General features: G+C 41.3%; 2 long non-coding RNA genes across 2 annotated transcripts; both read left to right on the forward strand.

Moving 5' to 3' along the window:
* The first annotated feature begins 21124 nt into the window (after positions 1 to 21124).
* Positions 21125 to 27413, forward strand: LOC122460970. Its single transcript, XR_006282643.1, has 3 exons — positions 21125 to 21135; positions 23006 to 23008; positions 27274 to 27413. It is a non-coding gene; the product is annotated as an uncharacterized LOC122460970 (long non-coding RNA).
* Positions 27414 to 36538: 9125 nt separating this feature from the next.
* LOC122460972 lies at positions 36539 to 58712 on the forward strand. Its single transcript, XR_006282645.1, has 3 exons — positions 36539 to 36549; positions 36927 to 36931; positions 58486 to 58712. It is a non-coding gene; the product is annotated as an uncharacterized LOC122460972 (long non-coding RNA).
* The last annotated feature ends 13377 nt before the right edge of the window (positions 58713 to 72089 follow it).

Here is a 72089-nt window from a genome sequence, read left to right on the forward strand (position 1 = left end):
ATTTGCTCCGGGGCCAGGGCCAAAAAGCAGATGTTGCAGCCACAGAGGCAATCCAAGTGCAGATGCTGGCAGACGCGCAACAGTTTGAGCATGAAGAAAAAAGAAAACGAGTGAGGGAGAAGCAAGCGATTGCTGCAATGGAAAAGGAAGCTCAGGAGAAAGCCAAGGAAGCTCGCAAAAGATACAGGGAGCAGCCGGAGGCTGTTAAGGTAGCTCATGAGCTGCAGCTCTGAGTCCTAGACAAGCAAAAGAATCTGCCGCAGCCTGGACAGGGAAAACCCTGTCCAATTTATCACAAAAATGAGTGTATTGAGGAGTTTTTATCCACCTTTCGGTGACTGTGAAATCCATATGATTCCAGGGAATGATTTATACTAATCCTCTTTACTAGATTGACTGGAAAAGCCAGACTGATACTTCATGAAATGGAGGTGAAAGATGCTATGGTATATAACATCTTTGAAGAAAATGTATTGAAGAGGTTTAAAAATCACCCCTGAATCTTATAGACTGATATTTAGACATCTTAAAATGTCTCATAATGTTACTTATGTGGAATACACACATAAATTGCTTGGTTATGTTAAGAAATAGGGGCTGGAGTGCCTGAGGGAGACTGTTTTTGACTCCATGTTCAGCTAGTGTAGCAATTTCAGGATTGTTGTTGTTGTTGGTTTGGTTAAGTTTAATTATAGAATATATCACCAGTGTGATTGTGGCTGCCCTCTTTTCTGACAGTCTGTTCTGAGTTTGGCATTCTCAGCTGTGACCCACACAAGGCACCGTGACACTGCTGAATGACCAGACATCTGAATTGGAGGCTAAATCTTCCCTATAGGACCGGGGTCACTCATAAATTTAAAGAAATCAGTGTCCGGAAGAACTTAGGATTTCACCTACTGATTTCAAGAAAACAATCTTTTCATGCAAATATTAGCTACACACCACTCCATCTCCAAAGCAGGATGGCATAGATCAGCAGTTCCCAAACTTTAGCAACCCGAGGACCCACATTTTGATTTAAAATCTTTCACGGACACCCAAACCCCCACTCACACTCCGGGTCCCACCCACACTCCACCGCTTCCCTAAGGTCCCACCCCCACCCCACCTCTTCTTGCCCCTGCTCCACTCCTGCCCCTCCTCTTCCCGCCCACTCCCCCAAACGCGCCCCATCCCCGCTCCCTCCCAGTGCCTCCTGCACACCACTGAACAGCTATTCTGCAGTGTGCAGGAGGTGTTGGGATGGAGGGAGAGGCATTGATAGCAGGGTCAGTGGCCACAGACATGACTCACTCACCCCCTGGAGTACCCTCATGGACCCCCAGGGGTCCACAGACCCCAGTTTGAAAAACACTGACATAGCTGAAAGTAGATCACCACTCTAGAGGCTCTTCGACTCCTACTGCAGAGGCTGGTGACCAATGAAAACGGTCGCAATCATAGAAATGTTGTCCCGGAAGGGACGTTATGAGGTTATCTAGTCCAACCCCCTGCATCAAGGCAGGCTCAAGTAAACTGGACCATCCTTGACAGATGTTTGTCCAACCTGTTCTGAAAAACCTCCTCATAACAGAGACTCCACGACCTGCTTTGGTAATCTGTTCCAGTACTGAACTATTCTTATGCTTTGAAAGATTTTTTTTTCTAATATCTAACCTAAATCTCCCTTGCTGCAGATTAAGGCAATTACTGCATTTCTGTCTTTCAGTAGCATTGGTCACCATCCTCTTTATAACAGACCTTAACATATTTGAAGACTGTTATTGGATCTCCCCTCGGACATCTTTTCTCAAAACTAAACATGCCCAGTTTTATTAAACTTTCCTCATTGGTCCAGTTTTCTAAACCTTTTCTCATCTTTGTTGCTCTCCTCTGGACTCTCCCCAATGGGTCCTCACCTTTCTGAAAGTGTGATGCTCAAAAATGGACACAGTGCTCCAGCTGAGGCCTCATCAGTGCCAAGTAGAGCAGAACAAATACCTCTCATGTCTTGCATATGACACTCCTGTTAATATATCCCAGAATTATGTTTGCGCTTTTTGCAACTGCATCACATTGTTGGCTCATATTCAGTTTGTAATCCACTATGCCCCCAAATCCTTTTATGCGTTCCTGCTACCTAGCCAGTTATTTCCCATTTCTACTTGTGTATTTGATTTTTGTCCTTCCTAAGTGTAGTACTTTGTACTTGTCTTTAGTGAATTTCATCCTGTTGATTTCAGACCAATTCTCAATTCATCAAGGACATTTTGATTTCTAATCCAGTCTTTCATTGTTTGTAACCCCTCCCACCTTGGTGTCATCAGCAAATTTTATAAGCATTCTCTCCACTCCTTTATCCATATCATTAATAAAAATATTGACAAATATTGGACACAGGACAGACCCCTGTGGGAACTAACTACAGTAAAAGCTGTTTTATCCAGCATATTGGGGGAATGGAGGTGCTGGTAAATGAAAAGTGCCGGTTCACTAAGAGGGAGTGAGTTTGGGTGTAGGAGGGGATGTGGGACTAGGGCGCGAGAGGAGGTGAGAAATGCTGGATCTGGGAGGCATTCACCTTGGGCGGCGCCCCGCAAGCAGCAACCTGTTCCAGCTGCTCCTAGGTGGAGGCGCAGCAGGTGGCTCTGTAAGCTGCCTCTACTCTCAGGCACTGGCCCCACAACTCCCATTGGCCACAGTTCCCAGCCAATGGGAGCTACAGAGGCAGCACTTGGGGCAGGGTGGGGGCAGCAGGCAGAGCTGCCTGCCACACCTCTGCCTAGGAGCAACCGGGACAGGTCCCCACTTGCAGGGAGCCACCCAAGGTGAGTGCCCCCCGATCCGGCATCCCGTACCACCTCCCACACCCCAACCTCCATCCCTGAAACCCCTCCTTCACCCAACCCCCCTCCCAGAGACAATGCCCTGCACCACCTTCTGCACCCCAGCCCCCACCCCCTCCCGTACCCAAACTCCCTCCCAGAGCCCATGCCCTGCACCTCCTCCTGCACCTCAACCCCCAGCCCCACACCCCCTCTGGCACCCAAACTCATTCCCAGAGCCTATGCTCCGCACACACACACACCCCAAGCCCCAACCCCCTGCTGGCCCTGCACCAACCGGACAATAAATCGGAATTTCAATGAAGATCACAAATGCTGGTTTATAGAGCTTTCTGGCTGGTGAAGTGCCAGATAAAACAGCTTTTACTCTATATCTGCCCTCCTAGTTTGACAGCAAACCATCGATAACTACTCCTTGAATATCATTTTTCAGCCATTTTTGTGCACTCACCTTGTACTAATGTCACCTACACCACATTTCCCTAACTTGCTTATGGCAATGTCATGTGGAACTGTGTCAAAAGCCTTACTAAAATCAAGATATATATCAAGTCTATTGCTTTCTTAATATAAGGATAGAATCAATTTATTGTGGAAGATAACTATCCTGTGCCTGAATGAAATCAGGTTAGGCCTGGTTTACCTTGAAAGCACTTCCACTCACTTAGTATGGCGCAGGACAAGAAGTCATTGCAACACTGATTCTCTGATACTTTGTACTGAGGAGTTGGCATATTTAGTGAAAATAAGAGAATACCTGGAGCCCAAGGCAAAACAGAGGGTGCAATTTATTTTTACCTGTTCACCTCCAGCTAAAGTAAAGAGCCTTTTGAGGTGGTTTTAGATCTGGATTAGGTTTAGGCTTCAGTTTAGACTTAAAATTTCAGTCAGAACCAGAGTAGGAAGATGGCACTGCATTCTTGGGAAATGATCTAATGACATTTCAGCTTGAAATAACAGAAATCTTGTGAGATCTTCTGTTTTCACAGTCTTTCCTTCATCTTGGACCACACCTAGACCCAGTGTATAAAACCAATCTAGTCTAGCCTTGAATCCTCCCCCTCTCCACAAAAAAAAAAAAAAAAAAAAAAAAAAAAAGCAAAAGCAAATATCCTTCCCCAGTATAGATATGGATTCAGATCCTGGGATTCAGAGCCAAATCTTGCCTCCAAAATTTAGTGATGATGGTGGTGGTGTGTTCTATCTTATCTGTCTATTTAGGTCTTTATTCCAGATCAGCACCAGGGTATCTAAACATGTTTCAAGAAAATAAGCAAACATAAACTATTGTACTACTAGCATCTGATGCAATCTTCTGTCCCACAGAGAGGGGTTGTTTGTACGTGTGTGTGTGTGTGTGTGTGTGTGTGTATATCAGGGTGAAAGGGTGGAGGTTTGCTTGCTTTTCCAAAATGGTTTATTGTAAAACTAGGTTGTAGAGTTGAATCTTGCACTTTGGATCTGAAAGTGTGATTCATGATCAAGCCTTACTGTTGATTTGGATAGTTCCCTTGTTTCTGAGAACACCCTTTGTGGAAGGTCATGGTCAAATGTTGGATATAAGATACCAATTTAGACTCATCTCTAATTAGAAGTGACATTTTTTGAGGCAGCATGCTAATGAGGGAAACAAAAAATGGCATTTAGACCATTATTTTACTTTCATTGCTCCAGCTTCTAGAAAAGTACTTATTCCAAAGAATTATGTGTTGCATACAGAGTAACTCTAATTGTAATGAATATAATCATTTTCCATTCAGTAGTTATCTAAGTGGATGCTTTCATCTAAAAATAAAAACCCCCCTGTAACATAGTGGCTACATAGGCTTACACTAAAATAAAAGATTTTTTTTTCCAATATCAGAATCCTGAGTCACAAAGACAATTAATGGTTCAGTAAGGTTGTACATGAAGAATAACAAACAACTAAGGCAAACATTTCTATCTCTCACTTTAAAAATAGAGCTACCCTTTTCTGTTTTACTTGGTAAAAAAAAAATAGCTTTTTATAAAAGGTCGTGGCACAAACTGACCAAAGCCAAAAAAATCATTTATAAACCTAACACTTCATCTATTACTTGTAGTAAAAAGGGGAAAATATACATTTCCATAAACTATATATAATACATTAGACTTTTATTTAAAGACAATTTCTTACAATCAGCAGAAGTATACAATAACTTGATGACCTACTTTCAATTTCATTCTTCACATGTCTCAGACTAATTAACATCACCACACTTCGAAATTGGTCATAATGGATATCAGCAGAATATGAGGAATAAAGCATGAGATGTACTGCAATGAGAAGATGTAATAAAAGCCTTTGTTTGAAAAGAAAAAAATAGATTAGGTAAAGCAAATTTTTCAGAGTTAGTGACAATGATTGAGCTGCTCACTCAGAAATGAAGCAGGGATAATATTAACCCAGCTGGGGGATATTGAAACTGAACTGAAAGGATTTTGACTTGTCAAGCATTGCTAGAGGAACACAGAACCCTGAACTTTTGACAATACTTGACAATACATGTCTTTATGCAGAGTTAAGAACATAAGAATATAAGAACAGCCATATTGGGTCAATCCAAAGATCCATTTAGCCCAGTATCCTGTCTTCCGACAGTGGCCAATGCCAGGTGCTTCAGAGGGAATGACAGAACAAGTAATCATCAAGTGATCCATCCCCTGTTGCTCTTTCCAGTTACTCCAGTTTCACTTAGGTGAAACACTAAGGCCTGGTCTACGCTGTGGGAGGATCAATCTAGGTACGGAACTTCGGCTACGAGAATAGCATAGCTGAAGTCAATGTATATTAGATCGACTTTGAATCACTTACTTCATGTCCTCGCGGCGCGGGATCGATGGCCGCCACTCCCCCGTCGATTCCGCTTCCGCCTCTTGCCCTTGTGGAGTTCCAAAGTCGACAGCAGAGCAATCAGGGATCGATTTATCGTGTCTACACTATATGCAATAAATTTATCCCCGATAGATCGACCACTACCCACCAATCCGGCGGGTAGTGTAGACGTGGCCTAAGGTGTTAATTGAAATTGATTTAGGTACAAAAGGCTGTGTGAACCCTCTTTTTTCAGTTTAAACCAGACTCATTTCCACTTAACTTAAATTACTAAGGATCAGGCTTAAGCTGTATTGAAATAAGCTATACTTAAAGAGGAATGGGAGTAATGCTTGGTGAAATTTTTTACCCAAAACTTTTTCAGTGAAAAATCTGGATTCAGTGAGAATAAAATGTATTGTGAACTACTGTTTGTTTCACCAAATTGTTCGTACCAAAAAATAAATTAAAAGATGAAAGCGTTGCATTTTGACATTTTCAAAATGAAACATTTTGATTTGTTTGGTTCAAACAGCTTTTTGTTTAGATATTTCCTTTAATTATATTTAAAAGAACTCAAAAGCATTAAAAATGTTGAAAATTGAAAGAAAACATTTAGTTTTCAGTTGAACAAAACATTTCACTCAATGTGAAACCATTTTTATTTTTTTTAACTTTTAAATTCACTGAAATTTAAATATATATATTTAAGCATATTATAACCTTCTCCACTATTGTAGGCCTTGTCTACTCACAAACTTGCACCTGTTACATTAAAAGGGTGAAAACTAATGTATGACACTTTTATTAAGACGTGGGTGAGTAACAGAGTTGGTTTGCTAGCAAGTCTAAAAAATTTAGAGAAAAAATTGTTTTGGGTTGATCCAAAAGTGTGTGTGTGTGTGTGTATCTCTCTCTCTCTAAATGAAATTATACATAAGACTATACTATTGTAACTCAGCTATTGTACTTTTTGTATGTTATCGTATTTTGTCAAGAATTAGTGAGACAAAATGGAAAAAAAATCTCTATATCAGTAGCTGATTTATCTGAAGTGAATCACATTCTTCTTCCTTGGATGAATTCCCCTATCTGTGCTTTAATCCAAATAATGCCAATGCTCCAGTTCTTTGTTTGTTAGTTTCTTTTTGGCAGACATTGTGGCTTTCGTACTTTGTTCCTTAATTACTTGCCTTCTCAGCAACTGATGGTTTTCAAGATTCTAGCAGCAAAGTCTTGACAACAGAAATGTTTGCAGACTGGCTTCTAAAGTATTATTTATTTATTCTCAGGCAATGAGGATCTTTACAAAGGCTTGATAACCTTTTCTATGTTTTCTGTATGAAAGATGAATTTGGTTGCAAGAATGTAGGGAATATTTCCTGTGCTGTTCTACGGTCTACAAATATATTTGGAGAGAAGTTCCCAGGGTGCTTTGAATTAAATCTGTTGAAAATGCCCCTAGTTCTGTATCCCTTTTTATGTCACTTTTGCTTCTGAAAGGTTTGGAAAGGAGATTGATATTCCCTCTCCCCACAACCCCCAAGCTAGAATTCCTCTAGTGAGCGAAGGATGCCCTAGGACAGCATGCAACCAGAGTATTGCTATTTCAGCCCTGGCCCATCACACAATTTCTATTCCCAGATGTGGCCCTCGGGCCAAAAAGTTTGCCCATTTCTGGCCTAGTGGTTGTACTCTACACTGCCAGGCATGAAAGTTAAAATCAGGTAATGGTTTCTCTCTCCACCCATTCAGGGCAGAACAGTCCTGTGGAGTGGGGGGCAGCACATTCAACTGCTAAGAAGTAGATAGAGTTGCTTTTATCACTTCAGACTTGATGCACAAGCCTCTGGCTTATTGAGGAGTGATATTGATTGGAAACTAAGGGAGCCCCATTTTTGCAGCTGGAAGAACAGTAGCAACATTAGGAATCTTTGATGGTAAGAATGGGAGTGACAGGGTTCAAATAAATAGGACTATTATGGGCTGATCATTAGGGCTCAGTCTGAGATACCAAGGAATGTGCCCACAACCCTCTTGGGTAAAAAAAACTGAAGAACTAGGAACTTTCTCTTGAAAAAAATCTTTATTCACAACTTTTTTTTCCAGTGTAGAAATTCTGGGAAAATGTACTCAGTGGCTAATGGAAAGTTTAAAATATCCTATATATCTATATATTGACCTGAGTTATTTGTCTTCTCTTTGTATTTAGAACTTTATAGCACCTGCATACTGAAATAGTAAAGCAATGAAAATCTATGTACTGTATATTTAACTGATGTTCCTAAATACTACCTTTCTCAGAATGGGATCTGCAATTAAATTTAGATTGTAAGGTGTCCGGTGCTGGGACTGGGGCCTGTTTTCTGTTTGCACAGAGCTGTAACACATTATTGGCATTACCAGAAATGAAAAATGAACATAGCAATACAGTAATAATAATAAAAAATAACAGTAGATGCTGCTGGTTCCTTGTCCTAGCATCGTCCATGGAGAGACTGAACCAAGAGACATACTAAGAATCAATCAGTCCTATTCAACTTATTCATAAATGATCTGGAGAAAGGGGTAAACAGTGGGGTGGCAAAGTTTGCAGATGATAAACTGCTCAAGATAGTTAACACCAAAGCAGACTGTGAAGAACTTCAAAAAGATCTCACAAAAATAAGTGATTGGGCAACAAAATGGCAAATGAGATTTAATGTGGATAAATGTAAAGTAATGCACATTGGAAAAAATAATCCCAACTGTACATACAATATGATGGGGGCTAATTTAGCTACAACTAATCAGGAGAAAGATCTTTGAGTCATCATGGATAGTTCTCTGAAGATGTCCATGCAGTGTGCAGCGGCAGTCAAAAAAGCAAATGGGATGTTAGGAATCATTAAAAAAGGGATAGAGAATAAGATGGAGAATATCTTATTGCCCTCATATAAATCCATGGTACGCCCACATCTTGAATACTACGTACAGATGTAGTCCCCTCATCTGAAAAAAGATATACTGGCATTAGAAAAAGTTCAGAAAAGGGCAACTAAAATGATTAGGGGTTTGGAATGGGTCCCATATGAGGAGAGATTAAAGAGTCTAGGACTTTTTGGCTTGGAAAAGAGGAGACTAAGGGGGGACATGATAGAGGTCTATAAAATCATGAGTGGTGTGGAGAAAGTGAATAAGGAAAAGTTACTTACTTGTTCCCATAATATAAGAACTAGGGGCCACCAAATGAAATTAACGGGTAGCAGGTTTAAAACAAATAAAAGGAAGTTCGTCTTCACACAGTGCACAGTCAACCTGTGGAACTCCTTGCCTGAGGAGGTTGTGAAGGCTAGGACTATAACAGGGTTTAAAAGAGAACTGGATAAATTCATGGAGATTAAGTCCATTAATGGCTATTAGCCAGGATGGGCAAGGAATGGTGTCCCTAGCCTCTGTTTGTCAGAGGGTAGAGATGGATGGCAGGAGAGAGATCACTTGATCATTACCTGTTAGGTTCACTCCCCCGGGGCACCTGGCATTGGCCACTGTCGGTAGACAGGATACTGGGCTGGATTGACCTTTGGTCTGACCCAGTATGGCCATTCTTATTTTCTTATGTAATCTATTGACCTTATCCTTAGGATACCCTACATGTGAGCATCTCAAAACCCTTTTCATTCAATGGATATAACTGATTTCACACTCAAATCCATTCCTAAGAGCTCCTGAAGAGCTTAAGTTTTTGCAAAAACATATACAAATAACTCAGAACAGTAGCTGTGAAGCTCTTCAAATTTGTATTGCCCCTTCCTCTAGGATAGAAAACAGGGTGAGGGCATATCATCTATAGTGACAGACCTTTTAGAAATGATAGATAGGTGATGGTTTAATCAGTTTAACACAGTGGTTCTAAACCAGGAATCCGGGGTCCACTGGTGGTCCATCAAGCAGGTCTGGCATTAGACTTGCTGCTGCTTTCTGCCCTGGGCCTAAGCCCCAACACATGGGGCTGAAGCCTGGGGTTCCAAGCCCTGCCGCACAGGGCCAAAGCCAAAGCTTGAGCAACTTAGCTTCACAGGGCCCCTTGTGGCATGGGGACCCAGACAATTGCCCTTCTTGCTACCCCCAATGCCAGCCCTGGCTTTTATGTGCAGAAAAACAGTTGTTGTGGCACAGGTGGACCGTTGACTTTTTATAGCATGTTGGGGGTGGGGTGCCTCAGAAAGAAAAAGGTTGAGAACCCCTTGTTTAACACATTATTATTTCAAACTACAAATTCAAGGGGTCTTGAGTCTTCCCCTGGAGAAAGGGGAATGGTGCCTGATTTGCTTTCGCATTCAGGTCTATCTCTTCTGCCTCCAGGTCCAGCAGAGACATCTTTTTAGTGCAGATAGTCTGGTGTGGAGTACATTGGCGCACACTTTCCTCCACCACCTCAGAGGGCTCTAATATGACGGGCACTTCTTTTATCTCCATCCAAGGGGTCTTCCACGAGACCTCTCTGGGCTGCCAGTCTTTTACCAGGACCTCCTCCAGACCTGAAGCTGGTTTTGGCAACCAGGTCTGTGGCGGCCGCTGTGAGGGGCAGATCTCCTCAGGAGCCCCTGCTACACAATCCCCAACTTGGTGTGCAGGTGGTGGAGTCCCACTCAGTGCACCAGAAGTTAGTACTGACAGGAGTTACCAGAATCTGAGACCTCCTGGACTATGACTGGGCAGACTGGGTGAATTCCCCTGGTGCTCGGGCAGAGCCTGGAGCTCTCCCCCCTTTGAACTCCCTGGCACATACTTCAGGAAGTGCAGGCAGCCTTATTGCCTGTCTCTTAGGTTTACCTCGAGCGGGTCCTTTGGGAGGGTGCTCCCCATCCACTCCTCATCCCAAACCCTCTGGATCTTTTCATCAGGCCCCTGCCCTGTGAGCCCCTCTGATGAGCCCCATATACCTCAAGCTGGTTGTGCGACCTGCAGCCGGTTTGCTTCTGAACCATACCAAGGGCACATCTATACAAGCTCATGCTCCATACTCTCCATTTCCTCATCCTTGTGTCCTGCCCCCGATAGGTCCTGCCACTTAGTATCACCATCTGCTGAGGATGAGGAACCCTGGTAGGCCAGTCTGTAGTACACCTTGGTTCCATGGCCCACTGGATATATTAGTTTGGTGGACCCTTTGTGGAGCTGTGAGCATGGGCGTGTACCTGGTACGGTTCACCCTCATCCCCAATGCTTGCTCGTTTTGCGGCGTGAGAGAGACCCTGGTGCCCACCTACTTTGAGTGTGCCAAGTTGCAGCCCCTCTTCTGGGTCCTCCTGGATCTACTTTTGTGATTCTGGCTGCACTTCTTCCCTACCTTCTCATCTACTCACACCCTGTCCATAGCCCCACGAAGCCGTGAGACCACCTCGTCAACCTCCTCCTAGCGATGGCCAAAGTGGCCATCTATAACACCAGGCAGAGGATGTTGGCTGAGGGGGTGACTGTGGGGCCGATTTCCATTCCTCTCCCCATTCACGTATCTGGGCAGAGTTCCTCTAAGTGGCATCTGCTGGCTCCCTTGATACCTTTGAGGAGCAGTGTGCACTGTCCAGGATTCTCTGGCCAGTGTCCCCTTCAGGTTCCCTGCTTTTTACCCTTTGACTTTTACATCTCTGTTTTTTTTTTATTGTTGTCCATTGTATATATTTGAGTCCAGGGCTCAGTAGCTTCTCCCCTTAGACTGGTGGAGGGGCCGTTAGCCAGTACCCAACAGGGCAAATTCAAACAAACATGCCTTTAAATTAGCAAGTGATTTGAGTAGTTCCCATTGAACACAACAAACATGAAGGTATTTATGCAAATAAAATAGCGTTTGGAATCTAGTTCAACATCTTATTATTTGCTTAATATTTAAAATATTGATATATAGTTATTCATAGCTAATTGACTAAATTGAGTTTTACATGGCCTATACTTTGGTACCTTTGAAGGTTTTCCTTCCTTCTTTGGATATATGATATAAGAGGCAACTCTGTACTCAAGGCACTGGGAAAAAGAGATATACAAACAGAGCCCCTGGCCCAACTCTTGAGTAAACCAAGTGAGATGGTGTCACAGAGTAGGTACACCTTGTCATGGGGGTCAGGTAACAGGTGGTTAAAAGAAAGGGAAGAAACTGTTTGGCCCAATGGCTAGAGTCAATAAAGCAATGCTTACAGACAGGGCAGTGTGGACTCATGGCCAGAGTCAACAAAGTTGCATCACTCTGTGGGATTGTGTGGCCTATTGGTCCATTCAGAAAGTGAGGCATCACTCAGGGGTGTGTGGTACCCCAGTAGAGGGACTCGGGTCCTCCCTGCTCCTATAGTGGTACACTCTGGCACAGATGGGTAACATCCAGTTGTTCTGAGGAATATTCAGACAGTGTAGAATGCAGTCCTGAATGTTGCAGATACACTACATCACAGAGAATCTTGCAGAACTATCTCAGCAACTACAAAGTTGCTAGTCACTTCTAATGTAAGATTACTCCTTCTACATCAACAACCAATCAGTATTAACCCCATTCTATCACAATCCATGTTGCACATAGGTAGGATTTAAAAATCTGCCATTCCTTATTCTCTACTTATTCATAACTGTGTTAAGGAAGTCTATTCTATATTAACTACAAAGCTGAATTTCCTTTTAAAAAAGAGTAAAAGAAAACAAGGAATAAATAATAATAATACTTGTTTTTTCCAAAAAGCAAAGCAGATCATTAATATAGATACAAATGTTATTCAGATTTCTTGAGTTGCAGATGAGGAGGTCTGTTATAAGGAAAAACTTTGTATTTTGCCCATCAATTGAGCTATCCACAAATAGTGCCCAAGACCCTCTCATCAATAAGGTATCTGGTAACTGTCACTAACAGCTAGGAACAGTCATATAGCTTGGATAAAGGTGGGCCAACCTAATCTCTCACTGATTGATCAAACAGCAGAACTCATCATTTTCTCCTCATACTGCTGTCTGACAGCATGCCAAGGTGTATGAAGAAGCAAAATTGGCTGCACTTTAGGAGTCAGTCAGGACAATATTGAAGGGAAATGTCACCTATTTTTCTTGTCAAAACTGTAGTAGTTCTGTCCCTTTAGGTATTGAAGAATTATTGCAGGCTCAGTGTCTAAGCTCACTTTCCATAGTACCTGTCAGTGGCATTTCCTGAACCATCCCTAGCTGCAGCAACAGTGCGATCAGACTGTGTATGGTCTCCATGGGGAAATGTAGGGGATTAATAATTCCTGTTTCACTGTGAGGAGAAAAACTCAGTTCAGTTTCAGCACATGAATTCTGTGATCTTTATCAACCTACTGTATGTATGTTGTACCTTTCCCTTCAGTTTAGTTTGTTTTAACTAGGGCAAACAAACAAATATGTAACAGAATTGGGACTGGAAAACCTAGAATAGGTATCAGTTTAAAATAAGATGGGAAACAAACCATTGCATTTTAATAATCAGGAATAGCAGTTGCAGTGGATAAGATCCACATTATGGCCCAAATTCAGCAAGGTAATTAAGCATGTTACTAATGTTATGCAAGTCAGAGGTCTCGCTGATATATCAGCAAACATATACACTGATGTACACCAATCTAGAGGTTGTGAAAATGCTAGAACAAACATTTCTGAATATGGTCTCTATTACGTTGTTCAGAGGACTGTTTTCTTTTCAGTATATATGTATCAATCTCCATTATTATCTCCTCTCCACTCCTCTGGAGTATAGTGGTATGAACCATTTTGAGGGAGATCAGGGATGTATCATACATTGCATGACATACAGTTAATTTATACTACATGATAACCAAATTCCATGGGAGAAACACTGGCTCCATTAAAATTGAGGGGGAGTCTTTTCATTGATTTAAATTGAGCCAGGATGTGAATCTACTTTTACAATGGCTTATTAATTATTATTATTAGAGAAAATGTTAACATACCCTTGATGTAGTATGTTTAAATGAATAATTTTGATAAAGTATGGAACTGCAAAAATACATGGCTGTAGTTTTTAGTGATGATTTCTTACATGTACATGTAACTGAGCCTATTTAAAATTTTATTTTCAGAAACAAAAGCCCTTAAAATGTTGATGAATTCAAACAGTGCAGTTATCGTGGACAATCTCTCTCATTTCCTGGGTTATTAACTTTAATACTCCCTTGTGGCTCCACCACTAGTGTTTTATGAAATCTCTTCAATTAGGTAGAAATTTAAAAATGAATCTACAGTACGTGCAATAGACAGTCTATGTTGGAATATGCTGGGCCCAATTCTACAGCTCGCCTTTATTCAGAGATGCCCTGGACATACAGATTATTAAAATGACTGGGCTTATTTTTTCCCCCACTAGTCTCAGGCTGTACCATCTTTGCATCCTGATGCTGTTTTATTGATCCAAGTATAGGGCCTATTTAGAGTATGATTACATTGCAGTTAATACCTGCAGCTGGCCCATGTCAGCAGACTAAGGCTCATGGGCTGTTTAATTGCAGTGTAGACATTGGGGCTTGGGGCTGGAACCTGGGATCTGGGCCCACATGGGGAGGGAGAGTCCCAGAGCCTGGGCTTCAGCCCAAGCCCAAATGCCTACACTGCAGTTAAACAGCCCGAAAGCTGGAGCCCTGTGAGCCCCAGTCAGCTGATATGGGACAGCTGCAGGTGTTTAATTTCAGTGTAGACGTACCCTTAAAGTCATTGGAAAGGCTCCCTTTTATGTCAAAGGGCTTAGGATCATGCCCATAGACATTTGACTTCTACTATCAGGTGGATTTGTATTTCACCTGCATCTGTAGCTATAAACGATATAAACAGGGATAGGCTAACTAGTTTAGATAAATAAATCATCATCCAAATTCCAGCTCAGAATTCAGTTCACCTTAGAATGGGAATTACTAAAACCTCATCTGTATTTTCAGACTTCTGAGACAACAAGAGCTGCAAAGTTAAAGCAGCAGCGGAGTAGATAAAGTGAATAGAGAAGTGTTATTTACCCCTTCACATAACTCAAGAACCAGGGGTCACCCAATGAAATTAATAGGGCAGGTTTAAAACAAACAAAAGGAAGTATTTCTTCACACAACACACAGTCAATCTGTGGAACTCATTGCCAGGGGATGTTGTGAAGGCCAAAAGTATAACTGGGTTCCAAAAAAGGATTAGATAAATTCCTGGAGGATAGGTCCATCAATGCTATTAACCAAGATAGTCAGGGGTGCAACCTCATGCTCTGGATGTCCCTACACTTCTGACTACCAGGGACTGGACAATAGGAAATGGATCACTTGATAACTGCCCTGTTCTGTTTATTACCTCTGAAGCATCTGGAATTGGCCACTGTTAGAAGACATGGTAGTGGGCTAAAGCATCCATTGGTGTGACCCAGTATGGCCATTCTTATGAACCCAGAAACCAAATGCTAGGTTTGACTTCTCAATGATAGGTGGGAGGAGCAGTGAGAAGAAGAGAGGCCAGTCAGCAGGAGACAGAATGATAGTGTTTCACCCTGAACATGCAGGTGGGAGCAGGCCAGCTGGCTGCTCTCTGAGAACTCTGGAGAAGAGTGTCCATATCCACCTGGTCTCCCCACCATAAGGGAGACCCACCATGGAACTGGGATAGTTGGCTTCTCCCAGTAAGACCTGCAAGCAGAGAGGGGGAATAGGGACTTGTTGGGGGGGGGGGGCAGGGGATGGGAAGAGGAATTATCTCAATGTTTATTGGGATGAAAGGGAGGATTCCATGTGGGACTTCTGGGCCACAGAGCTGAAAAAGGTTGTGGTGGTTTGAGTAATTAACCAGAATTTTGAATGTCTATCCAGAAAGGAAACTGAACTGTAAACCTTTTGCAGTTTACCCATCCCTAATATGAGACCAAAAACCCACAGAGTCTAGGCCACTCTAGGTTGCGACTTGGTAAAGTGAAGAAGGACAAGCCAACCGAGCTATGTTGCCTTGGCAGGACATAAGAGGAAAGATCCTGATAATACCTTTCTCTTAGGTTATTAGGGGCTTTATATATCAGTAATATATCCTTGAAATATATCATCAGCATACCAGCAGATCCAGGAGCTTTGTGTGAGCAGGTGTCACTGACTTCTCTGCACCTACATTAAAGAGCAGATAGCTAGCCAGTTTGATAGCTGCTGCAGCTTCCAGATTAATTTTAATGGATGCATATAGGAGCATACTGCAATCCTTTAAAGGGGACTGATTCATTGGCTAATGATCCAGAGAACATTTTATTTAATATGGAGAAGACCATTTGCCTCCTGCTGTGCTAGAAAGCACCTCAAAAGAGGTCAGAACTATTTAAAGAAATCCATTATGTATTAATTAAAATAGATCCCTGCTTCTATAATGCCAAAATGCCACTGTGAATAAGAAATTAATCTGGTTTCTTTAGAAAGTGCTAAAATAAAGCTCAACAGTAACTTAGTTGACTCAGCTCAGTGTGGTAAGAAAAAACTTTAATTGGTCATTCTTGGAGAATACCATGAAATCAGACTATGCTCAGGAATGTCTGTAGCTATAGAAGGATTTTAACTTTAATTTTTTAGATGACTTCTTTTACGGATTTACTCATTCCGTCCAGAAATGATAGCCACTGTGCTGTCAAACACATCCTGATTGCACTGACTACTGCCTGAAAGCCAATTACTAGAAAACTCTGGAATACTGAGATGGAATAAATCACGAGCTGAAAATTTGCTATGACTCCTTTTATAATGGGCAGCAGCTATAACAGTGAATTACAAGACAAGCAGAACATGTCCCTTTATGATGCTTCTTTTGCCTGGGTCACACAATTGGATAAGGAATTGTCCCAACTTCAGAATAGTCAAAGAAGAGTAAAAAGAAAAGGAGTACTTGTGGCACCTTAGAGACTAACAAATTTATTAGAGCATAAGCTTTCGTGAGCTACAGCTCACTTCATCGGATGCAAAGAAGAGTGGCATTTATGGAGAGTATTGATGGGAGATAAATGAGCTGACAGAGACCTAAAAATACTACATTGCTAATCTGTTTTATTTTCAAGCATTTACACTCTTGAACAGAGACAGTAAATGCAGTTATATATTCAAAATCTCCAGCCTGAGTCCTTCTCTTCTCACTCCACAGACACAGTACTACTTTGCCGGACTGTGTCCATCTTACTTTGCTCCAAACACATTATAGATCTTCTGTGTTTGGTCTGTCGGTTAAGGCCATTCAAGAAAGTGATGGTAGCTCGGCCAGGTGCTCTGTTCTAACAAAAAGAAGTCATTATAACCTGTTACAGTTGAAAGGCACTTCTGCTTTTTGATACAATAGAGGGACTAATTTCAACTACTCCATCCGAGTGCATTAAGCAGAGCATTAGGCCCAAACCATTCAGAGACAGTGACAGTTCTGCTGCTATAGCTTTTACATTAACACTTTTGCTGAAGTTTCTAGATTATCATCTCGTAACTGGTCCACTCCGAAGCCTGGCTTACGGGACCAAACAGCTTGGGAGTCTATTTCCCGAACAATACCAGTCCTTTCCAACTGCTTGGGATCAGCACCCGGTGGTGTCTTGTTAGGTGTGGTCATTTCCCACCGGATTTCCTGAAGGTTGTGGAAGTTATTTCCTACTCTGACAGAGATCTTGCTTGGGGTGTAGCTTTCATCAGATTTGTAGTCTGCATAAATACACAATGTCTTCACCGTTGTTTTTCTTCTAAACTGGATGTTCACCAAATGAGGTTGTGACCCATCAGATTGCCAGTAAGTTTGCTGAAGGTTTCTGTGACTCGGAACAGCACTACCTAGGCCCTGGAACACAGTGGGCTAAAAACAAACCAGGCTTACAGAGATACTCCAGTGAGGAGCCATAAAGCAGCTGATCCTAAGGACAGGAGGAAAGTTCATTTGGGAGAAGACTGGGCAATCAGTCCAGGGCTGTGGGTCTAAATTTGAAAGTCCAAGTTGGGGAACAGTTGCTTTAAATTACGAAGGCATCCAAAATTAGTATAAATGTATGGCGTTAACCTCTCTATGCCTTGGTTCTGTACTATGGGGATAAGGTGACTTCCCTATCTCACAGGGGTGTGTTGAAGCTTAATTTATTAATATTTTAATGTACACATCCCCTGGCTGCCCTGAGCAGAATGCTTAACTTTTCAGCTCTGCATACTTTTAGGACCGAGGGGGCTCCCTACAGCCCCATCTCCCCTGCTGACAATTTAATTGTTATATCCTCCTCCCTAACAGACTATCCAATGCCAGGGCTCTGCATCAGAGTTTACAGCAGTAGGAGCCAAAATCGACCTGGCCTGAGCCCAGTCCATTACATATAAAGTTTATGCCAATTCTTTCATAACTGCCATCTTGGCCATCTTCAATAGGATTGCCCTAGCTGTACTCTTTTATAATGATGTTGCATCATTGCCAGGTATAGAGCCATCTGAGCACGCATTCTCTGTGTTCTAGGACTCTAAGGTGATTAATTACAGAAACCATATTGTGCTAGCTCTATATAAATCCTCTTTTCTTTAATCAATTTTAAAGTACATATTCCATAAAGCAAATACAACGATACCAATTTTTCCCCATTCCCTAGTGCTATCAGCTACACTTATGATTAATTTTAAAACCCCGATGACATGGCAATAAATGTTTTTCAGAAAGGTCATGTCATTTGTGGAATGTACTCAGAAGTATCTGCAATAAATACAATCCTGCTTCATTAATCATAAAATGCTAGTGAAAGAAGTGAACTCTTTGGGCTACATTTTCAAAAATATGTTAGCATGTTGTCCAATAAGGGCCTGATCCAATGCTCATTCAAGGCAATGGAAAGACTTTCACTGTCTTCAGTGGGTCCCAGATTGAGTCCTTCATGTTCATTTCAAATGGTCACTTGTATGCATCTAAAAAGGCCCTTTTTCAAAGCACTGAACAGTGATTTTCAAAATCTGCTTGTACAAACTTGCATGACAGAGTTTAGCCCCAGAAATGTTTATACTAGGTATAACTGATACATGTATATACCATGGCTGCTCTGACATAATATTTTCCAAGGCAAAGTCAAGAGATTGGCATCAGTGTGGAAATACTGAGAGGGTGTGTCATTGTCCTTTATTGTGTTTTTTTGTACTGTCCTCTGAAGCATCTGGAACTGACCGCTATCAGACAGGACATGGCTCTGCAATAACAATTCCTATGTTCCTGTGACTCTAGCTGGAAGGAGGATGGGAGACAAAAATATACTTAGGATCAGATTCTCAGCTGGTGTAAATAGGACTAATTCCACTGAGAAACTAGTGCTTTGTCTGAAACGAAGAGTGGACTGCAGTGAGGAAATTCAATGAGACTTTGCGTTTTTCAGGGGCCTCTTTCCACATATTGTCCTTATTAATAATTATGTGTGGATTACAAACAAAGGCCTGGTTCTTCTCTAACCTGTACCATTATAAATCTTGAATAACTCCATTGAAGCCAGTGGAGATACACTGATATAAATCTGGTATGAGAGCAGGATCATGTGTGTGGCTGGGACCCTTCAGTCCTTGACTGGACCCAGTGTTTGAAATCTCTGAGTGGTTAATCCCTCCCCATTAGCAAGGGTGTGGAATTAGGCAGTGATACTTAGTATATAAATCAGCTGCCAAGCAAATCTTTGAGCAAGCAAACAGAAGCAGCAAAAAGGGGCATTGAAAGAAGGGAGTGTGGTTCCTTCAGTTTAAGCAGGGTTCAACTGCTGTGACCTACCTTGGATGTGCTATATTCTCCTTTCTGCCAGAAGACAGAAGAGATTTCATGTATATAAAATGCAAACTGGTGGCCACATTGGAGGAGAATATGTGTGGTCTGGAAGCACAGGTTTCAGCACTGTGTGGCATCTGAGGAAAACAAAGACTTCTTGGACAACAAGATTTGGAAGTCATTGCGACAGACGCCACAAGGCGGAAGGATCAGCAATAAGGGCACTGGAGAGAGTAGAAACCAAAGGAGTGGACTGGTGACTTGTGACTAAGAGGAGAAAGCGAAACAGGAAACCCAGCTAAAAGTATGGAATCGTTATCAGATATTCTGTGAGTCAACTACTGACGAACCTATCTTTGGAGGAATGAAACAGAAAACTACATAGAAAGTATGTCTTGTCAAAAAACCTAATTTTGTTGACAAAGGTAACTGATAGAGGTAATATATGCAAGTGTATTTGTAGGTAATATTAAATATTTCTGTAAGACATTTGACTTAGTATCACGATATTCTGATTTTAAAATTAGCGCTATGCAATATAAAAAGAGCACACATTTAATGGATTAAGAACTGGCTACATGAGAGAGCTCAAAGCGGGAGTGGTCAATGGGGAATCATTGAATGAGGTCTGGGTTGTGTGGTAAGCTGGACCCATTCAAATACAATGCAAGGTTATACATCTAGGAACAAAGAATGTCAGCCATAGCTATAAAATGGGGGACTGTATACTGGAAAGAGTGACTCTGAAAAGGATTGAGAGGTGATAGTGGACAAGCAACTGAACATGAGAACTCATGGCTATGCTGTGGCAAAAAGAGTTAATGAGTTCCTTAGCTGTATAAACAGGGGAGGAGTAAGTAGGAGGAGGGAGGTGATTTTACCTCTATTGTAAAAGGAGGGAGGTGATTTACGGCCTGGGTCAGACTGATCCTGGAATACTGCATATGGTTCTGGTTTCCACTTTTTAAAAAGATGTTGAAAAAATTGGAGAGGGTGCAGAAAAGAGCCACAAAATATAATTTGAGGACTGGAGAAAATGCCTGATAGCAAGAGACATAAAGAGCTTAATAGGTTTAGCTAATCAAAAAGAAGCTTGAGAGATGACTTGATTACAGAGTATAGGTACCTTCCGGGGGAGAAAATAGTGGGTACGAAAGGACTCTTGTCCAGTGGAGAAAGGCATAACAAGAACCAATGCCTGGAAGCGAATACCAGAAAAATTCAAATTAGAAATTAGGCACACATTTTTAATAGTGAGGGTGATTAACACTGGAACAAACTACCAAGGGAAGTGACGGATTCTCCGTCTCTTTGATGTCACCAAATCCAGACTGGATGCTTTTCTGAAAAAAGATGCTTTAGCCAAACACAAGTTTTTGGGCTCAATAAAGGGATAACTGGATGAAATTTAATGGCTTGTGATATACTGAAGGTCAGACTAGATGTTCTAATGGTCCCTTCTGGCCTTCGGTTCTAGGAATCGGCCCACAAATTATTTAACACATTTGGGAAAAAGTAACATAAGAGTTGCTGCAACACCAGTTATACCTTTAAAGACAACTGATCTACTTTTGCATGTTCTTTTTCTCAATTATAAAGAATGCAGGTAATTCATCAGCATGTATATTCTTGGCTAAGAAGGTGTTCTGTATCTGAGAGGTGCCATTTAATAAAGAACAATTGATGTACCAGTTACTATAGAAACTAGGCATCTTTATACTGATGGCTAAATGAAGAGTTGTGTGGAATACTGGACAGCATAGTATCTGCTCCTTAGTTACTCAGGGATGCTTTCTTCTTGGTTTGTTTTGATCGGTGATGACTTAAATTTTATAGTCAGTTGTATAAATCAATAACAGAATATTAATGCACAACATGCTGTATAGTGTAATTACAGATACTGTAGCTCAGGATAAGTTTTGATCTTCGCAGGGTTAGACAAACTAGCAGCTAATCACCCCCTAACTATAGCCTCTCTCAGGAACACCATTTTCCAGAATTTTCAGATGTGCTTAGCCAGATTTTCAAAAAGAGCTCAGTTCCCCTTTGGAGGCAGCAAAATAAATGGCCAGATTTTCAAAAGAGCTAAGCATGTTGGGTGCAGAGCTCTGTTGAAAATTGCCATAAATGCCACACTAGAAGCTACTGAGTAAGGATGGTCAAAAATTTCCTGTCAAGACTATTTTCTGATGGAAAATTGAATTTTCAAATCAATGAACGTTTTTGTAGAAAGTGTCGGTTTTCATTTTTTGGGGGGGTCAGGAACACCGCCAAACTTAAAATTTTTGACTGAAGACTGAAACAAAATCAATTTTGCAATTTGTTTTTTTGATGAAAAATAAAAATGTTATGTAGAAAAAAATGGTTTTCTAACCAGCTCTACTGCTGAGAGATGGGCTTTTTTGAAAATATGGGCTATAATTTTACTTGCATATGCTAATACTGTACGTTGTACCATTGCTTTCCTCTGGGACCTCTGCCTGCTGTGTAATTGTCATTTCACTCAATTCATTCACTCTGCCTGACCTTTATGATCCAATGAAGAGGTGTGGTCTTGTGACATGAACATAGGATTGCAGGACACTCCTGATTTATAATCCCATTTGTACACTGACACCCTCTATGGCCTTGTGCAGGTCACTTAACTGCTCTGCTTCAGTTCCTTCCACTTTTAGTGGATATAATAATCACCTACCCAATAAGCTTGTTGTGGCCATTAAGTAACCAGGTAGCTGATATTTGAAAAGTACTTTGAAGAAGACAATGGCTATATGCTATGGGCCTGTTTCACAACTGGTTTAAATACTACTAACGGAGTAATACGGTGCTGAATAAAAAAGTCTATATATTTTAAGGATGAAGTTGGAAAAGAACTGATGAATTTCAACAAGCAAACTGGAGAATAAAAAAGTTGGGCAATTTTTTTACCCATTCAGCTCAGAGTTACAATCATTAAAGCTTAAAAATATACTTTTTTTAAATCCCAAAATTATTTTCATCATGGTTTTATGTTACAATTAATTTGTAAAATATAGGCAATTGTGTTTGTTTTCAACTTTTTCTGACCTAAATGTCACCCACTTCTTAGCCCAAGTTTTCCTACAGTACGGCAATCACTGATTTCCAACACTTACACTCCTATATTCAATTTTAAAAACTCCCATCCCTAAACCTGTCTCTTACTGAAAAGAATGAAGAGAGAGGGATTGTTGTTTTTACTTGGGAGGGGGGATTCTTTTTAAACTATATTTTTATTATCTAGTATGAAATATAAACACAGAACAAAACATATATAAATACATGCACATGATGGAAATAATGTATAAATAACAAAATTCAATGCTCACTATTTGTAAAACCTGGAAAATAACAAAACTAAAACAAAAAGCTGGCACCATTGAGGTCATGCAGGGCATTCGTTATTAAAGTGACTAAATAGATAGATAAATAAGTGAGACTATAACCTATGAGTATCAGGGACTAATGCATACTAAACTGCAAAAGTATGTAATAGTATCATGTGTAACAAAACGTCCTCATTTTTTCCAAGTGTTTCTATTTAAAAGAGTCATTTTTTCTTCATTAATTCAGTAGTAGAGAGCTCGCTAAGCCAGTCTGTGTATGACAGAGGAATTGCAGATTTTCATTTTCTGAAAATAACTCTTTTGGCCACCAAAAAAGTTACTGCAATCCATTTCTTAATGTTAACTGGTAATACCAACTCACCCTGCACCTCTAAAATACACGGTCTTGGAGAAGATAGGATAGCAACTCTTAAAGTTTTTGAGAGAGCACTGAATGTGGCATTCCAGAACACATGCATTTTTGACAGGTATAGAGGATATGTGAGAGGTTGGCATGTGGCTGTTCGCATCTCCAGTATTCACTGTGTTCCCTAACCTTAAGCAAACATTCTGGAGTCCAGTACCACCTGTTTAATATTATGTTCTGGAAGAATTGCAAGGATAAGATATCTTTCACAATAAGCCAGATATCCTCCCCATGTTTCTGTTGTGATACTAAGGCTAAGTTATTTTCCCCATTTTTCTTCAAGACTGAGATTGAAAGGCTAATGAAGAGCATTAAGCCACCTATAAGTAATTCCTACAAAGTGCCTTTTGTTTCCCTATTTCTTAACATGTTCTTCTACAGGTGAGAGAGTTGAAACAGACCAATTGTCCCCTATCCTTGCATGAATCCTTGAGCAAAGCCACCGAAAGAAGGAACTGTGAGACAGCAGTAGCTGATATTAGTTACAGGTGTAATTGTAGGAGGCCAATCTATCATCTTGTATTATACCTTTAATTTTTGTTAATCCCCTTTCTATCCAAATTGTCTTAAGTGTGGAGCTGGCCTTGATCCTGAGGCACAGGTGATCCCATTGTGGTAAGAGAAGAGAATTAGTAAAATTGGATGCTGTAATCATCTTGCAAAGACTGGATTTTTTCTTAAGGGTGTGGGTAGCCTCTTTAGTATATAAAAGAAGAGAGGGAACCTAGTAGCAAAACTAAGATTTTTTTCTATCTCAGACCAGGGTGGTGTGCATACAGAGCTACTGCAGGGGAACTACCTTACAATAGGACACATTTGTAATGCTAGATAATATAGATACAAATCTGGCAACCTCATACCTCCAGTTGCCCAGGATTTTTAAGGGTCCTGTGTGACAAGCGAGGCTGTTTTATTTTAGCCCATATAAATCGCATGATAATGGACACCAATTTAAGAACCTAAACAGATACATTGATGTTTCAGACTGTCACAGCTTTCAGATTATCAGCCTATCCAGTAAATTGGCCAGAGTCTCCACTGTGCCAGAGCTCCGCTCCCCTCTAGAGTGGAGTGTGTTAAAGTTCCCTTATCCTGAGAATTGGCCTTGGTCCTGACACCACCCAGAGATGCTTCTGGGATGTTCTAAGAAGTTGTGTTATTGGCCAAGTGTCGTTCATGGACCCCATGCCAAGAGAGGATTGGTGCAGCATACCCTAACTGTGCCTTGCCTCTTCTGGGATCGTCTGATATAAAGCTGCAGGAAAAGGCAGAGATGCAGATCTCAATCAGACAAAAATGTGCAAACAGCAAATTCTTTGCTAGAAATTTTCAGACAGATTACAGACCCCTTGCACCACCTTAGGGTAAAGGAGCGGGAACTCCCTTGAGAATTTGGCCAAATATCTTTCCTTCCTGCACTATATGTACCTTTCCAATAAAAGAAAGCCTTCACCCTCTTTTTTTAATACAGAGAACCCAGTGGTTCACTCTGGTGTTCTCAGGGTCCACATTTCTGTGCGCAGGATACTGTGCACCAACTCTTGCCCTCACAGCCCAGGAGGGAACTGCACTAGTTGGGGGTGGAATGAAAATGGCAGCCATGTCAGGGCAACAGTCACATAGTTTGCAAATATATAACCCCAAGAGATAATAGACATAAATCCTGCATTTTCATAGCAATACACTGGGATTTAGGCAATGGTCACAGTTGCAGGGATAACTGAATCTCTCATCTCTTCTGGTCTTTTTGAATGCATTCCTCTCAGATCTCAGTGCTGGGGCCATCACCTCTCTCTTAGGATGGAATCATGTGATTCTCCCATTCTTAGACTGGGTCTTAGCACTACCTGTAATTTCCTCAGCAGGCCCAATTTACGTTCACTAGCTGCAGTCCTGCTCCCTCCAGGAGCAGTGACTGGTGGTTAATGCAGTGACCAGACAGCCTTCTTAAAGCCCAGTATTATATTCATTTAGTACCAAAGGGTATTAGAGAAAACTGATTTTAAAACAGTAAACAGGCTATACACATGTCTAGTTTACCAGGTGCCTATTCATCTAAGCTTCCTATAGACTCCCCCCCACCCCCTCCAAGAATGCTAGGGTCAGGTGGCATAACCTCTGCCTTTAATTCACAAAACAATTCACTCCCGTCTGCTTCAGGGAGAGTGTCCTTTAAAAACTGCTCAGTCTTTTTGATCACCCCCTCATGCATCCCAGAGACTAAGTCACTTTTTAACTGTTTATCTGATCTGATGTGATCTGTTAGCTCTTAGAATCATAGAAGGTTAGGGTTGGAAAGGACCTCAGAGGTCATCTAGTTCAACCCCCTACTTGAAGCAGGACCAATCCCCAATTTTTGCCCCAGATCCCTAAATGGGCCCCTCAAGGATTGAACTCACAACCCTGGGTTTAGCAGGCCAATGCTCAAACCACTGAGCGAGCACTGGCATAACCAATGTGCAATTTTGGCTTCCTTTCAGGCTCTAGCCCATTGTTCTGTAGTTGCCCCACCCTCAGTGTTTATTGGGTGGTTGCTTATCTAGCTCCATTGTGTTGTTTTCCTACTTGTTTTTCCAACAGCCCCTTATTAAGCTAGACCAAGATAATTATACAGGAACTTCCTCCCTGACCAGGTCATATACAGTATTCATAACATCACATATCAATATTCTGAGATCATTACATAGCAGCTCCACACCTGCCACAGCAATGACTCCCATTGGTGTCCACTATGGAATTAATCTTAACAGTAGATTTCTCCCACAGCAGGATGCCTTTAGGCTTGTACAGAAGCTACCTAAAGTACTTCACCCTGTTGTCTAAAGCAAATCTAGGTTACAAATGAAGGGTTGGAGTGGGATCCTAGTTGATGAACTTTTCTTTGATTAGAAATATGCTCTTTGCTGATTGGCATTTCAGACACTTCAAAACAAGGGAAAAGGTCACACAGGATGGATATTCTTGTTCATGCTTTGTTCTTGTGATGAGGGGGGACTTCTTCAAAGGTTTTTAATCATGAAGATGGCTCTTCTTTCTGACATCAGAAGAGGTCATTCTTTAAAGAAGAATTTTAAAGTAGTTGGTGAAGAGGACCTTCAAATGTTTATTATGACCATGATGATTCACCGAGGGAGGGGGGAAAACAGCCTACCAAAACTTTTTTTACTCAAAAAATTACAATAAAAAACTGTTGTGTTCTAGTAAATCTATGGCAAACACACAAAGACTAACATATTGCCAGCTCTTTGGGGCAGAGATTCTGCTATCCTATGTGTTAGTTTGGCTTCTACAACATGTGAAGATGCTGTTATTGTTGTGCTTGTGACTTTCTGTATTGGCAGGTGGGGCTCTGAACTGCCAAGCAGAACAGAGCTTCGGGTTTCTGTACGATTAGACTTGTGAAATGTAGGAATAAAAAAAAATGTAGGTTGGGATTTCACAACTTTGCACTGGCTATTTCCATTGGGAGTTTGACCAGAGTTAGACCAAAAATGGCTGCTCCTGAAATTCCACCCTCAACTGTTAAATAGAATCTCTCCTTGCATTAATGTGAGCACAGCCAATTATCTTAGTTTAGTATCCATTTATTGTGTGATGTTATGACTAATCAATATCTTATACCATATATATTCATTGTATGGTAATTAGAGTCGATTTTCAGGATTACAAAAGTATAAAACTGATCAGTATTTAGAGGAGTTATGTAGTGGACATAAAAGACAAGCTGAAATGCAAGAAACTGTAGGCTGAGGCCTGCAAGACTTTAGTTTAGCTATTTTAGGACTTAGAGACAAGAAATGATGGCATAAATCAATGACCGAGAAATAACCTGAAAGATTATGGGAAAAGAGGTACCAACTAGTAATATTGGAAAGTATAGCTGGGAAGATTAAATTATAAAATGCTGCAACAACAAATATTATCTCTGACAGGTGTCTTAACTGCAAGATAAAGGTGGTACATCAATGTTTGAGAGAACCTACACAGCCTAGAGAATTCGGAATCCCTTGTGTTTCTAGGGGACACAGACCAATAAGAAAGAGAGGGTTGACACTTTCATGTACACATGCAGAATGTTGGTATAGACAGAATCACAGTATAAAAAAGGGTGCCCAGAGCAGTAAAATTGAGCTTCCTATGGGAAACTCCATCAGGGAACCACTCCCGTATTGATGATCAATCCATGAGAGGCCAACAGACTCTAACACCATTTAGGAGGATGTGAGTATGTCTGTAGGTATAACTGGTACATGCCAGGAGAATGTGAAGTAAATAGGGTAGAGACCAAACAATAATAATCTTGCTTCTGGCCTTGCTTTTAGTTTAACCCGGCTGAATAAGCAAACAAGAGAATGTAAGTGAAAGACAAGGCCTCCCCCCAAGCTGGGAGCCTTGAAGATAAGGGGCTAATCGAGCAAGAGGTTGCTATGGTAACCAAGAAGCTGGAGGGGAGGGGAAGGTGTAAGGAGAAGACGCAAAGTCTGCAAGAACGTGACCATGGCCAAAAGTAACCCCGCTCCTTACCCCTCCCATCGAAAGTGCAAAAGAAATGGTCTCATCGCCCCAAGACCCCCCAGAACAGAACATGACCATATATTGGAAGGGATGGTACTAGGGGAGGGGCACTACAAGTATAATTAAGTTTGCCAAGAAGAGGGAGGGGAAGAGGGAGCTCTGTCAGCATGTGGAGCTAGGAGTTAGGACCAGGGTTCAATCGGCGTATAGAACAGTAGAAGAGGGAGGGGAAGAGGATAACTCTATCGGCATATAGAGATAAGCCCAACTGGTGTGGAGGGCTTCAGAATAGGGTTAAACTCTATCAGCATTTAGAGATAAACCCAACTGATGTGGAAGGTTTTGGAATAGGGGAAAACTCTGTTGGCATATAGAGGTTAAGCCCGACTGGTGTGAAGGGCTTCGGAATAAACTGACTTTTTAGCCCCAATAAACCCATCAAATTGTCTGCAGACTGGACTGTTATTTTCCAGCCAACTGTGTCTGGGAACTGAGGGTGGGGGTCAAGCTCCCTCCTCCCTAACAGTACATGGTACTTATTTTTAGGAATTATATATGCTGTGACATTTATGATTCTGTTGGTAACTTTAATAAAACTGCTAAAAGATAGATATTCTTTGCCTACGGTTTCATGTGTTCTTTTGGGTTCTAGATCCAGAGCAAACAGCAATAACTCTGTTGAACTTGAGACTGTAGCCAACAGAGCTGAACCCACTGGAGTATAATTAACACTAAATAGAATAAAAGCCTACAATATTTTGAGCAATAGGGCAATTTAAATAATTATAAAGCAAAGTTTATCATTTAAGTCTGATATAGAGCACCAGGCAATGTTGGCAATGCACAGCAGAGAGAAGATTTTGTACACGGATGGCTTGGAGTTGTCCCAATATAAACTACTGGAAGAAAAGAAACAAAATTCCTGGGTGTAGTTCATAGATTCATAGATACTAAGGTCAGAAGGGACCATTCTGATCATCTAGTCTGACCTCCTGCACAATGCAGGCCACAGAATCTCACCCACCCACTCCTGCGAAAAACTTCACCTATGTCTGAGCTATTGAAGTCGTCAAATCATGGTTTAAAGACTTCAAGAAACAGAGAATCCTCCAGCAAGTGACCCGTGCCCCATGCTACAGAGGAAGACGAAAAACCTCCAGGGCCTCTTCCAATCTGCCCTGGAGGAAAATTCCTTCCTGACCCCAAATATGGCGATCGGCTAAACCCTAAGCATACGGGCAAGATTCACCAGCCAGATACCCAGGAAAGAATTTTCTGTAGTAATTCAGATCCCACTCCATCTAACATCCCATCACAGATCATTGGGCCTATTTACCATGAATATTTAAAGATCAATTAATTACCAAAATCATATTATCTCATCATACCATCTCCTCCATAAACCTATCAAGTAGAATCTTAAAACCAGATAGATCTTTTGCCCCCACTGCTTCCCTTGGAAGGCTATTCCAAAACTTCACTCCTCTGATGGTTAGAAACCTTCATCTAATTTCAAGTCTAAACTTCCTGGTGGCCAGTTTATACCCATTTGTTCTTGTGTCCACATTGGTGCTGAGCTGAAATAATTCCTCTCCCTCTCCTGTATTTATCCCTCTGATATATTTATAGAGAGCAATCATATCTCCCCTCAACCTTCTTTTAGTTAGGCTAAACAAGCCAAGCTCCTTGAGTCTCCTTTCATAAAACAAGTTTTCTATTCCTCGGATCATCCTAGTAGCCCTTCTCTGTACCTGTTCCAGTTTGAATTCATCCTTTTTAAAAATGGGAGACCAGAACTGCACACGGTATTCCAGGTGAGGTCTCTCTAGTGCCTTGTATAACAGTACTAAAACCTCCTTATCCCTACTGGAAATACTTCTCCTGATGCATCCCAAAACTGCATTAGCTTTTTTCACAACCATATCATATTGGCAGCTCATAGTCATCCTATGATCAACCAATACTCCAAGGTCCTTTTCCTCCTCCGTTACTTCTAATTGATGCATCCCCAGCTTATAACTAAAATTCTTGTTATTAATCCCTAAATGCATAACCTTACACTTCTCACTATTAAATTCCATCCTATTACTATTACTCCAGTTTACAAGGTCATCCAGATCCTCCTGTATGATATCCTGATCCTTCTCTGAATTGGCAATACCTCCCAGCTTTGTATCATCTGCAAACTTTATTAGCACACTCCCACTTTTTGTGCCGAGGTCAGTAATAAAAAGATTAAATAAGATTGGTCCCAAAACTGATCCCTGAGGAACTCCACTAGTAACCTCCCTCCAGCCTGACAGTTTGCCTTTCAGTAGTACCCGTTGTAATCTCCCCTTTAACCAATTCCTTATCCACCTTTCGATGTTCATGTTGATCCCCATCTTTTCCAATTTAACTAATTCTTCCCCATGTGGCACTGTATCAAACGCCTTACTGAAATCTAGGTAAATTAAATCCACTGCGTTTCCTTTGTCTAAAAATCTGTTAATTTCTCAAAGAATGACAGGTTTTAGAGTAGCAGCCGTGTTAGTCTGTATTCGCAAAAAAAAAGGAGTACTTGTGGCACCTTAGAGACTAACAAATTTATTAGAGCATAAGCTTTCGTGAGCTACATGCATCCGATGAAGTGAACTGTAGCTCACGAAAGCTTATGCTCTAATAAATGTGTTAGTCTCTAAGGTGCCACATGTACTCCTTTTTTTTCCTCAAAGAAGGAGATCAGGTTGGTTTGGCACGATCTACCTTTTGTAAAACCATGTTGTATTTGTCCCATTTACCATTGACTTCAATGTCCTTAACTATTTTCTCCTTCAAAATTTTTTCCAGGACCTTGCATATTACAGATGTCAAACTAACTGGCCTGTAGTTACCCGGATCACATTTTTTTCCCCTTTCTTAAAAATAGGAACTATATTAGCAATTCTCCAATCATATGGTACAACTCCTGAGTTTACAGATTCATTAAAAATTCTTGCCAGCCTGGATCCTAGAAGTCTATTTTCTTCCCTACTCAGATGAAGTCCATCCCGAGAGAACTGTCCTCTGTCCATGAATGCCTCCCAGTGGCCATACATCCCAAAGCCCTCCTTATAGCACCACTGCCTAAGCCATCTGTTGATAGTCATAATCTTGTCACACCTTTGTTCCCCTTCTCTAGGAACGGGCAGAATCACACTAAATCACCTGAGCCTTGATTTCCTTAAGCGTCTTCCCCAGCCTAGCATAGTCTCCCTTAATACTTTCCAGTGAGAATCTAGCCATATCATTTGTTCCCACATGAAGGATAATTAGGGGATTGTTTCCCGCTCCCTTTAGGATCCTTTTCAACTTCAGGTCTACATCCCGTATCTTAGCACCTGGAAGACAGCACACCCTTCTATTCTCTGGATCAGCTCTGGTTACAGGCCTGTCTATTCTTCTCAATAAAGAGTCCCCGATCACATAGACCTGCCTTTTGGTGGACGGTGCTATTCTCCAGTCTCTCCCCTGTTCCCTCTGGATGCAAGTTCTTTCCATTCCTATTCTCCCTTATAATCCTCTTCAACCCATCCTGTATCCTCCTGGGGCTCATATTTGGTGTAGTCTCCGTTGACTCTTCCCCTTTTCCTATAGGACTAGCCTCTCTTCTCTTCTTCCTTGCCCTTCCACCTTCAGTGACTACCTGCTGAGCCCCTTCTTCATTTTTCAATTCTGCAAACCTGTTCCTAAGCTCTATTTCTCCTTCACTAGCCCGTCTTTTCTTCTGCCTGGTTCTTTTCGTCACATGCTTCTACTGACCACTTCCCTCACCCAGTCTCCCCTCAAAATTCCCCAGCCCTGCTTCCATCTGTGAGTCTGAGCTTTTCCCTTCAGATACCTCATGTCTTTGTTCCATCATCTGCTCAAACCCCTTCCTAAATTCAACCAGACTTTCCACCTGCATCTCCAAACCTCAGATCTCTTCCTCCATCAGCTCTATCAGATGACATTTCATTCAGAAAAAACTCTTACCAGGTCCCCCTCCAGGATCATGTACATACCGCAGCTTCCACATCCAGTCATCCTCATTGTGTCTTCCACTACACGAGTCACTCCCACTGCTGCCTCCATATCTGTCATAGTCTTCCTACCTAAATCCTGTTAATCTGGGAAACACAAACCACACCAAAAGACCACCCCCCACAGCAAAAACAAACCCCAAACAAGCACCACAATACAAACTCCTCTGTTTGCTAGCTTCTGTGCCGCTGCAGCTGTCTGTGCCACTGCCTGACTGGCTGGCTACCTTTATAGGACTCTAGTCAGAGAAGCTCCGCCCCCTAATCAGGGCTCAGCTTCTCTCTCAGCACAAAGCCCCTACAAGCCTCTACACATACAAATACAAAACCAAATACAAATACCTTCTCCTCCAGCAGAACTCCCACTCAAACTCCCCTGTTTACAGCTCTGTTTGCTAGCTCCTGAATGTTTGACCCACAATCAATTGGAGTCTTTCTATTGACTTAATGGGCTTTGGCTCAGGCCCTTAGTCAAATGATATTGCTATTAGGTGATGGCCTCAGTAAGAAATGGTGTGGAATGGATACCATGAGTCTCAACAGTTGGAGAGACTGCCGAGACTCATCAAGCCCTTGGATTGCTACCCCTTCCTGCTTTTCCATGTGGGCACCAATGATACTGCCAAGAATGACCTTGAGCAGGTCACTTCAGACTATGTGGCTCTAGGAAGAAAGATAAAGGAGTTTGAGGCGCAAATGGTGTTCTCGTCCATCCTCCCTGTGGAAGGAAAAGGCCTGGGTAGAGACCGTTGAATCATGGAAGTCAACAAATGGCTACTCAGGTGGTGTCAGAATGAAGGCTTTGAATTCTTTGACCATGGGATGGTGTTCCAAGAAGGAGGAGTGCTAGGCAGAGATGAGCTCCACGTAACAAACGGAAGGAAGAGCATCTTCACAAGCAGGCTGGCTAATCTAGTGAGTAGGGCTTTAAATGAGGTTCACCGGGGGAAGGAGACCAAAGCCCTGAGGTAAGTGGGGAAGTGGGATACTCAGGAGGAAGCACGAGCAGGAGAGCGCAAGAGGGGAGGACTCCTGCCTCATTCTGAGAAAGCAGGACAATCAGCAAGTTATCTTAAGTGACTATATACAAATGCAAGAAGCCTGGGAAACAAGCAAGGAGAACTGGAAGTCCTGGCACAGTCAAGGAATTATGATATGATTGGAATAACCGAGACTTAGTGGGATAACTCACATGACTGGAGTACTGTCATGGATGGATATAAACTGTTCAGGAAGGACAGACAGGGCAGAAAAAGTGAGGGAGTTGCATTTTATGTAAGAGAGCAGTATGACTGCTCAGAGCTCTGGTATGAAACTGCAGAAAAACCTGAGAGTCTCTGGATTAAGTTTAGAAGTGTGAGCAACAAGGGTGATGTTGTGGGGGAGTCTGCTATAGACCACCAGACCAGGGGGATGAGGTGGACAAGGCTTTCTTCAGGCACCAAACAGAAGTTACTAGATCACAGGCCCTCATTCTCATGGGGGACTTCAATCACCCCAGTATCTGCTGGGAGAGCAATACAGTGGTGCATAGACAATCCAGGAAGTTTTTGGAAAGTTTAGGAGACAATTCCCTGGTGCAAGTGCTGGAGGAAACAACTAGGGGCAGAGCTCTTCTTGACCTGCTGCTCACAAACAGGGAAAAATTAGTAGGGGGAAGCAAAAGTGGATGGGAATCTGGGAGGCAGTGACCATGAGATGGTCGAGTTCAGGATCCTGACACAAGGAAGAGAGGAGAGCAGCAGAATACAGACCGTGGACATCAGAAAAGCAGACTTTGACTCCCTCAGGGAACTGATGGAAAGGATCCCCTGGGAGAATAACATGAGAGGGAAAGGAGTCCAGGAGAGCTGGCTGTATTTTAAAGAATCCTTATTGAGGTTGCAGGAACAAAACATCCTGATGTGTAGAAAGAATAGTAATATGGCAGGAGACCAGCTTGGCTTAACAGTGAAATCCGTGATCTTAAACACAAAAAAGAAGCTTATGAGAAGTGGAAGATTGGACAAATGACTAGGGAGGGGTATAAAAATATTGCTCAGGCATGCAGGAGTGAAATCAGGAAGGCCAAATCACACTTGGAGTTGCAGCTAGCAAGAGATGTTAAGAGTAACAAGAAGGGTTTCTTCAGGTATGTTAGCAACAAGAAGAAGTTCAAGGAAAGTGTGGGCTCCTCAGTGAATGGGGGAGGCAACCTAGTGACAGAGAATGTGGAAAAAGCTAATGAACTCAATGCTATTTTTGCCTCTGTCTTCATGAACAAGGTCAGCTCCCAGACTACTGCACTGGGCAGCACAACATGTGGAGGAGGTGACCAGCTCGCTGTGGAGAAAGAAGTGGTCCAGGACTATTTAGAAAAGCTGAATGAGCACAAGTCCATGAGCCCAGATGCATCTGAGGGTGCTAAAGGAGTTGGTGGATGTGATTGCAGAGCCATTGGTCATTATCTTTGAAAACTCACAGAGATCCAGGGAGGTCCCAGATGACTAGAAAAAGGCTAATGTAGTGTCCATCTTTAAAAAAGGGAAGTAGGAGGATCTGAGGAACTACAGGCCAGTCAGCTTCACCTCAGTCCCTGGAAAATCATGGAGCAGGTCCTCAAGGAATGAATTCTGAAGCACTTAGAGGAGAGGAAAGTGATCAGGAACAGTCAGCATGGATTCACCAAGGGCAAGTCATGCTTGACTAATCTAATTGCCTTCTATGGTGAGATAACTGGTTCTGTGGATGAGGGGAAAGCAGTGGATGTGTTATTTCTTGACTTTAGCAAAACTTTTGACACTGTCTCCCACACTATTCTTGCCAGCAAGTTAAAGAAGTATGGGCTGGATGAATGGACTATAAGGTGGACAGAAATCTGGCTAGATCATTGGGATCAACAGGTAGTGATCAATGGCTCCATCTCTAGTTGGCAGCTGGTATCAAGCGGAGTGCCCCCAGGGTCAGTCTTGGGGCTAGTTTGTTCAATATCTTAATTAATGGTCTGGAAGATGGCATGGGTTGCACCCTCAGCAAGTTTGCAGATGACACTAAACTGGGAAGAGTAGTAGATATGCTGGAGGGTAGGGATAGGATACAGAGGGATCTAGACAAATTGGAGAATTGGGCCAAAATAAATCTGATGAGGTTCAACAAGTTCAAGTGCAGAGTCCAGCACTTAGGATGGAAGAATCCCATGCACCACTACAGACTAGGGACCGAGCAGCTAGGCAGCAGTTCTGCAGAAAAGGACCTAGGGGTTACAGTGGATGAGAAGCTGGATATGAGTCAACAGTGTGCCCTTGTTGCCAAGAAGGCTAATGGCATTTTAGGCTGTATAAGTAGGGGCATTGCCAGCAGATTGAGGGACATGATCATTCTCCTCTATTCAGCATTGGTGAGGCCTCATCTGGAGTACTGTGTCCAGTTTTGGGCCCCACACTATAAGAAGGATGTGGAAAATTGGAAAGCATCCAGAAGAGGGCAACAAAAATGATTAGGGGACTGGAATATATGATTTATGAGGAGAGGCTGAGGGAACTGGGCTTATTTAGTTGGCAGAAGAGAATAATGAGGGGGGATTTGATAGCTGCTTTCAACTACCTGAAAGGGGGTTCCAAAGAGGATGGATCTAGACTGTTCTCAGTGGTATACGACAGAACAAGGAGCAATGGTCTCAAGTTGCAGTGGGGGAGGTTTAAGTTGGATATTAGGAAAAACTTTTTCATTGGAGGGTGGTGAAGCACTGGAATGGGTTACGTAGGGAGGTGGTGGAATTTTCTTCCTTAGAGGTTTTTAAGTTCAGGCTTGACAAATCCCTGAATGAGATGATTTAATTGGGGATTGGTCCTGCTTTGAGCAGGGGGTTGGACTAGATGACCTCCTGAGGTCCCTTCCAACCCTGATATTCTATGATTCTATATCGGTGCTACCGTTAGACAAACAAATTAATATTCAAATATCAGAAAGGTGGATCTTGCAATAGGTCAAGAGAGTGTGGTTTCAGTAACGGATATTGGACCAAATCCTGGGTCCGGTTTACATTGCATTAAGATGTTAATCTGCCCCAAACCACCATGTGAAGAGGCTGGACTGAGGCAATTGTTCCTGCAAATAGCCAGAACAAGGTGGGAGGAGAGTGGGCATGGGTAGGTGTGGAGATCCTCAGAGGCTGGAGTTGAGTTTCCCTGAGCAGCCCTATGCATATCCCAATCCCATCTCTCTGTCCCTGCTGGTGTCTTACTCCAACATATTAAAATGGCTAGCCTTATGGTAAAGCTAGTATCTTGATGTACTAATATATGAGAAAAGTGGGTTTGATTTAACTACTCAACTCTCAAACTTCAGGATAGGAGTGGTGGAAGTACTGCAGCATATGTGCATAACATATCACTTTTGGGCATCCATTATTGCTACTAATTTTATATAGCTCAATCACTGTGATCTTAAAAGAGGCTGCTCCCTGGGTTTGAGGGACAAAGTTGCCATGGCTGACACACAGGAACAATTCTATTTAAATAGTAGAATTGGGGACTTTATATGAAGTTATTAGAGAAAACACTGCTAACAAAGAGACCAAACCTAAGGCCAGCATAGTCACAGAAAAGTGTAGGGCCCAATGAGGTGTATTCTGGAGTTGGACAGCCAAGGAAAGTCTTGATACCATTTCTCCCCTCTAAATGACTTTTAAATAGATCTTTGACAAAAGACATGCTCCAGGCCTACAGTTTACCAGTACTTTACAGTAAGGCACACTCTTAATCACAAGCCTGCTCATGGATTCTTAATTCCTGACACTTTTTTCTACTGGTTTTTGGATGTGAACTGTACTTCAGCAGCGTGCGCTCTTGTAGCACTCTTTGGTGCTCATGGTGGGTTTGAACGACTCGCTGACACTAAGCAAGGAACATTCATTGAATGAAACAATTCAATGCATCTCTTGTTCTTCCACCAGGTTACTGTATCCACACAGCAAAGTGATTGTGACTAAATCATCATCACACTTTCCAACCACCTGTGAGGCACCTACACCACAAAGAGCCCAGCACAGTTGGTGAATGACAGGCTTCTGGGTAATTTCTAAATGTGAGATTTGAGTCATGGGATGGTATTAAGAGTAATGGATAAACTGGTGCAGCAGCAAAGCTTGTAGCTTTAGGATGAGCTTAGGGAGAAATAATTGTAGACTGGATGAGCTAAAGGTCTGTTCCCAAGTGTTGCAACCAGCCAATGTTATCAATTCCTGTAAAACATCTCAAAAAGAAAAGGAGTACTTGTGGCACCTTAGAGACTAACAAATTTATTAGAGCATAAGCTTTCGTGAGCTACAGCTCACTTCATCGGATGCATTTGGTGGAAAAAACAGAGGAGAGATTTATATACACACACACAGAGAACATGAAACAATGGGTTTATCATACACACTGTAAGGAGAGTGATCACTTAAGATAAGCCATCACCAACAGCAGGGGGGGAAGGAGGAAAACCTTTCATGGTGACAAGCAGGTAGGCTAATTCCAGCAGTTAACAAGAATATCAGAGGAACAGTGGGGGGTGGGGTGGGAGGGAGAAATACCATGGGGAAATAGTTTTACTTTGTGTAATGACTCATCCATTCCCAGTCTCTATTCAAGCCTAAATTAATTGTATCCAGTTTGCAAATTAATTCCAATTCAGCAGTCTCTCGTTGGAGTCTGTTTTTGAAGCTTTTTTGTTGAAGTATAGCCACTCTTAGGTCTGTGATCGAGTGACCAGAGAGATTGAAGTGTTCTCCAACTGGTTTTTGAATGTTATAATTCTTGACGTCTGATTTGTGTCCATTCATTCTTTTACGTAGAGACTGTCCAGTTTGGCCAATGTACATGGCAGAGGGGCATTGCTGGCACATGATGGCATATATCACATTGGTAGATGTGCAGGTGAACGAGCCTCTGATAGTGTGGCTGATGTGATTAGGCCCTATGATGGTATCCCCTGAATAGATATGTGGACAGAGTTGGCAACGGGCTTTGTTGCAAGGATAGGTTCCTGGGTTAGTGGTTCTGTTGTGTTGATCTTCCTAAAAACACCATCCTAGCCACTATGGATGTAGAAGCCCTCTACACCAACATTCCACACAAAGATGGACTACAAGCCGTCAGGAACAGTATCCCCGATACTGTCACGGCTAACCTGGTGGCAGAACTTTGTGACTTTGTCCTGACCCATAACTATTTCACATTTGGTGACAATGTATACCTTCAAATCAGCGGCACTGCGATGGGTACCCGCATGGCCCCACAGTATGCCAACATTTTTATGGCTGACTTAGAACAACGCTTCCTCAGCTCTCGTTCCCTAATGCCCCTACTCTACTTGCGCTACATTGATGACATCTTCATCATCTGGACCCATGGAAAAGAAGCTCTTGAGGAATTCCACCATGATTTCAACAATTTCCATCCCACCTTCAACCTCAGCCTGGACCAGTCCACACAAGAGATCCACTTCCTGGACACTACGGTGCTAATAAGCGATGGTCACATAAACACCACCCTATATCGGAAACCTACTGACCGCTATTCCTACCTACATGCCTCTAGCTTTCATCCAGATCATACCACTCGATCCATTGTCTACAGCCAAGCGCTACGATATAACCGCATTTGCTCCAACCCCTCAGACAGAGACAAACACCTACAAGATCTCTATCATGCATTCCTACAACTACAGTACCCACCTGCTGAAGTGAAGAAACAGATTGACAGAGCCAGAAGAGTACCCAGAAGTCACCTACTACAGGACAGGCCCAACAAAGAAAACAACAGAACGCCACTAGCCATCACCTTCAGCCCCCAACTAAAACCCCTCCAACGCATCATCAAGGATCTACAACCTATCCTGAAGGACGAGCCATCGCTCTCTCAGATCTTGGGAGACAGACCAGTCCTTGCTTACAGACAGCCCCCCAATCTGAAGCAAATACTCACCAGCAACCACACACCACACAACAGAACCACTAACCCAGGAACCTATCCTTGCAACAAAGCCCGTTGCCAACTCTGTCCACATATCTATTCAGGGGATACCATCATAGGGCCTAATCACATCACATTATCAGAGGCTCGTTCACTTGCGCATCTACCAATGTGATATATGCCATCATGTGCCAGCAATGCCCCTCTGCCATGTACATTGGCCAAACTGGACAGTCTCTACGTAAAAGAATGAATGGACACAAATCAGACGTCAAGAATTATAACATTCAAAGCCAGTTGGAGAACACTTCAATCTCTCTGGTCACTCGATCACAGACCTAAGAGTGGCTATACTTCAACAAAAAAGCTTCAAAAACAGACTCCAACGAGAGACTGCTGAATTGGAATTAATTTGCAAACTGGATACAATTAATTTAGGCTTGAATAGAGACTGGGAATGGATGAGTCATTACACAAAGTAAAACTATTTCCCCATGGTATTTCTCCCTCCCACCCCACCCCCACTGTTCCTCTGATATTCTTGTTAACTGCTGGAATTAGCCTACCTGCTTGTCACCATGAAAGGTTTTCCTCCTTCCCCCCCCCTGCTGTTGGTGATGGCTTATCTTAAGTGATCACTCTCCTTACAGTGTGTATGATAAACCCATTGTTTCATGTTCTCTGTGTGTGTGTATATAAATCTCTCCTCTGTTTTTTCCACCAAATGCATCCGATGAAGTGAGCTGTAGCTCACGAAAAGCTTATGCTCTAATAAATTTGTTAGTCTCTAAGGTGCCACAAATACTCCTTTTCTTTTTGCGAATACAGACTAACACGGCTGCTACTCTGAAACCTGTAAAACATCTGGGACACCTGCATTCCATGTATGCAATGCCATTAGTATTGCTAATTTAAGGGGTTGCAAGCAATGGAATTATTTTTCACTTAGTTATTGCAAAGGACCATTAAGATGTTTATAGTGCTGGACTTCAAGAAAGCACAGTGAACATATATTGCAAAGCACACAGAGCAATAGACGTACAGTACAGTGTCTAGTTGTATAATGCAGGACTTAAGACAGAGTAATGAACATATTCACATAATAACTGAAATATAGAAAAACACTTGATTGCATGAATGCAGCAGCTCACTGGGTGTCATTCCAAAGCTCATTCATCTGGTGGCAGCTTTTGTATACAGCTGCACTTTGTATCCATGGGTGTAAGAAAGATCACACAGCAGCCAAGATGCTATTAAAGCTTAAAAAGCAAATGTGTGTTTGGCTTTACTTTGTTTTTTTCCAGCTTGTTATTGTGATCACTACAGTGCCAACTTTGAAAGAGCAGTGTGAGAAGACTAATTCACCCTTGTGAAATGTTTGCATGCTATCTGAATCCACTGTTGCATGATTTTTCTCTGAATTATAGTATCATTACATTGCCTCTCACAGAGACTTACAAAAACTGCACCCATTGTATCTGATGAGGAAACACCCATGAAATATGTGCTCAAACAGAGAAGAAAAACAATTTAGCCTGGGACAAAGTAACACACGCAGAGCCTGGGCAGAATTGGAGTTGTTATATGTTGAAAAAGATTGGAAAAGTGGTGGTAGCAGGATAGGGGGGAAGGCAAAGGGTCAACACATGCACACAGAGTAGTGCAGAAGTAGAGAGGTAGAGATTTAAGAACCGAGAATGGGATTTTCAGAGGTGCTCAGGGTTGTCCTAACAGTCAATGCTAAAACTCCCATTTTGTCCAACATTGAGCACTTTTGAAAATCCCACCCTGACTCTTTGGCAAGTGGCAGCCACACAGAGTAATTCCCTTACCACATTCAGTTGTGAGCTGATGAGGTCTAACATGCTAAGCTGGTTTGGGCTAAGATGGGAGACTTCCTGGGAAGGAACCAAAGGCTGCAGGATGGGATGCTAGTGATTCAGTTGCTTCAGGCAGGCAGGTTTTCTTAGTCCTTAGACCAATGTTGCAGTATGGTGTCACAAGGCACTGTTGATGGAGGGGCATGCTTTTACATGAGATTTAAAACTAGGAGTAGAAGATCAAGAGATGCTCTGAATGGAGATACACAGCAAAGAAATTCTCTTCCTTGCTCATGTTATAGCTCTATTACCTACCTTAGATCAGAACCCTTTTGCTACCCCAAATTGATAGGCAGATGAAAATGAAACATCTGTTCCCAGTTGGCAGTCAATTCTTTTGCCTCCTTCCTGTTCAGTACAATGTCACCAGAAAACAATGACAGTCCAGTCATCCTTCCAAAAGTCATAGATTGTGGGAGCTGGTGCAGGTAACTGAACCTATCCCCTCCACCTTGGACCTATAATAAGGACCTGTCAGCACAAACCAGCGGTCAAAGTAGATCAGAATAGGAAGTGTATGGGGTGGGGGAGGCTCACCAGTTCTGGGACTCTATTTTGTAAGAGTGGGGGGAGTTATGGAGGTAGAACAAAGGACTGGGGATTGTAGAAGACAGGACCCGTTTACTGGAAGCTATTAATTTTTATATCCCATGGATAGAAAGAGGTAAATATCTACTGGGTCACAATAAATGATTTACAGAGCATGTCACTAGAATGACATTGTTGTTTCCCAAAAGCAAAGAGTACCCCAACCCAAGGAATTTTTGGAAAATGTAATCCAGGATAATTTTGGACAGGAATAAGTGATTATCCCATTTATAGGGTGTCACCTACTTTCACAATTTCCTTCACTATATGTGTTCCTCAGTCTGAACGACTGAGACAAAAAACAGGGGGCACACAACACATTATCTCCCTGTATAATGCAACACCTCAATTATGATCTCATAATTCTCTTACAAACACATAATGTCCTGTATCCTCAAGCTCTGCATATAGGTCAATGCTGTGTTATTCAGGGTGATATTAAATTTTTAAGATTAATGTGTTGGGTGAAGCATGTTTCCTTATCTGCTGGAGGCATAGGGAAGTTCTGTGTGCAGCTGAAAAGTCTGTCATTGTCCATGGAAACTAATGAGCTACGCTACACGAAATTGGGTATTGTGGGTGATCTAATTTTGTTTTTATAATTTCATGGCAGGGCACCTACAGCCTTGAATAGGTGCCCCTTTTTATTTTACTTTTTTAATATAATAAATAATATGCTGATTTATACTCACTGTGCTGTGTGTATGCACTAAGGTACAACTAAAAGGTGCCACAGGACTTGGAATTTCCTCCTCTTAGGGATTTGTGTGATGGGGTCCCCGGGGTGAAACCTGGGCTGTGGGACCACTGAGTCCTCCAAACCCATCAACCCGGGTTGCTTCTCACATTGTGATGCTGATGTCAAGCTGCAAATATCTCCTAGGCATTACACTTACAGACATCCACAGGTAGGGACACACCTCTGTCCCAGCCACTCATGAACCATCAATAGCCAATTCCTCCTCAGTCTTGCACAGCAGAACTGTACCATCTTGCACTGGTCAGAAGCCTGACCACTGTAAGTTCATTACTTAGTTCGCCACTTCACAGGAAAGTGGGCATGCCCCACCCTCTGTAACCTAAGCTGAGATTTCCCAAGCCCTTTAGATAAATTTGCAGGTAAGGATAAAACATTAAAATAAGTTTATTAACTCCAGAAAGATAGATTAAGTGATTATAAGTGGTAGGCATAAAGGTCCGAGATAGTTACCTTAAGAAATAAAAATAGAAACGTGCATTCTAAATCCTAAACTTTTAGTCTAAGGGTATGTCTACACACGAAATTAGGTCGAATTTATAGAAGTCAGTTTTGTAGAAAGCGTTTTTATACAGTCGAGTGTGTGTGTCCCCACACAAATGCTCTAAGTGCATGTAGTCGGTGGACTGTGTCCACAGTACCGAGGCAACCGTCAACTTCCGGAGCTTTGCACTGTGGGTAGCTATCCCACATTTCCCGCAGTCTCCACCACCCATTTGAATTCTGGGTAGAAATCCCAGTGCCTGATGGGGCTAAAGCATTGTTGCGGGTGGTTCTGGGTACATATCGTCAGGCCCCTCTTCCCTCCCTCCTCTCCCTCCCTCCCTCCGTAAAAGCAAGGGCAGACAATCGTTTTGCGCCTTTTTTCTTGAGTTACCTGTGCAGATGCCATACCATGGCAAGCATGGAGCCGCTCGCTAACGTAACGTACTGTATGTCTCCTGGGTGCTGGCGGAGTGGTACTGCATTGCTACACAGCAGCAGTTTATTGCCTTTTGGCAGCAGACAGTGCAGTATGACTGGTAGCTGTCGTCAATGTAGTCCTGGGTGCTCTTTTAACGGGTGCCTGGGCAAACATGGGAGTGACTCAGCAAGGTCATTTCCCTAGTTTTGTCTCATGGTGATTGTGTCCTACCGGCAATGCACTGTCTTTTAATCTGCAGCTAGCAGAAGATGATGGCCAGTAGTCATACTGCACCGTCTTCTGCCGAGCACCCAGGAGGTGATGATGGCTAGCAGTCGTACTGCACAGTCTGCTGCCAGCAAGATGTATGAAGATAGATGAAGTGGCTCAAAACAAGAAATAGACCAGATTTGTTTTGTATTCATTTTCTCCTCCCTTCCTCCCTCTGTGAAATCAACGGCCTGCTAAACCCAGTTTTGAGTTCTATCCTTGAGGTTTTGAGTTCTATCCTTGAGGCAGCCATTTAGTTTCTCGCAAAGCCACCCCCTTTGTTGATTTTAATTCCCTGTAAGTCATGTCGTCAGTCGCCCCTCCCTCCGTCAGGGCAACAGCAGACAATCGTTCTGCTCCTTTTTTCTATGCAGACGCCATACCACAGCAAGCATGGAGCCCGCTCAGATCACTTTGGGAATTAGGAGCACATTAAATACCACATGCATTATCCAGCAGTATATGCAGCACCAGAACCTGGCAAAGTGAAACCGGGCAAGTAAGCGACATCAGTGCGGTTACGAGAGTGATGAGGACATGGACACAGACTTCTCTGAAAGCAGGTGCTCTGGCAATGTGGGCATCATGGTGCTAATGGGGCAGGCTCATGCGGTGGAACGCCGATTCTGGGCCCGGGAAACAAGCACAGGCTGGTGGGACCGCATAGTGTTGCAGGTCTGGGACGATTCCCAGTGGCTGCGAAACTTTCGCATGAGTAAGGGCACTTTCATAGAACTTTGTGACTTGCTTTCCCCTGCCCAGAGGTGCAAGAATACCAAGATGAGAGCAGCCCTCATAGTTGAGAAGCGAGTGGTAATAGCCCTGTGGAAGCTTGCAACGCCAGACAGCTACCGGTCAGTCGGGAATCAATTTGGAGTGGGCAAGTCTACTGTGGAGGCTGCTGTGATGCAAGTAGCCAACACAATCAAAGATCTGCTGATATCAAGGGTAGTGACCCTGGGAAATGTGCAGGTCACAGTGGATGGCTTTGCTAACTGTGGTGGGGCCATAGATGGAACCCATACCCTATCTTGGCACTGGAGCACCAAGCTAGCGAGTACATAAACCGCAAGGGTTACTTTTCAATAGTGCTGCAAGCACTGGTGGATCACAAGGGACGTTTCACCAACATCAATGTGGGATGGGGGAAAGGTACATGACGCTCGCATCTTCAGGAACTCTGGTCTGTTTCAAAAGCTGGAGGAAGGGACTTTCTTCCCGGACCAGAAAACAACCATTGGGGATGCTGAATGCCTATAGTTATCCTTGGGGACCCAGCCTACTCCTTAATGCCATGGCTCATGAAGCATTACATAAGCAGCCTGGAGAGTAGTCAGGAGCTGTTCAACTACAGGCTAAGCAAGTGCAGAATGGTGGCAGAATGTGCATTTGGATGTTTAAAAGTGCATTGGCACAGTTTACTGACTCACTTAGACCTCAGCGAAACCAATATTCCCACTGTTATTACTGCTTGTTGTGCTCCACAATATCTGTGAGAGTAAGGGGGAGACGTTTATGGTGGGGTGGGAGGTTGAGGCAAATTGCCTGGTTGCTGGTTACGCACAGCCAGATGCCAGGGAAGTTAGAAGAGCACAGGAGGGTGCGGAGCGCATCAGAGAAGCTTTTAAAACCAGTTTCATGACTGGCCAGGCTACGGTGTGAAAGTTCTGTTGTTTCTCCTTGATGAAACCCCCCGCCCTTTGGTTCACTCTACTTCCCTGTAAGCTAACAACCTCCCCACCTCCCTTCGATCACCGCTTGCAGAGGCAATAAAGTCATTGTTGCTTAACATTCATGCATTCTTTATTAATTCATCACACAAAAAGGGGGATAATTACCAAGGTAGCCCAGGAGGGGTGGTGGAGGAGGGAAGGACAAGGCCACACAGCACTTAAAGTTTAAAACTATTGAATGCCAGCCTTCTGTTACTTGGGCAATCCGTGGGGTAGAGTGGCTGGGTGGCCAGAGGCCCCCCCACCGTGTTCTTGGGCTTCTGGGTGAGGAGTCTATGGAACTTGGGGAGGAGGGCTGTTGGTTACACAGGGGCTGTAGCGGCGGTCTGTGCTCCTGCTGCCTTTCCTGAAGCTCAGCCATAACTGGAGCATATTAATTTGATCCTCCAGCAGCCTCAGCATTGAATCCCACCTCCTCTCATCACGCTGCCGCCACCCTTTCAGCTTCAGCCCTCTCTTCAGCCCGCCACTTACTCTCTTCAGCCCGCCACTTCTCCTCCCGGTCATTTTGTGCTTTCCTGCACTCTGACATTGTTTGCCTCCACGCATTCGTCTGTGCTCTTTCAGTGTGGGAGGACAGCATGAGCTCAGAGACATTTCATCGCGGAGTGCATTTTTTTCGCCTTCTAATCTTCGCTAGCCTCTGGGAGGAGAAGATCCTGTGATCCTTGAAACCATGCAGCTGGTGGAGGGAAAAAAAAGGGACAGTGGTATTTGCAAAGAATTTTATAGAACAATGGGTACACTCTTTCACAGTAAACCTTGCTGTTAACATTACATACAAAGCACATGTGCTTTTGTTAAAGGTCGCATTTTGCCTCCCCCCACCCCGTGGCTAACAGTGGGAACATTTCTGTTCAGCCATAGGCAAACAGCCCAGCAGGAATGGGCACCTCTGAATGTCCCCTTAAGAAAAGCACTCTATTTCAACGAGATGACCATGAATGATATCACTCTCCTGAGGATAATACAGAGAGATAAAGAATGGATGTTGTTTGAACTCCAGCAAACATACACTGCAATGCTTTGTTCTACAATGATTCCAGAGTACGTGCTACTGGCCTGGAGTGGTAAAGTTCCTACCATGGTGGATGGAGTAAGGCTGCCCTCCCCAGAAACCTTTTGCAAAGGCTTTGGGAGTATATCCAGGAGAGCCCGAATGCCAGGGCAAATTAATCATTAAACATGCTAGCTTTTAAACCTTTTATAATATTTTAAAAGGTACACTCACCAGAGGTTCCTTCTCCACCTGGTGGGTCCGGGAGGCAACCTGGGTGGCTCCAGGTCCAGGGTGAGAAACAGTTCCTGGCTGTCGGGAAAACCGGTTTCTCCACTTGTTTGCTGTGAGCTATCTACAACCTCCTCATCGTCGTCTTCCTTGTCCCCCAAACCTGCTTCCGTGTTGCCTCCATCTCCATTGAAGGAGTCAAACAACACAGCTGGGGTAGTGGTGGCTGAACCCCCTAAAATGGCATACAGCTCATCATAGAAGTGACATGTTTGGGGCTCTGACCCCAGAGCGGCCGTTGGCCTCTCTGGTTTTCTGGTAGGCTTGCCTCAGCTCCTTAAGTTTCATGCGGCACTGCTTCGGGTCCCTGTTATGGCCTCTGTCCTTCATTCCCTGGGAGATTTTCACAAATGTTTTGGCATTTCGAAAACTGGAACGTAGTTCTGATAGCACGGATTCCTCTCCCCATACAGCGATCAGATCTCGTACCTCCTGTTCGGTCAATGCGGGAGCTCTTTTGAGATTCTGGGACTCCATCATGGTCACCTCTGCTGATGAGCTCTGCATGGTCACCTGCAGCTTGCCACACTGGCCAAACAGGAAATTGAAATTCAAAAGTTCGTGGGCCTTTTCCTGTCTACTTGGTCAGTGCATCTGAGTTGAGAGTGCTGTCCAGAGCGGTCACAATGGAGCACTCTGGGATAGCCCCGGAGGCCAATACCATCTAATTGCGTCCACAGTACCCCAAATTCAACCCAGCAAAACCGATTTCAGTGCTAATCCCCTTGTCGGGGGTGGAGTAAGGAAATTGATTTTAAGAGCCCTTTAAGTCGAAAAAAAGGGCTTCGTCATGTGGACGGGTGCAGGGTTACATCGATTTAATGCTGCTAAATTCAACCTCAACGCCTAGTGTAGACCAGGGCTAAGCAAGAGTTGAATCAAACAGCTTTTCTCATCCTGACAGATGGTCCAAGCGGGTTACAATTCCTCAGTACACAGGCTGGAACTACCTTTCAGCCTGTGACCAAACTTCCCCAGTTCAAAGTTTTTGTCCTCCAGACACTTTTCAGGTGTTGAATTGGGGGGAGGCCAAGTGATGATTTCATTGTCTCTCTTATATACTTTCTTTCAGCTTGCTGGAAAGATCTTTGCTGTGATGTGGGTTAGTCCGCCCCTATGATGTATGTGCCTTCTCCGAGAAGTCTCTGGATAGTGGAATGTGTGTTGATGAGCCATTAAAGCCATCTGGCTATTGATGGCTACTCTTTTGTTGTAACTGAAAGGCTGGTTGTGAGTGTTCCCAATCTCATACTATATTTCAGTTACACATATAGCAATACTTCATAACTTCACCTATAATGCTAGCATGTACAATCAACAGGATATTAATGTTCAACAGATCAAGACTTTTAAAATGATACTTCACAGGCATAATTTGTACAAAACACACCGTATCATATCACAGTGGTGAATATAGGAGTTCCCAGGGTGCTACTTTAAGGTATAGTGTCACAGTTTGCACTGGGCAGATGTTGCACTTAACTAACCTGAGCTGATTTTGAAAAAATTTGTGTGTATAATATTATGTAACTATGATATAGTAAATTTGCGCTTTCATTTTACAGTGTGATTAGTGGATGACTACACAGAAAGCCAGAGGGAATTTACTCCTTGTTTTTTTCCCCTAAGGCCCACATTCAGATCCATTTTAAGTCAAAAAGATTTGTGTGATACACATATTTGAGGGAAAATGTTGGGTCCAAGGGAGGACAGACACTAATAAACAATAATAATTCAAATAAACTTAAATAGCAGCTTCATATTAAAAAGTCTTTGAGATAGTACAATGGTAATTTCTTCTCACTGCAGTTAGAGTGGAATAATATCTGAGAGTGAAAGGGCCTTTTTGCAGTTTCACTCAGTTACATTATTCATTTTCATTTTCTTCTTATTAACTATTGTTGAGTGTTGTGCATTAAACAGCTGCGTACCTCATTCTGGAACTGGCTGTATTTCAGTGGTGAGTGAAATTAATCCTATATCTAGTTTGTAAGCCAATTTGTGATCCTGGGAGAGGGGGGAATGAAGGAGAAATGTAAATATAAAATATGCCTTAGTAATTGCTCTGTGTTGAAAGCTGTTTGATATTAATTGAGGAGTATCATGACACCAACACTGGTTCACATTTCTTCAGCATGAAGAAATTCTGGGTCTGCAGCACTCTTACCAAGAAGCTGAAAGATTTTCAAAAGCACTCCTTTTCCAACTCCCTGACAAGGCTTTCATATCATACAACATTGTTTTCAGGCATTCATCTATAAAGCTGATGGGAAAAAATGAAATGGTTTTATCCCCTCAGTACATCTATATGTTGATTGTGTTTACTGGCAGTGTTCCAAGACCAGCTCCTCCTCTTACTGGTTTGTCTGCTTTCCAAAAGAAGGAGAGTAAACAAATATTGCCTGATACTGAGTCAGTGAGAGCCTGACAGTATTTTAACAAGGTACTTCCACAAACCTTTCCCCCCTTCGCTTGCAATAATCTCATGTGCCACAAAGAGGTGTGTACTCATATGACTTGATCCAAAGGCTATGGAAGCTGAAATATTTTATGGAGACTACTGATGGTGGCAAAGTATTTTGCAGGGAAGTTTCTGAGGTGTGGTCACCTTTGATGAAAGACAAGAGAGAGAGACATGAATTGAAAACCTGACTATTTCGATATGAAAATAGATATTTCCTCACAATTCCATTTTGTGCAAATGTTCAAAAGCTTTTGAATCCATTCTAGTGCAGAACAAAAACAAGCTTCAAAACCTTGACAGTTGTCATAGAAAAAGAATTATTGTCGTCTTGTCAGCTCTACTGTGAAACTTAATAGAAGACTCCCGTTTTACTTCAGTGGGCTTTGGAACAGGCCCTTTAAGGAGCATGGCTGAGTTACGAAGTGGTAAATCCTTTGTTATTTTTCATTTAAACAAAATACTTTCTCTTAACCATAACCAGGAAAGGGGACAGCAGCAGAAGGCCAACCAACTTGTATTAAGCTGCATTTTGATGAAAGTGCTGATAGGATAAAATGTAGTCTCCACTGAACCAATGGCAAAACTCTCATTAATTTCAATGCTGCCAAAATTTCATCCATAATGTTTTTATTCTGGTCCTGAAAATGAGTATAGGGACAGCATCTCACAGTCTTCAGCTGTGCTAATTTGGAGGGGTGGTGAAGGGGGGGCTGAGGATCTTGTAGGATGATCCAGAATCTTCTTCCCTAGAAAATGTTTGTTGCAGCCTGGACTAATCCAAAGTTAAAGAATTTGCTCCTTTACAAGTATCAGAGTTAAATTTCTGTGCCAGGAATGTCAAGGAGGGGATAAAGGCTACAGGATGCAGGGAGATCAAAGCCAAACTTCCTGATGACAGAATTTTAACAAGGGGCTTCTGTCCATCACATAACTGTGTTGAATCAAAGACAGGGGGAGAAGTTCAGCAGTGATATGTAAGATGGGGTATGTTATGCATTACTAAGAGGGTGTAACTGTTCAACTGGACCAAATTCAGCCTGAAGCTACAGGAGGCAAGGTCAATGATTTCCATTATAAAGTTGTCTGTTTTTTTACAGAATGGGTACAGAATGGTCTGAACAGCTGCAGAATGTTCTGCCAACATGCCTGAGGAGACTGCCTAAATTTGTTAGTTTAAAACAGAAATCTCCCCTTGATTTCAAATGGACACTGGTCAGGTCCATAAGGTCAAATTCTGCCTTCAGTTACAATGGAGCTACCCCACTGATTTCAAATTCTAATCTAGAAATAAATTAGCTATCATGACAATACAAAATATTGTATTGAGACTGCCTCATGCTACAAATTCAGATTCCAATTTCTAGTCCTTCGCTTCAAATTCTAGAAATTTTTGGATCTGTGGATTTAATCAGGATTATCACATTAAAGCTGAGTTTGCACTTTCTATTTTTCTTTCTCTTTTTATTTTTAATCCCCAAGCTCTTTAGGTCCGGAAAATAAAAGTAAACATGAGCTTTTCTGTTCTTGTTAAATAAACAAATATGTAGCTGATGATACAGTGCTTGATATTTTATCTCCTTTAAAGACATACAATATGCTTTTAACCCTCTGACATTCCTTTGTGTTAGTCATAATTAGAAACAAAGTTGGCATTAAATTCAGAACTATTTCTGGGTATAAAAGTTACCCGCTTCATGTAAAATCTCTAACTCACTAATTAGTTTCTAAAGTTGGGATCAGATGTTTGTAAGTCAAAGTCATTTATTTAAATGAAATAAATTACTATTCTACAGAGAATGTTGTTGGCAAGGCTGTTAGCCAGGCTAGAGCAATGTTTGAAATCTTTCAAACTGAAAACCAGCATTTTTTAAATACCGGATCTTCTGAAACAGAAGATATTCTATATTTATAGAAAAAAAATCCCCTAAATCCATAGTAGTATCACCCATATTTTGGAATATGTATACAGCAGCTCTTTTGTTTTAACCAATTAAAAACAATTGCTAGCATCCAAAATGAAAGGTTTTTAAACAATATGACAATTGCAAATAACCTCTCCAAAAGCACTTGAAATACATTGTTATTAGCGGTCTTATTTTAGTTATAAGGCTATTTTCTCAATTGAAAAGTGCAAGGGGTAAGCCCTTGCAGTCATTCACAACTCCATAAGGCTTAACATTACTTCATGTGTGTAGTCCCACTGAAGTTATATATTAGTAGATTCTAAGGCCAGAAGACAACACGGTCATCTAGTCCAGCCTCTTATATAACAGGCCATAAAACTTCCCCAAAATAATTCCTGTTTGAACTATGCATATATCTTTTCGAAAAACATTTGATCTTGAGTTAATAATTGCCTGTGATGGAGAATCCACCACAAGCCTGGGTAACTTGTTCCAATGATTAATTACTCTCTCTGTTAAAAAAAATTATACCTTCCTTCCCGTCTATATTTGTCTAGCTTCAACCAGGCAAGGTACTAACAAACATCAACAGGACTTATTTTTTAAAGTGGAAACCTCTTTACCAAGCTGCTGCTGCACTCTGGTAGCTCTCACTCAGCCTCCTCAACTCCGCCGCCTGTCCCCCCACCTGGGCTTTGCAGAAAGGGTGCAGGTGGGTTCAGAGGCAGAAGATCCATCCTCATTGCCAAAATGTTGTAGCAACCAGGCAAGGTACTAACAAACTTCAACAGGACTTTATTTTGAAAGTGGAAACCTCTTTACTAAGCTGCTGCTGCACCCTCAATAGCTCTCACTCATCCTCCCCAACTCCCCCCCCATCCTCCTTCCTGTTTCCTCTCCTTTCAGACTCCCAACAGCCAGTGCTCCCAGTTCTAATAATTACAAGCAGCATCTAAACACCACACACCCCTTAATTTTTACTTTGATAAGCTAAATAGATTAAGCTCATTGACTCTCTCACAATAAGGCATATTTTTCAGTCCTTTATTCAGTCTTGTGGCTCTTCTCTGAGCCATCTTCAATTATCAACATCCTTCTTGAATTGTGAGTGCAGCACTGGACATGCTATTCCAGTAGTGGTTGCATCAATGCCAAATCAGAGGTAATATAAATTCCCTACTTTGCCTCCAAAGATTTCATTGGCTCTTTAGCCACTCCCTCACACTAGGAACTCATGCTCAGCTGATTATCAAACCATTATCTCCACATCTTTTTCAAACTCACTTCTTCGCCATATAAAGAATCATTTAATAGAAATTTATCCTATATTCTTTGTTTCTAGATGTATAATTTTACATTTGGCCATAGTCAAATGCATTTAGTTTGCTTGTGCTCCAGCTTACCAAGTGATCCAGATAGCTGTGTATTAGTGTCCTCTTCATAGTTTACCATTCCTCCAACTTTTGTGTCATCTGAAAATTTTGTCAGTGATGATTTTATGTTTTCTTCCAGGTCACTGATAAAAATGGTAAATAGCAAAGGAACAAGAGCCAATCCCTTTGGGACCCTATTACAAACAAACCCAATTGAACACTGTACCCTGATCTATAGATTATGGATTAATTATATTGATTACTTAAGAATTCCCAGTTATTGCTTTGAGGGTTGACAGGTTCTTGTCCCAAGATCAGGCCCAATATTATTAAAATTACTATATAGTTGGGAATCCCAATGTTCACAATTACAATACTCACTCTCTAGGAACTTTTCTGTATTTACAATAGTTTATTAATACATTTAGCAAAGCCACAAACACTCTAACCCAACAAGGTAGATAGAGATAATACAGAATGTACCTCTGAACATCTATATGCTCACACCATTCCTTTCAGAACAACCTGAAATGTTACCCATTGTCTTCCTCATCACCATCACCTTCCCCCTCTTTGCCAGTGGCCATCATTCTGGCAGCTCCCAAGGACTACATAACTCTCTCCTGCACCCAGGCTGGGATACAACTTTTATAATACATTCTGCTGACACCACTATGTCTAATGCATATTCAGTAAGGATTTCTCCCCTCTTCCTTATTTACATTTCCTCACCCTACTAATGTCGGTGTGTCTTTCTAATATAGGTTAGTATATAAATGATCTCAACTTATTACCATACATGTCAATTTGTTGCCATGGCTCTCTTGTGGTCAGATATCTGTGGATGTTAGCTCATGTTCCAGAGATTGGCTGATGTCATCATGGTAAATTCTGACAAAATTTCCCCATACACACTCTAGTCTCAGTACCCAAAAACTTGGGAGTTACCGTTCGGTCATTTATCTCTGCCAAAATTCATAGGCCTCAAGCTTTATGCTAACTGATGAAGCTTATGTCTTACAGGGTACAGGCCTGTAGGTCCCTTGCATTACTGCTGAATATAATAAAGGCAGAATATAATGAAGGCAAGGCGTAAATATAATAAAGGCAAGTAAGCCCTCTGGGCTACAAGAGAATTCCCCATTTGCAATTACCTTTTGAGACCTGTTATTTAGCCATTTTTAATCCATTGAATAAGCACTATATTAATTTTATATCATTCTAGTTTTAATAAAAATATCATGTGATACTAATTCAAATACCTTACAGAAGTCTAAATATATTACATCATTGTTTTTATCAATCAAACTTGTAATCTCATCAAAAAGATAAGTTAGTTTGACAAAATCTATTTTCTATAAACCCATGTTTTCTTTAATTCTTTATTAATTGACTCCTGCATCAGCTGCACAGTTATTTTGCCCAGGATTGATGTCAAACTGACAGGCCTATAACTAACTGGGTTGTCCCATTTACCCTTTTTAAATATTGGCACATAGGCGTTATTTCAGTCTTCTAGAATGTCATCAGTGTTCCAAGAGTTATTTAAAATCAACAATACCAAGCCAGCAAGCTCCTTGGCCAGCTCTTTCAAACCTCTTGTATGTAAGTTATTTGGATCTGCTGTTTTAAAAATGCCATAGTAACCGCTGTTAACATCTTCCTGAGTTATTTTTGGAATGGAAAGTGTTTCATCACATATAATTTGACTACCGCATCTTTCCCCCTCAATACAGAAAAGAATATTAACTGAACACTTCTGCCTTTTCTGCATTATTATGAACATCAAAATGCTTATGAGAATAATGTTAAGTACATGTGTGTTTGCAGATCAGGGCCTAAATCTACATTTACTCTACTAAATCAGCATCAGCCTGATTCACTGTAGCCTTGCAAATTGTCCAATTAGTCTCAAATGAACAAAGGGGCATAAAAGTAACTATATCAGAAGGGCAGCATTTTATACCCACTTTGGACAATCTTGGCTCTGATGTAAATGGCTGCACAAAGCACAAGAGAATCAGGTTCTAGATGTCCCTCAGATAAGGTTTGGTGATTGAGGCCTTTAAGGAACTGCACACCCCATAAGAGGAAAAAATATCAAAACACTGAGAGCAAACCCCCAAAATATGTATTAACTCTTTAAGGGTCAAATGCTTTTCCAGTCACAGCCATGCCGTCACAGTGAGACATTGTCTCCAATTACACGTGGAGCCCTGTTTGTAAGAAACAGTTTAAATCAAATAAATTTTTGTGGTTTAAATTGCATCCCATGTGGAATCTGTTAACACAAAATCAACTCATCATTTGTTTTCAAGGGGAAATTATTTTTCTCTGGTGTGCTTATGATACTAAGAAATTTATGGCTGAATTGGGATGATGGGGATAAAACCTTACATAAGTATTCCCAGAACAGGTTCACTAGCCTACAGTTTGTACTCTTTAGTACATCTTACTACCACAGCCTGAATGAGATGCTACTCCCCTACCACTGATTATGCCTGTAAGTTTTGCTTGCCTTTACACCACATAAATATGAGCAGCATTAATTGGATTTTTAAAATAATATTTAATTCTAAATTGCTTGACACATTCAATCTGTAGATTCCACAAAGAAGTCAATGGTGTTGATTTTACATGCATATTTGTTTTATATGCATGTATCTCCCATTGGAATCTTTCTTTTTATGTTTTGTTTATGCTACTGTAGTATGCGCTACGTTTAAATTATTATTTATAAATAATGTAGGATTTCATCAAAAGATTAGTTTTCTTCCACAGTTGTGCTCTATTGGAGCATGGAGCTGAACAACAAAGGGCATAGTTATTTGACTTAGTTTCTTTTCCAAAATGCATGATCATGAAAAGTTTTTAACATTATTAGATAAATTTATATCTCAAATTATGTAAAATATTTTATTGCTTCACATTGTTTATCTAAATTCAGCTATCCTAAACTCTCAATTATAAATCATGTTCTCTAGCATCTAAATATTATATTGGAAATTTGTTGGATTATTTGAAACATTTACAATCCATAATTATTCAATTCTCTGATAACATTTGTATAACTGAAATAATATTGTGCTCTAATAACAGATTAACAATGATATAGTTAAGCAGAAAGAAGCAAACCAAACAGAATGGCTATTACAGGACCTAAGAAGACTACACAAGCACTAAAGCCTACGTTCTCAAAATGTGCACTAATTTGGGGTGTCTGTCAATATTTGGTCATCCGATCTGAGGTCCCCACCACCTGATTTTCAGAGATGTAAAGCAGCCACAGCTCCCAGTGGCTTTATTTGGTGTTCTAGTTGCCTGGTGCTTCTGAAAATCAGGGCTTGGGTATTTCAAACTAAGCACCCAGAAATGGAGTCACCTAAAATTAGTGGACAATGTAGTCCTCCATTTTGAAGTAATGTGTAGATTACTCTCTTACTGTCTGATCCAGAGCCCACTGAAATCAATGGAAGCCTTTCTGTTGACATCAAATGGCTTTGGATCAGGCCTGTGGACCATTGCTAATGTTGAAAGCATTTGACGATTCTAATTGCATGTCATCTCACAATGTGTCATAATTAAGTAGTTGAAACTGTGCTATAGTTAAAGCACTTTAAAAACTATTATTATGTATGGTTAGTAGGGACATCACATATCTTTGTTGCAAAGTGTGTATGTGTGAAAGGAAAGAAAAGAAAGAAAAATCTTGGGGAACAAAACAGGTGAATATTATACATAGAAATATTATTTTTTCACATCCAAAAGAGCTAAATGAACTGAACAAATTCCCCCTGATAGGTCTTACTTGTAGCAATATGGCTACAGCATAACTGATAAAAGTTGAACAGAAAGAGATGAATCACTGGTCTTTTTGGGTTTCCTCTTCTATAATTAAAAGTACCAGTCATTTAGGGAAAATATCCTCTCTTCTAATGACCCACCTTTCTCAGCCCATTAATAATTCAGTTTTCTTGCAACTACAAGAACAGCAGAGAAATATAAAATGAGACTCAAAATGTGGTGATAGAGCAAGGATATGCTCAGGTTTTAATGCAGCAGAGAAATCAAAGTGCCTTTTATTATCTGAGGTAATTCAATTGTTTATTGCTAATATGATCGTTTAAATTCTTATCAGTCAATAATATAATGTAACTATGACAAGGCAATGGGGAAAACAAAGTTCAGCAGATTTATCTGAACTTCAATTGCATTACTTTACGGAGCTTACACTCCATCATCTTCCTAACCTGAAACAACTGGCTTATCAGATGTTGATATTAGTTATAAATTTATTCTTTCATTCATTTTGTTTGAGTAACAAAATTGGATGAACATTTTTAATATAGCAGCCAGTTTCTTTCAATCCACAAGGGTTGTAAAGTCATGATATACACTATCTCTGTCTAACATTTCACTGAGGACAAGTTACTGTACAGTGAAAGCTGCAATACAGCAACTGAGCAAAGGGAAAAAGTCACAGAATGGAAATCAGTTGTCTTTAACCTAAAATATAGCAGATGCTCTGGAGGAAACTAGCTGAAAATGTACATCAATTTTGCTCCTTGTTTTTCACAGAAGGCAGAGGAGAGGGAACTGGAAGTAGGAGGAGAAGGGATGGGAAATGGCTATATCTATCTTTTAAATTGCAAGGAATAATTAACTCAAATTCAGAGTACTTGTCTGGGAAGACTGGAGTCCCAAGACATAAAAGGCCCTTGAAATCAGTGATTTAACTAGGAAGGCTAGACCAAAAAATGATGGGCCAGTTCTTCACCTGGTATAATTTGGTATAGCTCTATTCATGTCAGTGGAGTTACACAGGTTTATTCTAGCTAATTGAGGTGATCGAAAAAACATCAGTTATTTTAAATAGGACATTTTTTTTAACTTCCTGAAAAATATTTTGGTTATCTATTCAGTTTTTCAAAACCAGAAAAAATAAATCCTTTTCTGTTTTTCATCCAGACAAACAAAAACCCAGAACATTTCAACTAAAATGAAAATGTTCACAATTGTTTTTATTTGAGTCATACATTTTCATAGAAAAAAAATCATCTGCCTGTTCTAGTTGAAGATTTGACTCAACAGATTTAGGAGTAAAACTTAAAAATTCAAAATTCCATGGACCTTAACAATTTTCAGTGTGTACTTGAGTTAAAGGTTCAACTTGTTTGTTATTCTGTTCAAACCTCTTCATACATCTCTAACTTTTTCCCCTTCATGCACATCCAAGACTTCCACTAATTAATAATGGGAGTGTGGCTCATGCAACAAAGAAGAATGTATATAGCTGTCAGTGGAAAGAGATTGGAAGAGAGATTTTCTGTGTGTATCCAAGCCCTTTGTTCTACATGCAGTCAAGACTTCTGACATTCTCGTATAAGATTAGGAACTGTTACTGTGTCATCATTTTAGATCTATTAGCAATGTCCGAACAAATGAGAAGGAAAGCAGTTCAGGGCTTGGCTATCTGTCGTGCATAAACTTCAATTACTGCATATGATCCTTTCCTGCCCGACTTATGGAGGTGAAAAGAAGTACCAAAATGAAGAGGGAATTTCAGGAAATACCTTTTGTTATACTGTGCTTAAAGTATACTTCATGGAACTAAACTATATTATTTCCGTGTTGGCTACCACAGCATGGAATTTGAAGCTAAATACCTGAACAGAGTGCTCCTGCAATTGGGTCTAATTTGTATGGATTTTATATGAGTTCATACTGCAGCTTCTGCATGTTCTGTTCCTTTAGTCATTTGAAATCACCAGTTCATTTGTTTTCTCCCCTTCCCACACAGCCTTATAAGCAGGTCTCCCATTATTCTTTTTTGTTATTCATAGTTATATAAATAGCTCATTCCTGCTACTGCACTTGGTTTTCTGTGATGTGGACATGTCAGCTACTTGATTGCTAAAGATTAGAAGGTTCGTAGCAGCTGAGTGGTTACTGCAGATGTATCCAGCATCATCTTGGACTTATAAAACTTACATAGACATATATTACCTGGACAGAAAGAGAAATGAGAACATTTTTAATATGTTGTTCAGTGACTTCAAATGTATTTTTCTTGGTTTTAATCTTGGAGGTGATAAACCAGCTGTAGATATTTGGCTGAATTAGGCACATATTGAGGTAAGGAGAGGGATAACTTTTAGCACTGGTGAGGCACACTGAACTTCAAAGCAGCACCCTGGAACCCCCATATTCACCACTGTCATATACTCACGATATGTTTTGTACCAAGTATGACTTGTGAGGTATCATTTTAAAAGTCTTGATCTGTTGAACATTAATATCCTATTAGACTGTATGTGCTATCATTGTATGTTAAGTTATGAAGTTTTGCTATGTGTGTGTTACTGAAGTATGTTGTAAGGTTGTGAACACCTGCAACCAACTTTATAGGTGCAACAATAGAGGACTCAGACGTGGTCATGGCCCATTAAAGTAATCCACACTCCCAAGGACTATCCCAGGAACTGTATACAATGGAGATTTCTCAGAGATAGCACATAGACAATGGAGACTGTTTGACCTATGTCATAGCAAAGGCTCTTTCTACCAATCTGGAAGAAGATATAAAAGATGAGAGGTGACATCATCATTTGACCTCACTTCCCCTACAGCTCAACACCTGAAAACACATCTAGAGGAAAAAGACTGAGCTGGTAAGGTGGCCTCAGGCTGGAAAGGACAATCCCAGACTGTATTAAGGAACTACACCATCTACCAGGGTGAGACATTGCTTCATTCAAATCCTGTCTAGTTTATAGAACTCATATTGTGATTTTACTTTCATTTCTTAGATAAACAACTTTGAGCTGCACACGTATTACCCATAATCACTTAAACTCTATCTTTCTGTAGTTAATAAATCTGTTTTAAATTTTACCTAAAACAGTGGGTTTTGGTTGACGTGCTTGGGAAATCTGCTCAGGTTGCAAGGGTTGAAGCACGTCCACTTTCCTTTGTAGATGTGGCAGACTGGGTAATAAACATACACTGCTCAGGCTTCTGACTGGGCAAGATGGTACAGCTCTGGGGTACAAGGTTGGGGAGCTGGGGGAATTGGCTGGAGCCTCTTTATTGTTCATGAGTGGCTGGCCAAAGCATTCATGTAACTCAGTACAGTTTGGTGTGTCCCTGCCTGTGGATGTCTGTGTAAGTGTGGTACCTGAAGAGGTTTGCAGCTTGTCACAACATCACAGTATGAGAGGGAGCCCTGGTTGGTAAGCCAGAGGGCTCAGCAATATCCCAGTTCCAGGTTGCACCCTGGGGAACCCTTCACAGCTGTCTCTACAGCTAATATTTCCCACACATCCGCATTAATAAATAGAACTGGTTCAAAGATGCAGAAAAATGTCTGAAATTTTTGGTCAGATTTCAAAAAGTTTCAGCCATCATAAAAGCTGCCCAAAAGACAGAAAAAGAATATTTAAGAAAAGATGTGGAAAATATTTGTCAAAATTTTTGACCAGCTCTATTAACCAGTGATAAAGGAAATTATAGTGGGCCCAACATTTGACTTTCACTTTTTTTTGCATGTATTTCATGTAACCTTTTTAAAGTGTCTCTCTTTTTTTTTTTCAAAAATGTTTCTAAAGTTTTTCTTTTCTTCCTTTTAAAAAATGTGTAATTGATTTTTTTAATGGACTGTTGTAAAGAAATATCTCGTTCTTAAAAATACACTTTACTTCCAGTAAGAGGCAGCATCCAAATAAGGTTGCATGATCTTTTTCCAAGCTTTAACTGTACAGCCTTCTTTAAAATAATACTGAGTGACTCTGAGAAAGGGTGTTTGTAAATATCATGATCAAAGTTTTTAGCTCAGCTAAATCCTTCTTTTCTTTATACAGAAAGATTGCAGTGTTCCTAAGAATTCTACTACAATTAGTGGGTACTACTATTATTAAAATCACTAGGAACTGCTAAATGCTGGGCGGTAGGCAATTACATATGCTGCTCACACCTGTGGAGCCAATAACTCCAAGCCACTTTGAAGCTACCTGAATCATATTTGTGCCTTTCCCCGCATTTTTCTAATGACCAATATGGCCATACCCACCTACAGTGACTGAGCAAGTATCTATGTGCCAACAGTATTGCAATCTTGGGAAGTTTGAGAAAATATTATTTTTTTAACATCAACTCCTGGATATATATTTCCCTCCTGAGACCTTTCTAGCTGTCAATATTATTCTAAAAGTAAACAAGCTCAGCAGCAATGCCTTCATAGCTGGCAACCAGAATGAATGCCTGGAGGCAAGAGAAACCCGGAAGCACCTGAAAGGTTGCACTGTTCAAATCGGTGATGAGCAAAGTCTCCCTGTACTCTGCACCTCTTGGAAGTTTTAAAAAATGGAAGTCTACTGTCTTATATGGCACTATTAATAAAAGCACTTCTGACAGCTGTACGAAAAGTCCTGACTGTTGAATCAAATGTCTAAATCAAAGAAGACAAAACTAATTAAAAGTACAAGCAAATAAATAAAACTTTAATTTAGATTGAAATTAATACTGTATGGGAGAGACGGCTTAAATCAGGATAAAGAAGGAACTGCTAATTACAATGGCTGAAGTGCCTTCTTGGCATTTAGATACAAGATGTAAATCAAAAGAGCTCAGCTCTGGTTTAAAATAGAAAATCTGACTCTTAACAAGACCAGTTCCTGAAATAATCAATGAAGCTGTGTATATTTTTTCATCAGGAACTGTTTTCAAAACCTGATAGAAAATTCCTGGGAGAGTAACTATGCAATTACTGTGCTAACAGGGCAGGAGCTATTATAATTATTTGAGACCTTCAGTTTAATGTTTTTTTCCTGTTTCAGATGCAGTTCCAGCAATCTCACTTATGCATTCTTCCATGCCACCCCACCAGTCTAGGACAACCTGCTTATCTCAGTGGGTCAGATCTAATCCTGTGTTCTTTCAAACCCTTCCTGAAAATTCACCCCTTTTGTCAAGCCTTCTGACCTAAACATACCATTATTTTACCACTCCCATTTTAAAATAATAATAATAAAAAAATCCCACACACCTAAATTGTCACCAACTTCTGGGCCTCCTAGTGTATTTTTGTTTGTATTTTTCTGGAGATCTGTAAGCCATTTGTTTCTCTCACCAGCCACAGGAAAGAGCAAGTGCCACATCCAAGTCCATTTCAAGCTCTTGCCTCAAGTCGCAATTTCTCATTCAAACACACAAAAACTCAGGAGTAACACAAAACAAACCACTTCCCCTGACCAAAACAGCCTCTGGATACTTTTCCTTTGACTCTCTCAGCTGTCCCAAAAGAGGCCACATCCTTCCCTTAATCCCCTGTTGAGTCACATGACAGGCAGGTACCCTTTAATCCTTTCTTGGCTGTTTCATCCTGTCATGAAGTCTTTCAAGGCTCTACAGTGATTTGGACTGCATACCCACACAAGGGATTACGGGGGAGTAAGAACCTCTTTTAAGACTCCGAGTGGTCACTACCTGGGCTTTTGGGACCATGCCTTGCCCAGCACTGTGCCTACAGGTACACCTTAGACCTTAGAAATAGAATCTAAAGTCCTTAGGGAGCACAATAATTGGCCCTTAACAAATAATGAATAAATATATAATAGTTCAGACTTTTAAATGGTGAGCACATTAATTTTAGTTTTGTTTATCAAATGATGTAAAGTAAATATCTAAAAATAAGGTTTTACCAAAATACTGTACCTGAGTCCTGTGTCCAGTTATATTAAGGTCTTCAGGTGAAGCCATTTGGTGAGTCACATGGCTTACAGATAGCTGATTGAAGCTTGTGACAGATGTGATGCAAGAGCTGGGGAAAGGATTGCTGCTTGGGATTGTTAGGTGCCATCAGAGGCCCAAGGCACCTTTTTCACTTACATTTGGTTAATTGACTGAGACATTCCCTCAGTACCTGGCCTTTGCCACAGTTATCCATGACACTGTGACTCTTAGACTCAATTACTGTAGTGCACTGTACAAAAGGCTATTCCTCAAAATACTTGGTAGCATTGGCATATTTCACCAGTTCAGCAACTACACTGGCTTCCTCTTTGCCTCTAGATGAAATGTACATGGTTGACTGATTTATAAATCCCACATGGATTAGGAAGTACAATCATTTTTCTCACCTGACATACTGCTGTGTCAGTTGATTACAGCTGTAGTGTCCAAGTCAATAGTGCCTAGATGTAAATATCTGGCTGGTTGCCACCAGAGTGTTCTCATCTCAGAGAAGAACCATCGTCTGTAGAATCGTGTCTCATTGGCTCAAAAGAGTGATATCCTGACTCCACTGAAGTCAAGGGGGAAAACTTCTCTTGACTTCAACAGGACCAGGTTTTCATGTTCTGAATGTATTGACATGATTCATGCTTTTGACTAAAAGATGAGGGTGATGTGAAATTTTGTTTGTTTGAAATAAACCATAATCCAGATTTGATTTAGAATTTCAGGCCTGCCTCTCCCCCTCTCACCGCTGTAATTCCTCTGACTTCAATGGAGTTCTGTTGTAGTGTGTGGGGAAAATAACATCTGATGGAAAAGACATTTAGGTCCAGATCTGTAAAGTTATTAGCTACCTAACTCCCATTAAATTCATGAGTTCTGGGCACCTATATACCTTTGATGATCTGGCTTTTAGGACTGATCCACCTTTCTTTTGCACATGAGTAAATGGGAATCGAGTCCAAGTCAGTGGACTAATGTAAATGAAAGGGCAACCAGGCTTACTAGGTCCTCTAGTCCATGAAGATTCTTTTCCAAAATTTGCAAACAATATTTTATATAAAGTAAAAGAAAATGGAATGCTGGCCAAAGTTGAGGGGGAAAACAAAACAAACCACTCAGTAAAACACTAAACAGAGCACACAGTATGATTACACAAAAGGCAATGAATTAATGAGGGAAAAGTATATACAGGGGCCTACAGCCATGGAAAGTAGTCTGTACAATCTTCAATTTTCATGCAGGTGAAGAGTGCAGGATTACTTTAAATTACATCTTTTGGAAGGTTCTGTTTGTTGAGGAACATTTTTCTAATATCTCAATAAAGACAAAAACTTTTAATTAAAATCATTAAAAGAACAGCATAATTATTCCAGTGTCTAAACAGTATTAAGAAGGGCAGAAGAAGATTGATTTTGCAACTTTTTCTCTTCAAAATTGCATTAATCTAGTGCACTCTTAAGACAAATCCAATAAAGGCTGGCTATTTCATAGCTCAGTACATTATTTTGTCTCCATTAATTTCCATCATTACTAATAATCATATTTTGCTTAGCATCTAAAATGGGCTAGGTGCTTTACAGATTCAGCAGAAACATGGTCCCTGCCTCAAAGAGCTTACAGTTCAAGGGTCAGAGTCTGCTAATTTGCTCACCCTGAGTAGCATCTTACTTCCCATTTAGACTCATTGGGCCTAAGTCTCCTCTCTCATTGATGTTATACTAGCATAACTCTATTGACTCAATAGAATTACTCCAGATCTGTGCCAGTGTGAATGAGAGCAGAAACAGTTGCTCTGATTTCAATGGGACTATTTACAGAGCAAGGACATTACTCACTATGCATTTGGTAATACCTATCTGCCTCACAGGCTGTGAGGGATCACAGGCCTTGAAGCCAGGCCCACAGGCAGTGCTCAGCCATTAATGCCACCCACCAGCTCAACGGAGTAGTACTAGAGAAGAGTCTAGGAAGGCTAGCTCGTGAGGAACCCACCCCCAAAGAACCTGATTGGGGGGAAACATCCAGTCCACATGCTTCACTGAGGAGTTCTATATAAACCAAGAAGTAACAACGGGAAGTTGTCTGAGCAACCCAAGGATTCCTTGGCTGGCTGTGATTTTGGACCCCTCCAGCTTACCTGACTCCTGAGCCCTGCATTCCTGCCTGTCCTGGTTCCTGTCCTCCCATCCCAGTCCCCCTGTCTACTCCCAGTGCCTGCTGTCCTGCCCTACTCAAGGCCCCTGCTTCTCCCCTTTATCCCTGAAACTGTCTCTGACCACTGGTCTGGCACCTGATATTGTCTCTGGCTCTGACCTTTGGCTTGGTCCCTGACACTGTCTCTGGCTTTGATCCCTGGCTTGGCACCTGACTCTGTCTTCAGCTCTGACCTTTGGCCTGGTACCTGATGCCGTCTGTGGTTTTGACCCTCCACTCTGGCTATTAAACCTGATTCCTGCTCCAACCACTAAGCCTGACCACCCACGACCCAGACATTGTAAAGGTTACTATCCGTTCTGGGTTTTTCTAAGGCATCCTAATTTTCCCCGGAGGTTCCTATGTCCTAGCCAGCACTAGCAAAGGACCTCTGTGTGTGCAAGGAAAACATTTGTGTGCAACATCAACAAGTTGCATTGCTTCCTACTGACACAAATTCATGATGACACCATGATTACCTAAGGAAAAATGGCAATATTTATCTAACCATTTGTAAACCTCTGTGTGATCTTCCGCTAAAAGGTTCTGTAAAAGTGTAAGATATTACTATTGGTGCCATAGTTTTGTTGCTCTGTCTGGCTTTTTATATCACTTGGTAGACTCTCAGAAGCTTTATCATGAAAGGCAAAAAAATAAAGTTTTTTTTTCTTCCTTTCGAATCTAGATATTAAATGTTACACAGAGATTTATATTGTGCATGATCATTCCTTTGGGGCAGCCGAATATTAAATTATCTAGCAACATGCTTATAAATCTGTGATTTAATGACAGCATGTTTTAGTGATTTCCAAGAGGACTGTTACCTTAGTGATGGGAGACTAAACAACAAAGGACTGTGCTATAATTGGACCATTTCCTATGAATCTTTCATGTAGTAATCAGGATGTATATAGTACATATCTTAAAAAGTATGATTGAAGACCCATGCAGACATTATGTAGTAAAGAAAGTATAAAGTTATATGCTGAAATCACCTTCACTTTTAAAGGGGGTTTTGCAACATGGTAGGGAGGGTATTTTAATGATGGATTTTAATGCTTATCAGTAGCTTCAATTAATTCAAAATTTAGATATTTGGTAGAATGATTATTAGTAAGGCCTTGTCTACACTACAGATGCTTTGCTGTCAGAGTCCTTAGTGTAGATGCCGCTTATATTGATAGTTTTGCTGTTGGCATAACAACACCATCTCCCTGAATGACATTAGCAATGCTGACAGAAGCACTTTTCTGACAGCATAGCTGCATCTACATTTGGGGTTTCTGGCATAGCTATGTCGGGGGAGGGAGCTGTGGGGAGGAAAGTTCACCCCCCTGACTGACACAGCAATGCTGACATGTGTATGTTCGCTGTGACACAGTAGAAGGAAAAACGAGATCTGTCCTATTTGTGCTGCCTGGATAGTAGAGCAGAGTTTTTCATTCCAAGAATCACTCTGAATCAGGTTGAAGAGCACCTTAAACCTGGGCCTCCTACATCCCAGTTCAGTGGCCTAATCACCAGGCTACAGACTGCGAGCTGGTCTTGCCCTCCCTCAGCTTCCACCTGGACTAAATTAAATGAAATTTAGAGAAAGTTCCAACCAGCTCTACTCAGACATAACTTGTAATGTGAGCATGTTCCCCCTTTTGGCCGACTGATTCATTTTAACTGAGCAAACCTTGCAGAACAGAATAATCAGTGATAGGGCAAATTCTGCTATTAAATCATGATGGCAGCTTAAATTGACTTCAGTGGGCTTTGCATCTGCATATCTCAGGGCACAGTTGAGTTCCATATTTGTATGAGAGATCGAAAGCTAGATTTTGGGGCTCTCATATCCCTTCAAGTTCAGCTAAGCTAAATATGTTTTTCCTGGGTTAGGGTGACCAGATAGCAAGTGTAAAAAATCAGGATGGGGGTGGGGGGTAATAGGTGCCTATATAAGAAAAGCCCCAAAAATAAAATCGGGATATCTGGTCACCCTATCCTGTAAATATGTATATTTGCTCCTCTGCTGGTGATTTGATCTATGTTGATTTTGATCACTTTTTTTTATCCATCTCTTCTTTGGGTTCTGTTTTTATACATCTGAAATTCTTATTTCTGAATTCTTCCCGTAGAGCTTATCTACCAGTTGGGGATAGGGCTAAGATGCTAATGCATTCATTTAGTTTTCTGCTTTTACTTTGTGGGCAGCTGGGCGGCTACTTATTTACAGTAAATAAAACCATGTATTTCAATCTGTGTAAAGTTCCATCAGCTGCTGATTTTCAAAGAAAAAGGATTCCCAACAAATTTGGTGATACACAAAATTATTTCCAAAGGGACAAGATGGTTTAGTATTTTATTTCTCTTTTTTTTAGACCAAACAGTAGCTGGTGTCTAAAATGGAATGGACCATTTTTTTTCTGGGAGATTCTGCAGTGAATATCTTGTTTGAGTTATCCACTGGACAAAATCTAGAGGTTTACTAAAGAAAGAGACCATTTGCTCCCAGGAGACACATCAGCATGAACAACTCTGTTTATAATGTAACTACTGATATGTTTGTTTGATGGCATGGTTTCTGTTTTGAACCAACTGGGATTCCAGCTCTGCTGAACTGGTCTTGCAGTCGGCATATTTCCAGTTGTTTGTAGATCTGAGGGTAGATGGGCTGTTCATTCCTGATAAATTACTTTTCTTTCAATATTTTGAGTCTGTTTCCACATGCTAAAGGATTTGTCTCATCCTCTCAAGCTCTGTGTACATTGTCTGTTTTACTGCGTTAAGTTTTCAGCTCTTCATTCTACTTTCTATGCTCTATTCAACTGCACTCCTACTTACATCTCTGCTCCAGTTTTGTCCTATATTCATTCCTTTGTTTCTGATTCCCACTCTTACCTTCCTTTCCCCCCCACATGCCATCTCCTCCTTCACATCTCTCTTTAAAACTATCCTAATAGTTTCATTCATCTTTACAGTGCTAAATTCCTACCAGCAATGGCTGTTCCACGATTTGTACTCCTGATTTTTATTGTTCCTGTTGTATTGGTATGAATTATAATATGTTTGTAAACTCCTCAGGGCAGAGACCTGTCTTCTATATTGCACTATAACTAATAGGAATAGCTCAGTGGTTTGAGCATTGGCCTGCTAAACCCAGGTGAGTCAATCCTTGAGGGGGCCATTTAAGGATCTGGGGCCAAAAATTGGGGATTGGTCCTGCTTTGAGCAGGGGGTTGGACTAGAGACTTCCTGAGTTTCCTTCCAACCTGATATTCTATGAACTAATAATAATTGAAACAATGTAATTTAACTTAAAAATAGAGACTGGGATTCCAAAACACCAAAATTCCAGATCAAATTTTGAAAATGGCTCTTACCTTTATAATGGACCAAACCAAAACAATGGATCCATTCAACCACCAGTTCCTCAGACTTTTGGTGTGTTCACAGGGTGAGATCTAATGGCATGCAGAAAATAAGAGAACTTATCAAGAAATGTCACTGGAGAAACATTAAAGAGGAAACTACTCTGTAACACATTTACTAGTATGTTTGTATTATGGTATGTTTTCTCTTGGGATTCCATCGACTTAACTAAACTAAAAATCCGCATGTCTTAAATATGGAGGTTTGAAATCAGGTCTGGATCAAAATCTTATGACTTGAAGATATTTCTGTTGGAAAAGGAGAAAGATGTCACTAGAACTCACTAGTGAGAGGCACCCGCCTGGCTAATCCAGAGCTGTGGGTGCAGAGATAAGGGTAAGAGATCAGGGTAAGAATGGCGAGGAAGTCAGGGATGAAATGCTGAAACAGTTAATGTTCAGAATATGACTTTCTCAGCATGTGGCTCCCGCAAACCTTCCGTTTGGAAAGGACTTCACATTTTAGTCTCTAAATCCAATTAATCTATTCACTCTCCCCTAATATGGACAATTACATTGTGACCTTCACTGGCCTTCATGGTGATTGTAGAACTAGGGACCATTTAAGCCTAGCTACTTCATCTTTAGAGAAAGAGAGACCACAAAGTGGCTAAAGCTTTCCAGCTATTTATTTATCAGCTCCTGGATTCACTGAGTGCACCTAATTTAGATCTCTCCTGCAGGATTAAAGGCAGAGAGGATGAGAGCAATCTTTTTCATGATGAGCAGGCTTTCAAAGGCTACATGTAAGTGTATTGTTAACTCAGCTGTTGCTACCAAGTAAACCAACCAGGGCCTGCAGGCACATTTCCCCTTCTTCCAGCTATTGCAGTTTTATGCAAGGTTGGTTTGTTTGGGCAGGTAAGATAACAAAGCAGGCAATGCTAGCTAATTTGTTCGCTTTTCACGAACAATTTATCACGAATTTCTCTCAAGCACTGGTTTCTAAGAAGAGTTGAAATGAGCTGGTTCATCACAGAATTACCTATGGATATTTCTCAGTACTAAACCTTATTGGCACAGGTGCGTAGATACATAATGAGGCATTGTATTTTTTTAATTTGCTCTCCCTTTCTCTCATATGGCTGGGAGAAGAGCCTGTTTGGAAAGAAGCTGGAGGGTATGTTCTATGAAATATGCAATATGATTCTTTTACTTAAGGTAGTTAAAATTATCCATTATGTTATCACTTGTACTTAGAGCGGGATTCTGGAGAGAGATTTGCCCTGTTGCCTTGCTTCCCCCCCCCCATAATGTGTTATAGTCTCACTTTTGGTCTAACATTGTGTATCTCATTTCTGAAAATGAAACAAACAAGGGGAAAGAGTCTTACCAACCCATTGCAATTAGACATTGTGGTCAGCTTGTCAGCTGGCGGGAATGAGCATGTTCCATTGCCTTATGATTAACACCACCTGAGATTAGCCCTGTAATTCTTTGCTGTGAAAAGTATAATGAAAAGTCTCTTCCTGTGAGGCTAGATGATGATGTTCATGGGCTGTATTCCATTCTCTTTTAAATGTGAATGCGGTGCTTCTGAAAGAGGTAAGACGAACAGTTCTGGAGTGAAAACCTCTTGCCATGGAACAGGTATCTATCCTTGATGTTTTGCTATTGTGTGCTGGATAACAACATCAAAGGACTCCATGCATGTAAAAACTAAACTGGCTCTCTATTAAGTGAACTATTAACAGAGTTGCTGCAACTGCAGCTTGAGCATTCAAACCATGTGCAAACAGACTTCTCACCTCCTTCAACCTGTGCTACTCTCTCTGAGTTCCATGCAGGTTGCTACACACAGGACAGGTTTGCATCAGAACAACCTTCCTCCTGTCTCAACAATGGACCTCTCTCACCTCTGACATTAAAAGGCCTCCTCTGCATGTGATAATGTGATTCAGTCTCCAGGCTGATTCAGTCTTTATCCTTGGTCATGTGACTGCCAACAAGGGGGACAAATAGTGACAGCTATAGAGTAGTTCTGTAATGTGGACCTAGACTGAGGCTTTGCTAATTTATTTCACAGAGGCTGCTGAACAGCAAATGGATGATGACACTATTTGGTCACTACAGACATGAGCCACATTTGAAACAATGACCGAAAGATGAAAAGCTCTGTGGCCCGTTGTCAAGCCCCTGAACCATCAAGTGCCCCTTGTCTAATACACTTTATTATGCTAACACGCTGGGCTCCTCATATTAGTATTATTTCTCAAAATACTTATGAGATATTTCAGTCTCCCTAATAGGTGGTCTGATGCTGATGCACTTTGTTATTGGTTGTGACAAATAGTAAAGGTTTTCTGTGCCTTGCAGGATTGTTGTGGCAGCTTTTTCTCCCTACTCCTAGCACAGTAGGAGAGTGATTTCACTTTCTATTTATTAACATTACTCATGTTTCGGAAAGCACAGAAGCCTGCAGTGAGACCTTGTTACTGCATTGTTCTTGCATATATGGGAGCTACAAGGAGCCCACTGTCACACTTAAGTCTGTTTCTTGTCAATGAGGATACACAACAGGACTAAAAAGTTGGTTCTGATTAAAAGCAGTGGGTTTTGTTTCCAATCATTTTGCGGTTAGACTTTGGTAACAAAAGGATCCATTCACTGAAAACTTCATCTGGCCAGATTCATCCCACTGGCAATATAGGTGCAAATTGCCATGGCCTAACCCCAGCAAGCAGCACCTACTTTGGCAGGACATTAGCTGCCGATGAGAGACACAGGAGAAGGGAGGTTGCGTCATACTTTCCCCAGTAGTGTAGAGCCTGGGGTGAACATGGCCTTTCACTCCAGCTTCTGAGAGCAAGTTGCAGATTAGGTAAACAACAGAAAGCAGGATTTGGGTCTCATTTTCCCATAAGCAGCAGGGACATGGGCACCTTTAAAAATTTGACCCTAAGTCCCAATTTCAAATGGCACGTTGAAAGTCAATGAGCCTTAGGAATCTGTCCAAGTTGTTTCTGAAAACAGGGAAAACTCCTAAGTCACCTAAGTACTTGTGAAAATTGCACATGTTTCTTAGTGACCCTCACATTCCATCTTTTATTGATCTTAGATGAAGACCAAGGACTGCTGTTCAGAGCCACTGTTTAAGCAACACAGGCTAACCACCTCAGATACAATGCCAGACTTCCTTCCCAACTTTTCCTCAAGCAGGAGAAGATGTCTGATAGGATAAAGTCAAATTGTCACAGTGGATGTTTTATGATGTGACAGACCAGGTCAAATATTTCAACATAATTCGAACAGTCAGTTTGAATGATGTCTCCATACCAGGAGGCTTCTCAGCAATAATAATTCAAATAATCATTCTAATAATTGAGTTATAATACTTGAGGTCATTTGGGGTTTTATATTATTGCCCTGTTAGTCCATAAACACCTAGCACAGATCATTATTGACTCCATTTATGAAGAAACTTCTGCTTGGCTAAAGAGCTCAGCTGTTTGCCAGAGCTGTGGGAACCAATTCTAATCTCCACAGATGCTGCTTTATAAAAATCCCTGGAGTTACACCAGAATTCAGTAGAATACAAGGACTGGAATTCTGGGTCACCTCTGCATTGAGTTGATACATGAATCTTTAGAAGGGAGGTAGATGATCATCATGAACCAGTAGACAGGGAAATGAACTGGCAGACATGAGAAATCTACAGTTGTCAGGAGTCCTGGATTCAGCCCCAGCTCTGCCACCATCTTGACAAAACACCTCACATTTCTGTGCCTCAATTTCTCTATCTATGAAATGAGTGTAATGATGCTTACCTACTCTTAAAACACTGTGAGATCTAGAGATGAAAAAGGTGCATTATTAGCAGCAGCATCTATTCTTATGTAAAAAAGTAAGATGGGGACAATTTATGAAAACAGATGCATCGCTTCTGAAGGCTGTAATTATCCTACATCATTCTGTTATAAGGCAGGGTATGAAATGTTGCAGAAGGGATGGGGCAGTCACAGAAAGCATATCATGTAGGCCAAGGGTAGATGGGTACATATACACAGGGTTTAAACCTTAGGGACTCATGGCCAGAAGCTTGCAAAATCCTTTCTCCTCTGGGGTATCCAGAAGCCAACCTGAAATTAAATCTTAGCTGATTTTGAAGGTTACTATGTGATCCATGAAATGGCAATGAACTGCTGCTAGCACTAAAACTGTTATTACCAGGCTAATAGAAGCCTGGTGTTCTCAAAACTTTGACAGGTCATTTTTTGGCTAAATAACATTCAGGTGGTTCAATTCTATCAAAGAGTATTTTAACTTCTTCTGGTAGACAATAGAATTTCTCAGAAATGTCAGCTCAAGCCTTCCAATGTCAAAGCAAAAGTGGGCTAAAATAAAAGTAAATTACCTTATTAGGGGCTTATATACAGAGACAGGATCTTTAAATACATACAGCTTGTTCCCCATTCCAGTTTCTACCAAGGACCCATGGGTGTATTTAAGATACTCAACCACATTCAATACCAGCTGAACTGCCTCAGTTTTGTTTTTTTACCTTTAAGGGATACAAGAAGAATTCCTATTTATTATTGTCACATACGTCTGTACCAGATATGGACTGGTCACAGAACTCGCTTATACACACCAGATCAAACACATCATCATAAGATCCTTTAATGCTCTGCCAGGCATGGCTGAGGTGAACTGAAATAAGATTTGTCACCAGATTCTAGACCTGGCAGTTCTCTGATTGACATCTGTTGTAAAAGTGTTCATCAGCAACATTAGCCTTTTATCCGATTACGCTCCTCTCTTCATGTCTGGCCACTTTGGAAACAGGTTCTTTTCAAGGACTGGAACAGTAGTTCTGAGTTGTCTTCCATCAGGTGTTGTGCTGGACTGTATCCATGTCGTACTCCTGTGGAGCTAGGCTCCAGTGTAATGGTTTGGAATTGGTCCTTTTGGCATGGTGCACCCATATT

This window comes from Dermochelys coriacea, chromosome 1 (genome assembly GCF_009764565.3).
Source record: "Dermochelys coriacea isolate rDerCor1 chromosome 1, rDerCor1.pri.v4, whole genome shotgun sequence".
Lineage (NCBI taxonomy): Eukaryota > Metazoa > Chordata > Testudines > Dermochelyidae > Dermochelys > Dermochelys coriacea.